This window comes from Marmota monax, unplaced genomic scaffold, assembly GCF_021218885.2.
Source record: "Marmota monax isolate L192 unplaced genomic scaffold, Marmota_monax_Labrador192_F-V1.1 WCK01_AAM20220418_F8-fsc00056, whole genome shotgun sequence".
In the NCBI taxonomy this organism is placed as follows: domain Eukaryota; kingdom Metazoa; phylum Chordata; class Mammalia; order Rodentia; family Sciuridae; genus Marmota; species Marmota monax.
This window is the reverse complement of record NW_026695212.1, coordinates 12,256,661-12,328,749: the sequence shown is the minus strand read 5'-3', so window position 1 is coordinate 12,328,749 and position 72,089 is coordinate 12,256,661. Positions and strand designations below refer to the sequence as shown.

The 72,089-nt window shown below is 38.9% G+C and overlaps 1 long non-coding RNA gene across 1 annotated transcript; it reads left to right on the top strand.

Moving 5' to 3' along the window:
- The first annotated feature begins 30,658 nt into the window (after window positions 1-30,658).
- LOC124083969 (uncharacterized) lies at window positions 30,659-71,517 on the top strand. The gene is made up of 5 exons (XR_006848963.2): window positions 30,659-31,295; window positions 58,709-58,806; window positions 63,575-63,696; window positions 66,629-66,695; window positions 70,316-71,517. It is a non-coding gene; the product is annotated as an uncharacterized LOC124083969 (long non-coding RNA).
- The last annotated feature ends 572 nt before the right edge of the window (window positions 71,518-72,089 follow it).

Here is a 72,089-nt window from a genome sequence, read left to right as displayed (position 1 = left end):
ATCCTCACCAATATTTCTTGTGTTCTTACTTGTATTCTTGATAATTGCCATTCTGACTGGAGTGAGATGAAATCTCAGTGTAGTTTTAATTTTCGTTTTTCTAATTGCTAGTGGTATTGAACATTTTATTATATCTTTGTTGACCATTCATATTTCTTCTTTTGAGATGTGTCTGTTCAGTTCCTTTTCCCATTTATTGAGTTATTTGATTTTTTTGGTGTTAAGTTTTTTGAGGTTTTTTTTTTATATATATCCTGGAGATTAACACCCTATCTGAGTTGCAGGTGGCAAAGATTTTCTCCCATTCTGTAAGCTCTCTCTTCACACTCTTTTTTCCTTTGCTGTGAAGAAGCTTTTTAATTTGATGTCATCCCTTTTATTGATTTTTTATTTTACTTCTTGTGCTTTAGGAGTCTTGTTTAAGAAGTCAGTTCCTGAGCCAACATGTTAGAGTGTTGGGCCTACATCTTCTTCCAGTATGTGTAGGATTTCTGGCCCAATTCCTAGATCTTTGATCCATTTTGTGTTGAGTTTTTTGCAGGGTGAGAGATAGAGGTTAAATTTCATTCGACTACGTACAAATTTCCATTTTCCCCAGCACCATTTGTTGAAGAAGCTATCTTTTCTCCAATGTATATTTTTGGCACCTTTGTCAGTATAAGATAATTGTGTTTGTATGGTTTTTCTCTGTGTCTTCTGTTCTATTCCATTGGTCTTCTTGTCTGCTTTGGTGCTAATACCATGTTTGTTGTTGTTGTTACTATAACTCCATGGTATACTTTAAGGTCTGGTATTATGATGCCTCCTGCTTCACTTTTCTTACTAAGGATTGCTTTGGCTATTGTGGCAGTCCCTTTGTGGGTATTTTTTGGGGGATGGGGGGGTTCCAGGGATTGAACTCAGGGGCATTTGATCACTGAGCCATATTCCCAGCCCTATTTTATATTTTATTTAGATACAGGTTCACACTGTTTTGCTTAGTGCTTCACTTTTGCTGAGGCTGGCTTTGAACTTGCAAAATCCTCCTGTCTCTGCCTCCTGAGCTGCTGGGATTACAGACATATGCCACCACGCCTTGCTCTAGGCTCTTTGTTTTTAAAATGCACTTTCTGGTATTACCTGAATTTGTGTCTCCTGAACTCCAATTCCTAAGGCCCCAAATAAAATTATTTTCTCCTTTATAACCTTGAAATTAATCAATTGACAACCCCCAAATCACCCATTACGGCTTATTCTACCTTCTGGGTGAATGTAGATGTCTAATCTGATGGCAGATGGAAACTCAGATAGGCTGAGTCACGCCATTTCCCCCTCCTCGGGCCCCCACAGGAAGCAGTGTATTTTGGAGTAGTGGGGATATCATCCTGAGACTTTGAGGGACCATGTGAAAGTGCATCCCCTGCCTCATTCTGTCTGCCGCTGTCATGTGTGGGGTAAGAGGTGAACTACTATGAGGAACATCTAACATCCTGGGACTCATCTCTTACAATAGCAGAAGCAAGAGATTTATCTAGATCTACCTCAGAATACTCAGAATTACCTTCCTCTTCCCATTTATTTCTCAGACTGAGGAATGGCTGGACCTACATCATTTCATGGAAGATTATTCCCCTTTTGAACTCTCAAAGAGCATGGGCCTGTGGTTGGGGATCCTTACACTTTTTAAATTAACCAAGAAAGGCATCACCTACTTTCCACATATCTGCACTAAAAAGAGGAGTTATTCTTACCAGTTGCTTAGATTAACAAAAACCTTCCAGAAACAAAATATTTTTCCCTTCAAAGTCAGCCTCAGCATGGGTGCTAGAAATATTATCTCCTTTAAAATAGAACCAGAGGCAGTGGCACGTAAGAGCACAGGTGGCCATTTAATCTAAGGCTGGATATGGAGGAAGACCTGCTCCCCAGATGTGCAGTTCCTGGTCTCTCAGAGGGTGAAGGCATCTTCCAGTGTACTGAGAAATGTTGGAGGGGGTACTGTTATATTAATAGTTTGATAAGCTGAAAGATGGCATCTGACCAGGGCTCAGTGCTCCAATTTTGTATTTAGGCATTTAGAACATTAAGAAAGCACTTTCCAGAATTTAATACCATCTGAAAATAGAATAAATATTCTTTCATGAGCTTCCTCATTGAAGTATTCAAGCAGCAATTGGCATGCATGGAGATGTTGGGTTGATTTGCATGAAATGCATGTTGAGGGATGTTGTTGATAAATCTTTGATGAGATAGAAATTATGCTAAATTAGTAAGTCTCAAATTTTCAGATGCACATCTGGGGAGTGTTATTAAACTTGAGATACCTGGGCTCTACCTCTAAAGATTTGGATTCTTTGCTCAAAAACTTCAGGGATTCTAAAATATATAAAGATTACACTTGGAAATATGCTTCACTCTAATCTCTGAAGACTTTTTTCTACATTGAAAATTCATATTTATTATAATCTATATTTCATACTATTCTTTTAAAAGCAAAGCTTATATCCTGTTACAAATTTTAAGTAGAAGGCAGAAATCTTTAGTGTATTCAATATATTACATTTATAAATTCAAGTTGTCATGTAGAAATTCCAAATTTTCCACTATAGAAAATTTTAAGGTTGTTTTAACCCGAGTCCAATTTTGGCCATCTGGAAGTCGTAAGAGGTGCATTGATGGGGACTTATATTAGAAAGCATTCAACTGCAGATGACACAATCTATATAGAAGGATTTAATACAGGGGGGTGGGTATTGGGAAGGCCCGTAAAAGCAGTTCCCATTCGTAGCTGAGGGCTCAGGAACAGCATCCAGCCCTAGAAGCTTTCTATAGCAGACTGGGGAGGCCACCACTGCACCTCCCACAGATGCTAAGCAAGCAGGCTGCTGCGGCTGGCGCTGGCTGCAGAAGCAATGTTGTCCCCCCCGCCCATAGGTCTCATTCCTGCTGCAGTAAAAAGCCAGATTAGAAAACTGATGGCTTCAGAAGCACCCTGTTCTGTCACCATCTGTGCTAGCAAGTAGATGCCATTAAAGTCTCACATACATGCAGGTGATTGGTGACATTGTAGCTTCAGCAGCTTGAGTAATGGGGGTTATTAGAAAGGGAAGTTCACTAGTGTGGTAGAGCCAGCTTCTATGGGCTCTCAAAAGCCAAGTGGTAACCTCCCTTCCCCAAGCCATGTTCAGTGATATCATTTTAGTAGCTTGAAACCAGCTGTAGTGGGAGTGTTTATAACACAGATCTTGGCAAAAGCTACAAAACAAGGTTTTTAGCAGGGAGGAGGGAAGAAGGCAGTTAGAATGGCTGTTAAGCCTGTCCATAGTGATTGCTATGATACTCTTTCAGAAATGGGCATTCAAACATTATGTAATGTCATAAACAGCATTGCTGTAAATCACTTTGTCATTATATGTCATGAGCCCTGACATGCTTTCCTTTGAAAGACTCAATTCTTTGAAGTAAATAGTACAAAGATATTCATTATGGCATTGATAACTGAAGCCAGAAATGACAGACAATATTCTGGTAGAAATGAGAAACAATGTACTGCTACATAACTAGGATTGAATATTATAAATATATCAAATCATATTTCCAAGGATCTTTCAGTTGTATGATAAAGAATTACTGCTAAAATATGTGAAAAGAGCACAAATAAAAAATGTTCAATAAATCATCTTGAGTGAATATTTAGAAAAGAAAGAGACTTTAAAAAATATGCCAGATTGGTTCCACAGTCTAGCTATTGTGAATTGTGCTGCTATGAACATCGATGTAGCAGTGTCCCTGTAGCATGCTCTTTTTAGGTCTTTAGGGAATAGACTGAGAAGGGGAATAGCTGGGTCAAATGGTGGCTCCATTCCCAGCTTTCCAAGAAATCTCCATACTGCTTTCCAAATTGGCTGCACCAATTTGCAGTCCCACCAGCAATGTACAAGTGTACCCTTTTCCCCACATCCTCGCCAGCACTTGTTGTTGTTTGACTTCATAATGGCTGCCAATCTAACTGGAGTGAGATGGTATCTTAGGGTGGTTTTGATTTGCATTTCTCTGACTGCTAGAGATGGTGAGCATTTTTTCATGTACTTGTTGATTGATTGTATGTCCTCCTCTGAGAAGTGTCTGTTCAGGTCCTTGGCCCATTTGTTGATTGGGTTGTTTGTTCTCTTATTGTCTAATTTTTTGAGTTCTTTGTATACTCTGGATATTAGGGCTCTATCTGAAGTGTGAGGAGTAAAGATTTGTTCCCAGGATGTAGGCTCTCTATTTACCTCTCTTATTGTATCTTTTGCTGAGAAAAAACTTTTTAGTTTGAGTAAGTCCCATTTGTTGATTCTAGTTATTAACTTTTGTGCTATGGGTGTCCTATTGAGGAATTTGGAGCCCGACCCCACAGTATGTAGATCGTAGCCAACTTTTTCTTCTATCAGACGGCGTGTCTCTGATTTGATATCAAGCTCCTTGATCCATTTTGAATTCACTTTTGTGCATGGCGAGAGAAAGGGATTCAGTTTCATTTTGTTGCATATGGATTTCCAGTTTTCCCAGCACCATTTGTTGAAGATGCTATCCTTCCTCCATTGCATGCTTTTAGCCCCTTTATCAAATATAAGGTAGTTGTAGTTTTGTGGATTGGTTTCTGTGTCCTCTATTCTGTACCATTGGTCCACCCGCCTGTTTTGGTACCAGTACCATGCTGTTTTTGTTACTATTGCTCTGTAGTATAGTTTGAAGTCTGGTATCGCTATACCGCCTGATTCACCTAGATGCCCTTCAATGGATGAATGGATAAAAAAAATGTGGCATTTATACACAATGGAGTATTACTCTGCATTAAAAAATGACAAAATCATAGAATTTACAGGGAAATGGATGGCATTAGAGCAGATTATGCTAAGTGAAGCTAGCCAATCCCTAAAAAACAAATGCCAAATGTCTTCTTTGATATAAGGAGAGTAACTAAGAACAGAGTAGGGTCGAAGAGCATGAGAAGAAGATTAACATTAAACAGGGATGAGAGGTAGGAGGGAAAGGGAGAGAGAAGGGAAAATGCATGGAAATGGAAGGAGACCCTCAGAGTTATACAAAAGTACATACAAGAGGAAGTGAGGGGAAGGGGAAAAATAATATAAGGGGGACAAACGAATGTCAGTAGAGGGAGCAGAGAGAGAAGAGGGGAGGGGAGGGGAGGGGAGGGGAGGGGAGGGGGGATAGTAGAGGTTAGGAAAGGCAGCAGAATACAACAGACACTAGTATGGCAATATGTAAATCAATGGATGTGTAACTGATGTGATTCTGCAATCTGTATATGGGGTAAAAATGGGAGCTTATAACCCACTTGAATCAAATTGTGAAATATGATATATCAAGAACTATGTAATGTTTTGAACAGCCAACAATAAAAAATTTAAAAAAACAAACAAAAAAAACAAAACAAAAAAAAATATGCCAGAATGTTAAAAATGAAAAGAATAGATAAAGTCTAGAATAACATCAGCAAGATGACAGGTGTTTCTAGTGGTCCTTGACTCATAAAAACATAATTTTGAATAACCATTTTTGCAGAAAATACCTTCACAAGAGCTAAAAATCCAGGTAAGAGATATAGCACCCTATCATCACTAATCATCACAGACACACAAATCAAAACCACAGTGTGATAAGAAAACCACAGAACTAAGAAAAGATACGTTGAAGAGGGTAGGAAAGAATTTCACATTCCCCTCTTCACACTCTTCACAGCAAAGAGTAGAGAAAGAGAGCCTCTACTTGAGGAAGCAGTGAAGTAAGCACCCAATTTTGCCATGGACCCCAGCACCGGGCCCACCCCAATAAGCCCTATTGCCAAATGGATGCTTAGGACCCACAGACCCAAGCTTCAGGCTAGTCCTCATGGCCCCAGACATTCCCCATCTAAGACCAAAGTTTCAGCCTTGGGCTAAGTACTATTGAGGTCCTTTGGGCCAATTTATAATAGCACTAAAAAAAAGGAATAAATTTAACCAGTTGAAATAGCTATGCACTGAAAACTACAAAACTATTTGTAAAAGAAATTGAGGAAGACATAAATAAATGGAAAGATATTCCATATTCATAGACTGAAAGAATATTATTAAAATGTCCATAGTACCAAAGAGATCTATAGATTCAATGTAATCCCTATTAAAAATTCCATTGTCATTTTCCATAGAAATATTTTAACATTCTGAACTTTGTGTGGGACCACAAAAAGACTCTGAACAGCCAAAAACCAGGTATGGTGGCATAGACCTGATGCTGGGAATGTAGCTTGGTGACAGAATACTGAAATGTCTAGCATGCATTGCATAGTATGATGCCCTAGGCTCAGTCTCCAATACTGTGAGGAAAAAAAAACACAAGAAGAAAAGGAAGAACAAAAACAAAGCTGGAGGTACTGGAGGCACCACACTAACTGATTTCAAAATGTACTACTACAAAGCATAGTAACCAAACAGTATGGTACGACCATAAAAACATAGGTCAATGGAGCAGAATATAGAGCTCAGAAATAAATCCACACTTTTATAGTCAGTGCATCTTCAACAAAGATGCTAAGAATACACAATGGGGAAAGGATCGTCTTTTCAATAAATGGTGTTGGGAAAACTGGATATACACATACAGGATATCCCACCCTGTATGCAAAAAAAATCAACTCAAAATGAATTAAAGAACATAAATGTAAGACATAGGAAAGAGCTTTGTAACATTGTTCTGGGCAATGATTTTCTTATACAACCTCCAAACATGGGCAATGAAACAAAAAAATGGACAATTGGTATTGCATCAAAATTAAAAGCTTTTTCACAGTAAAGCAAATCATCAAGAGAGAATAAATAACATAAGGAATGGAAGAAAATATTTGCAAACATACCTCTGATAATGGATTAACATCCAAAATATAAAAGGTACTCAACAACTCCATAGCACAAAAACAAATGACCAGATTTAAAAGTGGGTGAAGGAACGGAGTAGGCATCTTTCAAAAGAATACCTATAAATAGCCAATGGGCAAAGAAAACATGCTCATCATCAATACTCATTGGGAAAATACAAGTCAAAACCACAATGAGACATCACCTCACACCTGTTAGAGTGGCTACTTCCAAAAAAATAAATAAATAAAAGTGTTGGTAAGGACAAGAAGAAAATGAAACACTGAACATGCTTTGGTGGGAATGTAAATTGAGAACTATTATGGATAACAGGATGGAGGTTCCTCAGAAAATTTAAAATAGAACCACCATATGATCCAGCAACCTCACTTAGGGGTATATAACCAAAATAAATGAAATCAGCATGTTAAAGAGATAGCTTCACTCTCCTTTCACTGCAGAACTATTTGCAAAGACCAATTTATGTCCACGGATAGATGCATCCAGAAAGAAAATGTGGGATGCACTGACACACACACACACACACACACACACACACATGAGCACATACATGCACACAGAATGGAATGTTATTCAGCCTTTAAAACAGAAGAAAATCTTGTCACCTGAGACTACATGGATTAAACTATAGGACATTATGCAAAATGAAATTAGTCAGGCACAGAAAGACAGATATTGGATTATCTCACTGATAAGTAGAATCTTAAAACATCAAGTTCACAAAAACAAAGATAGAATGGTGGTTGCCAGAGAATGAGGTATGGTGGAAATGGGGAGAATAAGTCAAAGTGTTCAAAGTTTGTTATGAGTATGTTCTGGAGATCTAAAGTACAATGTGGTAACCATAGTTAATAACTATAGTCATGAGCTCTATCATGGGTGAGGCCCTAGCTTTGATCCCCAACACTGAACAAAAAGATGCTGTATGTATGTATATTGGGAGTTTGCTAGAGAATAGTTATTTTTGTCTTATTTAATTTTTATTTTTTAATTATCATATATTTGTACTTATGGGATCCAGTACTATAATTTGATAAATTTATACAATATGTAATGATTAAAGAAGGAAAAATAGTAGCTTCATGTTCTCAAATATTATCATTTGTGTGTGTTGGGAACCTTCAAACATTATTTTGAAATGTGTAATTAGTTGTTGTAGACTGTGGACACCTTACTATGCTAGAGAATCTAGAGAAAGCTAGAAGCCTTCCTTTCTAACTGTGTTTAATTCCCACCATCCTTCCTCCCTCCATTCACATTCCCTCCACCCCTCTCAATCTGTGGTGACTACAATTGGGATAGAAAATCTTGAATGTTTTCTTCATACACAAACACACACACACACACACACACACGATAACTATGTGAGGTAATAGATATGTTAGCTTTATTGTGATAGGTTTATTTCACAATGTACACATACATTGTATACCTTAAATAAATACATTTTTTGGTCAATTATACCTCAATAAAACTGGGGAAAAATGGAAAGGATAAGTTCAATAAAAATCCAATGGCATCACCTAAATCTGATATTGCACCGCGCTTTAGAAGGCCTGCTTGCTTCCCTCCAGCCTTGCCTCCCCCAAGGGATGAGGAGTGTTCTAGGTAAAGAGGCCTGGGCCCTAACCCATGGAATTCCTGCTGCTTTCAATTTGAGGGGGTCTGTTTTTCTGAGGTTAGATGACATGCACACCCAGAGACTCAAAGGGGGCCAAGGAGCAGATGAAATGAAAGTGGGGAGCTATGGTGCAATGGTGTTTGAATGCATGAACTGGGGTGACCTGGTAGCTGTGCAGGATGGGTGTAGGGGTGGAAAGGGAAGGGGGACTGGCTGCAGGCCAGATGACAAAGGTCAGGCTCTCTTTGCATTGCTGTTTTCTAGCACAAAGCTTGCAGGAGTTTATGAATTCTATATTTGAACTTGACTTCTAGGTTATTAAGAAGATATGTTGGCCAAAATAAAGAATTTAACATGTTTTACTATTTTTCTGTCTTGCCTTAAAACTTAAATATTTAGGCATAAGGTTTATGAGCCTCCATTTGCACTTTTGTTTCAGCACCTGCCAAGGTGCTAGGCTTGCTTAGATACAGCAATTCTCAAAATCTTGTCACATTTACTTTCCCTTTCTGTCTCTCTTTGTGTATCTACTTACCCACCAGTGTGCCTCTTTTTAATACTGAGCCATTTAAAAGTGGGTTGCAGACATCATGAGACTCCTTCTCTGTTTCACCATGTGTTTCCTAAGAATAAGAACATTTTCTTTTATAATCATAACACCATGATCACACCAAAAAAGCTTTTGTGTTGACATAACAAAGTTACCTAATGGATAGCCTAAATTCAAATTTTCTCCATTGTCTTAAAAATTCCCATTATCAAGTTTTTTTGTGTTTGGTTTTTTTGTTTGTTTGGTTTTTTTTTTTTTTTTTTTTGGGGGGGGGGGGGTGTTGTTGTTTCCAATCTGGTTTCCAAGCAAGGATCGCCAAAAGATTTGTTTTTCATGTTGCATAGTAATGAAATTAAGAAATATTTCCCTTGAATAGAGGTCAAATCAGATTGCTTGGTGTAATTGGTGAAAATAGTAGGACACTAAATCTATTGTATTAAAATACAAGGCAATATCTTCACAGTTTTAAGGGACCAAGGGGAGGGTAAATGCCTACAGCTTTCAAGCTTTATTTCACAGTTTTTCCAAAGGAGTTTTTCCTAAGTGATGTGCACCTGCCTTTTCCTTCTGCAAGCATCTCTATGATTTTACATTTGTCCTGAAATTCAGAAGAAGAAAAGAAATTTCATGAGATCAAGTCACATGCCATTTTCGAAGGAGTTATTTTAAACATAAATGACCATATATATAAGTATTGTTCTTACTAATCCTCAATATGATTCAAGCAAATTTATAAACCGGCAAAGAGGTTAGCTCATCTATTATTTTTGAAGCCATTTTTAGGAAATAAATGAAACAATAAAAGATATGTCAGATCACAGCCCTTGAACAATGTGTTCTACAGAATTTTCCTGCTCTGGTTTTCTCTTTTTCACACATTTTCCCTTCAGGTGTCTAAGAATGGCTCCCATGTTACTATGAGGTGCCTCAGTCTCTCCTCAGGATGTGCAGACCACCTACTCTCTCTCATCAACTGTTCCTCCTTGGCCCACGTCTTGATTCCCCATCAGTCCTATCTCTTTCACTTCTCTCTGTTCCCCCTCCAACACAGCAGTTCCTGAAATACCATTTTCTCTGCCACCCTTCCTCCCAATAATCGCATCCCACTCAGATCCCTCAATTTGATAATGTTAACTTTTAGATACATTTAATATGATTAAAAACTTTATGCAATAGTTTTCAATTGTTCTCAAGCCATGCCCCTTGCTGGTTCACCACACCCTTCTCTAACAGGATCCCTCTGGATTTTTTATTCAGGTGGAATAAGACTGGCTACTTTTGTTCTAGGACTGCAATGCCAGGTACAGTAGCCACTGGTTATTTAAATTCAAATATTTAAATTTTCACAATTGACATTAAATAAAAATAAGTTAAACTGAGCCTGGTGTGGTGGCACATGCCTATAATCCCAATGGCTCGGGAGGCTGAAGTAGAAGGATCGCAAGTTCAAAGCCACCCTCGGCAACTTAGCAAGGCCTTAGGGAGACCCTGTCTTAAAAAAAAGTTAAGCTAACATTAAATACAACTAAAAATTCAGTTTGTTGGTTGCATTAGCCAGTTTGGAAGTGACTAGTTGCTCTCATACTGGAGAGTATAGATACAGAATATTTCTATCCTTACAGACTCTCCTGTTGGGTACACTGTTCTAGCATTCCCCATTACACCTGTCAGAGCTCTCTGTTTACAGAATATGGTCAACAAATAACTATTTAGCAAACAATATCTAATTCATACTATTAATAAGATTATTATTACTAAGATCAATAGAAATCACACTTACGTGATCTCAGACTTTATTTTAAAAAATCCTTAAAAGGTTGGAATAGAGATAGACTTTGAAAGACATTTATTTTAAAAGAACAACAACAAAAAATAAAGAAAGAAAAGAGAATGTCTGCTTTATTTGAACAGTTTTGTATGTGTGAGATCCTCAGGAGAATAAAAACGAGAGATTCCAAGACAAGTATGAGATATTGTTGTTAATAATCACAGCACGAACAACAGTTTGGCTGTTATTTTTTGGTTTTAAAACAAAAAGAGAGGGCTGGTGATTGGAGTGTTTGAGGTGAGCATTTCCCTCATTGCTTTTTATGTTTTACCAGAAAGGTTGAAACTCAGTCCCCACAGGGTTGCTGAACACATGCGAAACATAGGAAAATGTTGCTGCAGATTAAATTACCTACAGACCCAAGTGTTAAGCCCTGCGATGAGCTGAGCTAGGGGACAGCAGCCCTTCCTCCTCTGGTGAGCAGATGCTCAGGTTCTGATCCCATCTCTAATTAGAAAACTATCCATCCCAGGCAGAGAGGCCACAGGTGCTGCACAGGGCCAGCCAGGGTCCTTGTCCCTGAGAGACTGAAGATAGCTGCCTCCAGCTCTGAAATTCAACTGCTTATGACTTTCCATCCATCCCTTTTTCTTCTGAGAGGATAGATACAGTAATTTTGCTCAACAGAATGTGAAGAATTTTTATAGGGAATGTTGCCATTTCACAGGTGATTGAATCAAAACATCATGAAGGTCTTTTTTTAGTCTAAAACAACATAGAGAAGGACTTTCAAGATTGAAAGAGTCATTAAGAACCATTTAGATCATAGATGAGCAAATCCCCATGGAGAAATGTCTCTGCTTTGGAACTACATATGCGTCAGTGAATGTCCTAACCGTAAATAGATGGTCCATTCCAACTGGGTAACTAGAAAGGGACTATTTACAAAATTGTTGTCAAGCTTTTTGGAAACCAGTAAGGAACAATGCAGTACTTACATACTGGCAGTATCAGGGAGTGTCTACCCACCTTGTGCCTAATAGTCAATGGAAGGGTGTGTTCCTGGGGCTCTAGAAACTCTAAGTCTTAGGACCTATGACCTTCAACTGAGGGATGAAGACTTTCCATGGCATTGTGACCTAAAAAGAGTTAGAGGATTGCATACCTCAGTTTAGCTCTCTACCAACCCTCCCATTGACCACACCCAATAAGAATCAGGACATCAGTTAGCCTCCCTTGGCACAGAGCAGAGTGAATAAGGATCTGGAGGCAAACAGTAATATCCAGCCAGCCTCTCACTATCTGTCCCTCCAGAAAGACTCAGTGAGATGGCATGGGTGACTCCTAGCATAGTGCCAACTATGCTATAAGCAGCTCAACAAATGCTGGCATGCTGGCTATAGATTTTATGGTCCCAGAATTTTTACTCAGGTGAGCACATATTCATCTTTTTTAAAAAAAAAATGCTCAATATCTGAATTTGAATCTCAAGCCCCAGTTTCTGTATAGTAGATTATGGGAAGTAAAATTTTACTAAGTCATTGTAACTCATATTAGAAAAACTTATTTTCTTTAGATAGATTTCCAAATTCTGTTTTTTCCCTCCTACATCTTTTTTTCCTTACTTTCCCTCTCTCCAGATCTGATCTAAACTTCTGGGAAGGGCTTAAAAATATGTAGGCTTAGGTAGCATCTGAACCACTGCTATACTCTGTGCTCAGAGTCTTTTCTGCTTTACCCTTAATAGTTACACTTAAGTTTTGGAATTAAAAATAAGCAAAACAAAAATATGTCAGCATCATATATCTCCTGGTAAAGATACCTATGTGCAGTGACTAATTTGTATAACCAGGCACAACAATCTTTAAAACTTAGTGACAGAGTGTGCTGTTCCGAGTCAAATGTCATAGAATTATTTCTGACACAACTGATTTAAATAGCAGAGACAATATTTAAGGAAAACACAACAGAGAGATTAATAGAAAATGTTTATTTACTGCTTTTTCTCTGCAGAGGTTAAAGATCCTTTCTTCAAATATGGTTGCATTCTGAGGATCTAGGGATTAGGATTGGGTCTGGAGGTAATTTCATTTATTCAATGAATGAATTTTGAGGGGGCCCAATAAAACAATACCTCTGCTTCACTTTTTGCATCAGTAAAATGGGAATGGAAAGAATTGTGACTATCTCACAGAGTCTTGGAGAAAATTAATGTATGTAAAATGCTTATCACAGTGCCTGGCACAGGTCGGTCATGAGGGTCACTCCCCCTTTGCGGCTTTAATGGCTTTATAAAAATAGGAAGAAAGGACTGGGGATGTAGTTCAGTGTTCTTGCCTACTATTCATAAGGCCCTAGTTTCCATCCCCAGTACCAAACAGAAAACAAAAAAGTAGAGAGATGAGAGCTGGCATGCTTGCTCTGCCTTGCCATATGATGCCCTCTGCCATATTACAACACAGCAAGAGCCCCTCACCAGATGCTGAGCAGATGTTGGCACCATGCTTAGGAATTTCTACTCTCCAGAACAGTGAGCTAAGCAAACTTCTTCACTTTATAAATTATCCATCTGTGATATTCTATTATAGTAACAGAAAACAGTCTATATCATGACCCCTCCATTGATAAGGATCTCAGTGATTTGGAGTCATTCTTCTTTTCCTGGTACAAAGAGACAACTTCACAAATAGAGATCTCATCTATGCATTTCCCTTGCAAAAAGAAAACTTCTGTTTTTAGAGATTCTGTGCCTGCAGTTCCTCAAAATAATCCTTATTACAAAGTGGCATATTTTAGGGTGGCATATTCTGTTTTCCTAGACAAAAAATATATATGTATATATCAATACATGACATATATGATATTAGAAAGTGATAATTATGTGAAAGGTGAGGGCTGGAAAGGTCACTTTGGAGCAAAGATTGAGGAAGATAAGAGAAAGATCCAAGCAGAAAAACCTGCTGATAAGTATCAGCCAAGGGCAGGGCCCAAGGAGGTGTCTGAGGTGTTGCAGACAAGGCACAGGGGCTCCTGGGGTGGAATCTGCACCATAAGGGGATTGGAGGAGATTTCTCCAGAGTCAGAGAGGACCTTTACTTGGAAGTCTCAGGCTCCTGACATATCACAGAAAAGAATTTAAGAACACGTCAGATTTTAGCGAAGAGAGCAAGAGCATCATTAGGAAGGGAAAGGTGAAGATGTGCATCCTCAGAGCAGCAAGCTGGCTATCTTCAGAGTGAGATGCACTGCCAGGACCTAAGGCCTGGGTTTTTTTAGGGGAGATATGTATGATCCCAAAGGGCTGCACTTCCTTCAGGAGAATACCGAGAAAGATTGAGTTACGCGTCTGGTCTGGCCTGTAGGTTTCAGCTTATGTGAACATCTCTGGCAGTCTGGTGGTTGATGAGGTGGTCATGATCCAATCAGTATTTTAAGCTACTAAGTCTGTGATAACTTGTTGCAGCAGCATTAGGAAAATGCAGTATCCAAGTAGAGATAGCTGGTATGCATCTAGATATACATGTCTGGATTTTGGGTAGAGATCCAAGGCAAGATGTAAAGTTGAGAGTCATCAGCATATTGATGATACTTACAATCAAGATATTGGATAAGATCACCCACAGAGTCAATACAGAGATGAGCGGAAAGTACAGGTGAAGTCCAAGGAAGGATTGGGGGAACTTTGACCATAAGATATCAGGAGGATGAGAAAGAACTAGTAAAGGGGACCTAGAAGGAAAAACTAGTAGGGTAGGGGAAACCAGGAGGAGGTGCTGTCCAGAAGTCAGGGAAGAGTTTAGGAGAAGCAGGTAATGAAAGATGACAGATGTCAAATGCTGTTGATAGGTCAGGCTAGTTAAGGACTGGGAATGGAGGATCATTGAATTTAGCAACATAAAGATTATTGGTGATCCTGACAAGAATAGTTTGGGCAGAGTGATGGGGCTGAGACCTTTTAAGTGGGTTTTATAAAAAATATAACTAGAGTTGAAGACAGTGAATATAGATACCTATTAAGAAGAGTTTTGTCATAAAAATGAGCAAAGATAGGGTTGTAGCTGGAAATTAAAGTGAATTTTTGGGGTGAATGTGAGAGAAATATCCCATTTATATGCTGATGAGAATAATCCAGCAGAGATGACTAGAGGGTAGGTAACGTACTCAGGATTGCACATGAAGCAGTGATGAACTCCTCAGTTGAATTCATTATAGGTATGCCCACCCCAAAGGTGGCACCACTTAGCCCACCTGGCAGCTGACCACACACTCATGAGGGAGTCCCTCGAGACCAAAAAAACTGCTCAGCCAAGCCCCTAGCCCAAATTGCTGAACTTAGGTAATGGTGAATTGTGAACTTAGGTAATGGTGGTTGTTTTAAGCTACTAAGTTCATGAGTAGTTGTTATGCAAAAAGAAGTGACTGTTATCGGGTCAAATAAGTTACATGTGTCTGGGGTACAAGTGGCTTCATTGGTTCAAGATCGTAAGTGACTAATGGGTGATGCAAGTCATCATTGGTCTCATTGTCATGAGGTTGTAAGGGATCTTTTGTTCTCAAAGTTCTGCTTAAGTACAATAATGTACATTTTATGCTGAATTTATAGTGTCTTTTTTCACTAGAAAAAAAATAGAAATGTAATCACCTTCAATGAATCACTTATGATGTGAAAACTGATATAGCTGTCTCTCAATAGGTGGCAAAATCAGAATAAATAACACTATCACTGCTTTCTGAATGCTTATCTGGACCATGCCCAGTGACTGCTTCCTCTTGCCCTAATAGGATACTATAATTTAAGATTTGGGTTTTTTTTTTTTTTTAAATCCCATTTATTTTGTAAACACTTGAGAAAATAGTTTACATTTCACAAATTTTTTATTTGGATACATCATTTTCAAAGCCTTAATTGGTTTAGTTCTGACCAAGTAATTGCAAATTCACTTTTAGGGTACGATCCCTTAGGTGCAAGAAAAATAATGATAGCCATACATTCACCAATATTTTTTCCATATGAATCCATTCTTTTCTCCAGGAGTCCAGATCTAAGAAACTGGGAGCACAGAAGGATTAGGAGCAAAATAAACCTTTTGCAGCAGCATCTGATGCCTTAGAAAGTCTCTACACATAAAGCTTCTTGCCTTATACTCATTTCTTTCTTTCTTCTTTTCTGTGGGGTAAGGACTTGCTAGTTTGCCCCAGGGTCACTCTCCCCATAGTGTCCCTTCTCTCTCCTCCCATATAGTTCTCAAAATCCCACAATCAGAGGAACCAGAAAGTGATACGCTCTTGCTGATATTTTCTTTATGTGAATCTGTGTTTTTACTAGAATTTGTATTACTGACCAGCATGTATCACCAGTCTGTGTGTACATATGATGTAAGAAAGAGCTATTGTACTGTTTGAGACCAATACCTTTGCAGGCCAGCTAAGATGTGTTCATGGTTTCCTACAGGCATGAGACAGCAAGTTGCAAGTTTAAATCTGAGAAATGTGTTTGCCCAAAGGCATGGTGATATGTTGATAACCACTGCTGTCCACAGAAGTTATTGAATCATTTTGTGCAATATTACATATTACATGATGACTTTTCTCTGATGCATCAGGAAGCTTTTGAAAGAGTAAAAGTTTATTTATGATTCTCTATGGAGAAATAAGTGCCAAGGAGGGGACCTAGATAAGAATGAAGGTGGCTATTTTCAACCTGACATTTACCACGGTCCAAGGCTATAGTAATGGATCTCTCTTCTCCGGGCCTTCCATCAGGTGTCCAGGTATTAAGTTCTTTCTTATAGTAGATATTTCTTTATCTGTATAATAGAATGTCAGTCTGCATGTCCACATAAATCATGGTTGTATTGAACACGTCTATGGCAGGAACTGTTCCAAGAACTTTGTGTGGCACTGCTTCCTAAGGTGGGAAACGAAGTGCCTAAAACACATGAATTCTGTGGTTTAATTAAAATTTTTAGATGAAAGAAATTGTATTTAAAGTTCTTGAAAAGTCGTGTTATCAAGGAAAGATCAAGTGTATAAACTGATGAAGTATTGAAAGAGAAGCCAGCCCTATGAATGTGTTTCTATTAAAGCACTCAATTGACTGATAAGATGACCAAGTAAGAAAGCATGACAGTCAGGCAGCAACTGAGCAGCTGTGACAGAAGTTATCTGTGACAAAGGCAAGCGGCAGTCCTGAACCCGTAGGGGTAGAAATCATAAGGAAACAACTCCAACAGGCAGTGTGTGAATTACAAAAAAAAAAAAAATGTTACTTATTTCAAAAGCAGGAGGCTAAGCAAGTGCTGGCACTAATTTGTGTTGTTTCCTGTAAAATGTATGTTACCAAACAAATTGGATAATTTTCAAAACTGGTCATGTGTCCCAGGAGCAGGGAGAATTTTGGATGAAAAAAGTATAATATTTATTGCTTCATAATAAATGACTCCAAAATTTAGCAAATTTTAAAAAGCAAAAATGTATTATCTCACATAGTGTTTAAGGGTCAGGAACCCAGGAACAGCTCAATAGGGCAATTCTGTCTCATGAGGGAGCAGTCAGGCTGTGAGCAAGTATTGCTGGTATCTGAAAATTTGACTGAGGGCAGAGAATCCCCCTCCAGACACATTCACCTCGCTATGGTGGTAGGCCGTTTGTCACTTTTTATTCTTATAACATAGCTAGGCAGTAATGCACAGTCACTTTGCTGTATTCTAATGCTCAAACACACCATCCCTACCATGACATGGAGAGGAAGACATGAATGTCAGGAGGTGAAATCACTGGAGGCCCTCCTGGACTTCCTGGCTGCCCCAGAAAGTTTGCTTCCTTTATGATTTATTCTTTTATAAAAAGTTGTTTGTCTCAGTCAGCTAAAAGGCCAGCACCTGCTTACACATGTACATCCTTTCGGGCTTTACACATATTAATCATAGAAACTTTCAGCTGGAAGAGACTAGAGATGATGTTCTAACCCAATCCTTCTTTTTGTTTTGTCTAAGATTCATCAGGATGGACAAAGGAAAATAAAGCCCACAATGTATGAATAACTTGTCCACAACCACTCTCTCCCAACAAGAGCTGATTCAGCATTTCATCACACACCTGTCAATGTCTTTTAATAAAATATTCAAAACTATAATCTTTTGTTTTATGATTATTTTAATGATAAATCAAAGAATCCAACTGAGTTAATTTTTAGAGATCAGTATTCATTCAAGTCACTATTTTCTTTTCTCATTGCAAAAAAGAATGTATCAAACGATATTTCATGCCAAATGCATGTTAGATACTGGGTTCATAAGAGAAAATGTCCCTTTCCTAATGGATCCTTTGATAGAAAAAGAAAAATAATAATATACATAATTATTTATTTATTTATTTGTGTGTGTGTGTGTGTGTGTGTAAGGGAGGGTGGTACTGAGGATTGTGCCCGGGAGCACTTTATCACTAAGCTACATCACTAGCCACCCCTGCATTTTTTTTTTTTTATTTTGAGACAGGATCTCGTGAAGTTGCCTGGGCTGTCCTTGAACTTGTAATCCCCCTGTCACAATCTCAGGAGTGGCTAAAATTAGAGGCATGTGCCACTGCACCCAACTGAAGGAAAAATTATATTTATCAAGCATTGAAATAAGTGCTTTGTGGAACACAAAAATTAGGAAAATACTATTCTTGTTCTAAAGAGGCTTAACATCTAGTAGAAGTAATTTTATGCATGTGAGAATCTAATTGGCTAATTAGCATAATATAATTTTTCGTATGGCTGGCCTTATGACAATAGTGTGAAGCTAAAAGTCTCTGGAGTCATGTCAGTGGCAGTTGGATTTGTTGCTGGCCATCAAGAGGGGTCTGTGTTACTTTAATGTGTTTATATTCCTAATGTTTCTATAATCTAGTCTTCTTGTACACACTCTTGGAGTACACGCATGGAAGAGAACAGTGATAAACAGAGAAGTTGTAGCTAAAAACCTCTAATTCTACGCTTCCCTAGGGTGTTTAAGGAATGCTAAATGATGATGATTGTCCCAATTACCAGCAGCTTTTAGTAGCTTCACATCTCATTAGGAAATTGGTTTTAAAATGAAATTACCATCAGGCTGGAGATCTGCCTGAGAATGGGCTCTTCCCCAGGATGGGATGGCACGACTTATCCTCCCAGCTCTATGGTTATTATAGTTTCATCAGTCAAATGTTTGTATCCTGAAACCAAACCATGAGTATCTAGAGGGAGCTGACTGTGTATGAGAGAAACTGCTCCTCAGCTTTCCCCCTTGAGAAAGATTTGGGAAGAAAAAGTTCTCTTTGGATGACTTTGGCAACCTCATCCTGTGTAGTAAGGAAACTTCCATGTTTTTTCTCTCCAATTGCCCTATAAATATTGGCTCCTGACCACCTGTGATTAGGTTTGTGTTGCATGTACAGTGTGTTGTATGTACCTTTGTTCATCTGCACCAAGGCTGGCTCTCAGTCAATTGGAGGGGGAAATGGAGCCAGAGAGAAACATTCTGCTTTAATGTTTTTGCAGGATACATAACAGAGTGTCACACAGAAGAAGGCATACAATAAATGTTCTTTGATAAACACAAGAATGGTTGCTAGCAGAGTTTCTGGGCCTAGCACAGATTGGGCCTGCCTTCTCTTTTCCTGGATGATCCTGAATGTAGGCATTTCCAAGAGGCAGAAAGAAGAAATGGATGCCAATCATTATTGTGGTAAAAGGGAATGGGCTTTCAAAGTAGATATTTATTTATTCATCTGTTCACTGAAGAAACACTTATGGAGAATGTACACACTCACTAGTGAACAAATCTGACAAACATCCTTGCTATCTTGAAACTTGCATTCTAGTAAGTAAAATATGTGGTATGTTAGATAGTGATAATTACTATTGAGAAAAATAACACAGAGAAGGGGTGAGGAAAGAGGTGAGTGGGGTGCAGTTTTAATGGGAGGGTTAGGGAAGACTTAGGAAGGGCAGCAGAATACAACAGACACTAGTATGGCAATATGTATAAACATGGCTGTATAACCAATGTGATCCTGCAATCTGTACACGTGGGAATAATAAGAATTCATACCCCATTTGAAACAAATGTATGATATATGATATGTCAAGATCAATGTAATGTTTTGAGCAACTAATAAATTTCTGATGTTTAATAAAAAAAAAGAAGGTGATATTTGAGCAAATCTGTGGGGAGCTGAGGAAGGGGGTTGTTTAGATGTGGGAAGTTTCCATCAGATTTGCATCACTGTGACTTCAAGACCTGACAAGAATAGTTTAGAAAAGGAAAAATTTATTTTTGCTCATGGTGTCAGAAGTTTGGTCCATGGTCAGCTAACTCCGTAACTCTGGGTCTCAGAAAGGCAGAACATGATGGCAGAAGGTCGTGGTAGAGAAAAGCTGCTCAGTTCATGAGAGACAGGAAGCAGAAAGAACTTGAATTCGAGGATCCAGGAATAATAAATTCCCCGGGGCACGCCCCGGGGGATCTACTTCCTATAGACAAGCCCTACCTGTTTTAATTACCATTCATTAATCCATTCAAATTATTAATCCATCAAATGGATTAATCCACCAATTAGATCACAGCCCTCATAAATTATTCCACCTCTGAATGTTCCTGCATTGTTTCATGCAAGAGCTTTCAGGAGACACTCCATCCAAACCATAACATGGGAGAAGAGTGTTCAGGCAATGGGAGCAACCAGGGGAAAATTCTTGACATGGGACCAGCGAGCAGGCCAGTAAGGCTGAAGAGGACACTTGAGTTTAAATCTAGTCCTCTAAGCTACCCCGTTCCCTTGAGCCTCAATCTCCTTACCTGAAAAGGCAGAGATGATAGTTCATAGACAACTTTAGGACTATTGTGAAAATGAAAGGGTAGAGGACAGTGCCAGGTGTCCATGTTAGAGCATTCATCAAAATGTAAAGGCTGTCCCATCACACCGACACTACCTCTGTTCCTCCTTCCTGGGAAATGTGGGTTACATATAAAGTACTTAGCCTCACACACGGTAGACCCATAACTAATGGCACTTTGCATTATATCATTACATACTTTGAAAAATATTCATTAGTGTAGAAATAGATAAAATCGAGAAAGCAGCTCTAAGCCTCCAATCAACAGTGCAAGACAACACAGCAGCTAGATTCAAAGCCCCAAGGAACCAGGAAGTACACATAAATATTTCTCTTTACCACTTCTCAATCACAAAGGACTAAAGAGAAATTCCACTAAGGTTTTACTTAAGCTCGGGGGCAGTCCTCTTAATTTATGTGAAATGGAGGAGAGAGCAGGACAGAGATAAAAATGAGGGAACTTGAGGCTTCAATGTAAGGAAGGAAATAATCTAATAAATATTAAAGCTGAGCCAGCAGAATAATCACAGTGGACAGGGTCACAGATGGGGCAAACCTTTCAAAAGACAGAGATTAGAATGGAGGGGAGGGGGATTAATCCTGTATATCAAGAAAATAATCCTCATATGTGAAAACCCATAACTGTTAGGTAGGAGTACAGTGGGGAACATTTGGATAAGGATAAAAGTAGAAAGAAAGCAAAAATTACATAGATGTGGGAGGATTCTAAAGACAGTTCTATCAGAAGCAGGAAATAGAAGTTGTAATCCTGAATAAGACAACAAATGCTGGCCAAGCTATCCAGAAAATTTCTAGATCCCAGGTTCAATCAAGAGCAATGCATCCAGTAAATCCTTGAAAGTCAGAGTATCATGGTCGTCAACTTAATGAACCATAAAGGTCAACAGTTCTAGTTTCAGCTGTGTTGCATGACCTTGGATAAATTAGCCTCTACAAGCCTTGATTTCCTACAAATTGAAATAAGGATGATAAATTTCCCAAGAAGACAATATATGAGAAGTCTTTTGATTAGATGTTTTCCTAGAATTTCATCCTCCACTTATAATAGAAGAGACAAGGGGAGTTGCTATTTGGGATTTCATTTTAACTAAAAAGGAAAAGCCTGAGAACTGAGTTGGGAAAATTTCAGAAGAAAAGAGCAAGAACAAAGGGATCGACTATTTTGGGGTACACAGGATGTAAGCCTTGGATCAGAATGTTCCATTACATGCCTCTGAGACTTCCCAAAGCAAAGCTTGAAAAAAATATTGTTCTTCATCTTTCAGCCAGACCACCAGGCTGCCATACTTTTCATATCTCTTTAAAATATTACCTTTTCTTTCGTCTTTCTGTTTGACATTTCTGTGCAAACATCAATTATTTTTCCCCCTAAATGATTCTCAAAGTGCTGGAGTGAGTCTGGAGCACTCAAGCTCTCTTTTTTATTTCATTTCCAATTACACAGCCGCCATTTCCCTTCTCCATCTTTCCTCTCCTTCCTCTTTTCTTTCTTCCTTTCTTTTCCTCATCCAGACTCATCCCAAACTCAAATTCCAAACATGTGGATTGAAAGTTGGTAGGCTTGAGAGAACTCAGGATTGGTAGGTGAGACTACAGTGAGTGGGGTTCAAGGTGCAGATGGCAGCCGTTGCAATCTGTTACTCCCCGCCCCACTCCCACACACACTGAGGGCCAACCTAATATCTGTTCATTCCTGATAATGTGTCCTGGTTCTGTCTGGGGTTGCACTGTGCCCAGCCCAAGATGATAAATCGTGATTGAGCACAACAAATCATTAAAATGTTCTTCCTTTCCCCAGACTCTGTTGCTGCTGTAGATGAGGTTGTAGATGTCACTCATGCCCATGTCCTTCCCTTTCTGGGTAACTTACTTTAGCTAGTGAAATATGAGCAGACATTTCATCTGTCATTTCTGGATGGAGACATATAAGAACTGGTACATAATACTCCAGACTCTCTTTCCCTGCCACCATGATCCAAGCAAAATAAACAGCCCTATAGCACTCTTCCAGTTACTAATTGCTGCATAACGAAGCACCCTAAGAGTCAGCAAATGTTCCATTTCATACCACCTTCTCAAATTGATGCCACTCAGCCAGGAGGTCTTCTGTTGGTCTTTCTTGGGGCAGTCTCCTTATGTAGGTGCAATCAGATTGTGGTTTGCATCTCTGTGCTGCTATAACAAAAATGCTGAAGCCTGGGTAATTTATAAAGAAAAAAATTATTTTCTCATAGTTCTGGAGATTGGAAAATTTAATATCAAGGCACTACCTGGCTTGCTCTTTGATGAAGCCCATCATGGCTTCCAAGATGGCTCCTTGTTGCTGCATCCTCTGAAAAGGAGGAATGCTGTAACCTCACATGGAAAATGGTAGAAGGACAGAGGAGCTGAATGCTATGTGAAGCCTCTTTTTTATAAGGGTTTTAACTCATTCAGGAGGTGAGGATTCCTCATGACTTAATCACTTCTTAAAGGCACCACTTCTTAATACCATTGCATGGGCCATTAAATTTTAACATTTGAAATTTGGAAGGTTCTAACCATGGCAGGCTGCAATAATCAGTAGCCCCCTTACATGTCTGGAACCTTTTCAGGGGTGATTGGAAGGCTGGGCTTGTTGGTCTCTTTCTTTCTTTCTTTTCCTGTTTGTAGGATAGGAAAAATAATTTCTCTCTACATTTCGTAGTTCTTAGTCGGACAGACTCCTGTAACAAAAGATAGTAACAAGAGAAAAACAGAAGTTTATTAACATGTGTATTTCATATTACATGTGGGAGATATGCGGGAAATTAGTACATTTCAAAGAGGTGAATTTGAGTTCAGGCTTAAATATCATCTACAAGTGAAACAAAGAAAAAGGCTGGGCAGTGACAGGGAGTCCCCCAGGAAAAGCATTTTTAAAGCAAGGAAGTTTATTATACAGATTCAAGTCAGAGCCTTCTCTAGTGATCTAGAGTTGTCCTTCTCTTCATGATACAAGCCAACTGTAGCTCATTTTATTGTGCTTTGCTTTATTGTGCTGCAAACCAAACACAGATGTTGTGTATTTTCCCAAGTGAAGGTTTTGCCACACGGACTGGAGCAAATCTATTGGCACCATTTTCCCAACAACATGTGCTCACTTGTGTCTGTCACATTTGGGTAATTCTCACAATATATCAGACTTTTATATCCTTATATCAGCTATGGTGGTCTGTGGTCAGTGATCTTTGATATGACTTCTGTAATTTTTGGGGGGATGGCATGCATGGTATCCATAAAACCATGAACTTAATGGATAAGTGTGGTGTGTTCTGACTGCTCCTCTGACTGGCTGCTCCTGTGTCTCTCTCCCTCTCCTCAACCTCTCTATTACCTGAGATACAATATTGAAATTAGACCAGTTAAGGACCCTACAGTGACCTCTAAATATCCAAGTGAAGAGAAGTACAAATGTCTCTCACTTCAAATCAAAAGCTAGAAATAATTTAGCTTAGAGAGGAAGACATGTTGAAAGTCAAGATACGCTGAAAGCTAGGCCTCTTTTGCACATCAGTTGGCCAAAACAGCCTTGTTGCTCTTATGGAGAAAGCTCAATGGTCAAGACAGAAGATCAAACCAGCCACAATGTTCCTTTAAGCCAAAGCATAATCCTCAGCAGGACCCCAACTCTTTTTAACTTTTCAAAAGCTGAAAGATCTGGGTGTGGTGGCACATGCCTGTCATCCCAGCGGCTCAGGAGGCTGAGACAGGAGGATTGTGATTTCAAAGCCAGCCTCAGCAACTTGGCTAGGCCCTAGGCAACTCAGTGAGACCCTATCTTTAAATAAAATATATATAGTAAAGGGCCTGGGGATGTGCCTAAGTGGTAAAGCACCAATCCCTGATACAAAAAGAAAAAGAAAAAAGTCTGAAAGATATAAAGAAGCTGTAGAAGAAAAGTTTAAAGCTAGCAAGTTTTGTTCATGAGATTTAAGGAAAGCAGCTGTCTCCCTAACCTTAAAGTGCAAGCAGGAAGTGCTGATGTAGAAGCTGCAGCAAATTATCCAGAAGATCTAGATAAGATAATGGATGCAGGTGGCTACACTAAACAACAGATTTTCTTTCCTTTTCTTTTTAAATATTTTTTTTAGTTGTTGATGGACCTTTATTTAATTTATTTGTATGTGGTTCTGGTAATCAAACCCAGTGCCTCATACATGCTAGGCAAGCGCTCTACCACGGAGCCACAACCCCAGCCCAAGATAAGAGATTTTATACATAGAAGAAACAGCCTTAAAATGGAAGGTGATGCATCTAGAATTTTAAAAGCAGAAAGAGGAGTCAATGCCTCAAAAAGTTGAGGCTGACTCTTGTTAGGGGCTAATGCTACTGGTGACTCTTAAGTTGAAGCCAATGCTCATTAAACATTTAATATTCTCAAAGTCCTAGGGGCCTTAAGAATTACACTAAATCTACTCTGCCTGTGCTTTATAAGTGGAAAGACAAAGCCTGGAAGATAGCACATCTGTTTATAGTATTACTGAATATCATAAGCCCATGTTTGAGAACTACTGCTAGAAATAAACAATTCCTATCAAAATATTATTGTTCATCGACAATGTGTCTGGTCACCCAAGAACTCTAACGGAGTTGTAAAACATGATCAATGTTTCCCTTCTTGCTAAAAATATCCATTCTTTAGCCCATAGACCAGGGATAAATTTCAACTTTCAAGTAGTATTATTTAAGAAATATATTTTGTAAGACTTTAGCTGCTATAGACAGTGATCCATTTGATGGGTCTGGAGAAAGTCAAGTCATAACCTTCTGAAAAAGATTTTGTAAGCCATTCATGCATGATTCATGGGAAGGAGTCAAAATATCATTAACAAGAGTTTGGAAGAAGTTGATTCCAACCCTCATAAATGACTTTGAGAGGTCTAAAACTTCAGTAGAAGAACTAACTGCAGATGTGGTAGAGATAGCAAGAGAACTTGATTTAGAAGTGGAGCCCAAAGATGTGACTGAATTGCCACAATCTCATTATAAAACCTTAACCTTCAAGGACTTACTTCTTAATGGATAAGCAAAGTAAAAGGTTGTTTTTTTTTTTTTTTAAGATGGAATTTACTCCTGGGGAAGACACTGTGAAAATTGTTGAACTTGCCACTGGAGGAGGGTCCAAGGAGGTCCCAGAGAAGGAGAACTCAGCTCAGGATGATGGAGTCTGAGATGGAAAATTATTTCAGTATGCATCAGAAATTGAGGCACAGAGACTTATTTAGGAAAGCAAGGAGCATACATTCAAGGAAGAACATAGGATATCTCAAGAATGAGAAGCAATGCCTTTGTCTGGGTCTAATATTTATGGTGGGACAGTAGCTATGGAGCTGAACTAGGGTGGAATTACACAATTTCAGGCCAGTTTTCCTTGGGTTTGCACAATGCCCCCACATCATGCTATCTGCAGGCAAGGGCCAGAGCACAAGGATGTGACCTGGATTCCTTGGGAGTTGCTTGTTTTGCATTCCAATGGTTCATGAGTGTTTTCTGCATCTCAAGGATTCATAGGCTCTTCTCTTAAGAATCAGAGTATCTTTTCTTCCTTCTTCTGTATCCCCATAATCCTATCTCAAAATGACAACAAAGGATTTAGAATGTTACATAAACTCAGTTGATCAAGCAGTGGCAGAGTTTGGGAGGACTGACTCCAATTTTGAAATAAGTTCTAGTGTGGGTAAAATGCTGTCAAAGAGCACTGCATGCTACAGAAAAATCTGTAGAAAAGTTGATCTGTGTGGCAAACTTCATTGCTATCTTAAGAAATTGCCACACCTACCCCAACCTTCATCAACCGCACCCTGATCAGTCAGCAGCCATCAAAATGGAGGCAGGACCCTCCACCAGCAAACAGATGATGACTCATTGAAGGCTCAGATGATGGTTAGCATTTGTGTCATTTGTGTTTGTGTGTGTGTGTGTGCGTGTGTGTGTGTGTCTGGTACTGGAGAGAGAGCCCAGGGGTGCTTTACCACTGAGCTACATCCCCATCCATTTTTATTTATTTTAAGACAGGGTCTTGCTAAATTGCTGAGGCTAGCCTCAAATTTGCAATTCTCCTCCTCAGTCTCCCAAGTGACTGGGATTACAAGTATGTGCCACTATACCTGGTGATTGCAGGATTTTTCAGTGATAATTCTTTAATTAAAGTATATGTGTGTGTGTGTGTGTATACACACATATACATATATATTGTTTTTTAGATGTAATTCTTTTGCACCTTTTATATAGTACAAAAATAACTTTAACACCCCCCCCCCCCAGAAATTGAAAAAATTGTGTAATTCATTTCATTGCAACATTTGCTTTATTGCAGTGAACTGGAACTGAATCCACAATATCTCTGAGGCATGCCTATACAGAGAAGAAGACACCCTTACAAATGTAGGGTGTAGATATAAATTGTCCTTACAAAAGGGCACTTCTACTTCTAATTTCTGAACCTCTTCTTTTTCTGTACTTTCTCAACATAATCAGCTCAAAATAATACAGATAGGCTCCTGAGGTAGAACTCTTCACTTCTTAAGGTTGTTGTATGTCCCGTGACTAATGTAGCAACCCTTAAATATCCTCAAGGGGGCTGCTGAAAGTAGATGAGATCCAGGCTGAGGAGTTTGCCATATGATGTCACTGAGTGGGGTGAGGCAAGGAAACCCTGTTTCTGGGGACTTGAAGTGAGATGGGAAACAACTGGGTTTAGTGATGAAACTTCTTAGGGATGTGAAGCAACCAGCAAAGGGGTGAGGTGGAGGGAGTCATGAGGGCCATCCTAATCCTAATCCTAATCCTAAACCACGAGAACAGACCAGGAGTTCCTCAGGTACAGGCAATGGCAGCCACCACCAGCAAGATGTGCCGCTGAACAGACCCGCCCCACCTTGGTGGGCACCAACCTGCCACACCCAAGACAGGATGGGTGGCCTGCCATGGAGACAAAATAAGAACAGGTAGCACACCTGCCCCATCCCCAAGTCCCCAAGTGCCACTAAGATGCAGACCTTCCTCCACACCGAGATGCCATCTTGTGGACAGAGAGGGAAAGGAAAAATCCAGCTCTTGTAGGGAGATTTTTTTTTTTCATTGATAGAATACTCAGCCAACATAAAGTATTTTAACTCAAATACACAATTGATTAGAAAAGTTAAGAAGCTTTTCCTCATTTCTTCCTGTATGGTCTGCTTCCCAGTGGGGTGGGTGCTCATGAGGAATTGATTTGTTATAGAAAATTTTAAAAAGCTACATGTTCCTTGTGCATTTGAGTTTTAGTTTGTGTTCAATTTGTAGCTTCATTCTTCACATATTCCTAAAAAAAAAAAAGACACGTTTTCTAGGGAGAAGAATTCTGTAGCTCCCCTAGGATGCAGAAATACTTGCAATTAAGTTTTAAAGCAAGCATTTATATACATATATATATATATATATATATATATATATATATATATATGTAAATAAATTATATAAATATATTTCCTCCTTTCTCTGATGCTTTATTTAGAAACTGAGAAAACACAAACTTTAGGTTATTAAGTAACTTCTGGCATCTACCCTTTGAAGAACTTGACTATCAGTAGGCACTTGTCTCTCTAGTCACCTTTCCATGTGGTTTGCTGCTTGTCTGCAGGAGGCTGTCAGCAGCTCTGGCTGCACATGCTGTGCAGAGTGGCCCAGCTGTGTTGGGATCACATCCCAGCTGCTCCTATTCTATGATCTTACCTAGGTTCCCATCTGTCTCAGTCTCAGGTAACTGTCCTGCTGAATTAAAAAATAAAAAAATAAAAAGAGTAAAGTTCCTCTCCTTCTTACTTCAATAGAGAGAATGTCAGAATTTTTCAAGAGATATTTCTAGTGAAAAGCTAAGAAATAATTTTTAAAAAACCACCAAAGTATAAAAACAAGGATTTGGGGGACTATGATTTATGATCGTAAAGGCGGGGGCCGGGTGCAGGGGGAGCCTCAGCAGAGATTGCCTCAGATGCAAAGCTTCTAGGGCATTCAGCCATGATTTCCTTTTCCTCTTTTTCATCCCACCAGGGAACTCTTGTCCCAGATTTAGAAATATCCCTTCCTCCTTTAGTGTTTTTCAACTAGTGGACACTTAGGCCGTCTGGCCGCAGTAGACATTTGACAGTGTCTGGAGGCACTTTAGTTTTTCACAACTGAGGGAGGTAGAGGCCATGGATACTTCTAAACATCCTCCAATGCACAGGAGAGACCCCACAACAAAGAATTATACTGTCTGAAATGTCAATTGTACTGAGGTTTAGAACCTCTGCTTTAAGAAAAAGCATGTGGAATAACCTCATTTCAAAATCAGATCCAAGGCTAAGGAGGTAGCTCAGTGGTAAAGTGCAGCCCATAGAAGGCCCTGGGTTAGATCCCTAGCACAGCTTCCTACAAAAAAAAAAAATAAATAAAGTCATATCTAATATAACAGTCGCCTGCTGTGGTCAAAAGATGACGTAATTCATTCAGGGGAAGAGAAATAATCCCAATTCTGTAATAATCAATCTGTTCATTCACCTACTGAATGATTATTGGTGTCTACTCTGTCCATGGCACTGCTAAGCAATGAGCAAGGCCCCTTAAGGACAGGGGCAAAAGAAGGCCATTAAACATAAAACTTACACAAATGTATTATTTAGTTATAATTGTGTTAAATATAATAAAAAAATTATGGGCTGGGATAAGAATGTATGGTGAAGGGAAAGTTAGCTCCTCCAAAATCAAAAGAACTTCATAGTTTCTAAAAAATAAAAACTCCACTAAAAAAAATCTTCAGTGTTTTAATCTGTTGAATATTCATTTTGGTGGTGTTCAATGACATCATCTCTTTAGCCTTAGTTTTCTGAAGGAGAACTGTAACTCCTATTTTTTTTTCCAAATGCCAGTTTGAATTTCTTTTCCAGGGCAATAGCCTATTGAAATTTGCTGCAGAACACAGTCTTCCCTTCACTAGGGATGCCAGAGTGATCCTGGGAAGTGATGGGGGTTGGAAGGAAATGTGGGACTTTTCCAAGACTAGAGTTTGGAATCAAATGTGATAACCGGAGGTGGAAAGAAAAAGCTAGATTTTTCCGGTGGGCCCTAAAGACCCCCAAGTATATTATAAGGGGTGGCAGAGGGAAATTGGACACAGAGAAAAGAGAGGAAGGCAGATAAAAGAGGAGGAGGTAATGTGACCAGGTGGAAATTGGAGGAATGTGGTCACAAGTCATACAGGCAATCACCAGAAGGACAGGGCAAAGAACGGGTTCCCCCTCAGAGCCTCCAGGGGGAGTGCAGCCGGCTTTCCAGGTGATTTCAGCCCAGAGGTAGTCATTCTGAACTTTGGGCTGCCATAACTAGGAAGGAACATATTTCTAATCTTTTCAATCACCAAATTAGGAAATTGTTGTATTTACTTGGCCTTCTATGTATTTATTAATTCAACCTAAGATAGATGCATATCTCAACACATTCTAAATCACTCAGTGCATTATTAATTTTGTCTTAGAGCTTTTAGATCTCTATCAGAGCTTCAATCTACTGGTGAGTCTGATTCACCAGTTTTTTGGTTTTGTTTTGCAGCACTGGGGATTGAATCCAGGGTCTTGCATAGGCACTCAAGCACTGAACTATATCCCCAGCCCATTTTTAATTTTTTTTTTTTTTTTTTGAGACAGGGTCTCACATGTTTGCCCAGGCTGGCCATGAGTTTACAATCCTCCTGTCCCAACCTCCTGAGTCACTGGGATTTCAGGGGTGCACCACTATGTCTGCCTATTAGGTAATGAACCAGTGTAGATCAGAGATGCCTGTTTCTCAGAATTGTGGAGAAGGTTCTAGTTTCCGTTTTACTTCAACCCCAAAGACTTCCTCCTGATCTAAGTAAACCTTCTCTTGCCTGAACACTTGTATTTTAAAGGTTCACTGTCCTATACTGAATAACTGATTTAGAATTACTAGTACAAAAATTCTGTTTTCTTTGTTCTTGTTTTGCATCCTTTTCCAGTTTGTATTCTCTAGCTCTGAATATCTGTTTTTTTTTTTTTGAAGAATGGATTTATATGTGTTTCTCTCCCCTCTCCCTCTGCTTGTTCTCGATCTTAAAAGTTACCTAGAGCAAGCCGCCTCTTTTTTCTCTTCTTGTTATTTCCTTCGCTCAGCGGTGTGGAGCTGTGCGGCTGCTCGCCCCTGTTTGAAGCCACCCACACAGTTCGAATCACACTCCCAGCCGCTGACAACTCAACACAACCCAATGCCAGTCACAAATGCTTCCCTCCTGAGTTCCACAACCACTATGAAAATGAGGCCGTGGGATGTAAGAAGAAAAGAAAATGATGTTTCGTGACTGGAATTTTTAAAAATCTGAGAAATAGGAAATAAAGTAGGTCAGATGATTATTTTAAGATAATCAGTGGTGACAACAGGAACTCAAAGCAAATCTATATCAAAGAATCTGGAAAATCAAAACAAGCCATGTGAGGTCCTTTTATGTAAGTACCTCCTAGTGCTTCAGGGAGAAATGATAGCGAGGACTCTGGAAGGACTGCCAAGCAACAGTCACAGGATCCCAGGTGAGAAAAATGTACTCAGGGCTGTAACTTCATCAGAAATATATATTTGGTCTCTGCTCCCAGTTCCAACTCAGACCCCCTAAAACCCTTATATATCCTGAGTGATAGAGATGCTTGGAGCATCTTTTGTTCTGATATTTGGTCTCTGCCTCTGGTCCTGACAATAGCTGTTAAGCTCCTTGGAAGTTCCTGGGTGATGAGAGCACTTTTGGCTCTAATGAGGGACTCTTGGTGGGCTCCTAGATAGCTTCAAGATGGGGACTGGTCACCAGAAAGCCCAAGCCACAGTTTAAAGCTTGGAATTCCTCCCTCCCTGTCCTTCAGGGTGGAGACCAGCTGAAAGTGAGAGGCTGTCTTGTGGGAGGGAGCATTTATGGGTCTGTGCTAACTGAGTAGTTAGTATCTTAATTGAATTTTAGGACAAACAATAGATGTCCAGAGAAAGTTGATTGGTATCAAGAAAACCCCCACATTTTTGTTATCAGAAGTATTAAGAGTATATAAAAAGGAATTTTTCTTTAAAAGATTAACAAACTGTGTCCCACAGGTCAATTCTGGCCCACCACCTGCTTTTGTAAATAAAGTTTTATTGGAAAACAGTCACGCCCCTCCATGTGGTCTATGGCTACTTTTGCATCACTATAGCAGAACTGAGTAGTTGTGGTAGAGACATTTGGCACACAAAACCACCTAAAGTATTTACTATTCAAGCTTTTACAGAAGCTGTAGCAGCAATATCAGGTGCAGAAAGTGAACTCCAGCAGTGGGAAAATAGCAAGGAACTCCAAGTATACTGGTGTTACTAGTTTCCTAGGGCTGCCATGACAGATGATCACAAACTGGGCAGCTTCAGACAACAGAACTTGGATACTTCACTCACACTTTGGGAGACCAGAAGTCCATAATCGAGGTTTCAGTAGGGCTGGTTCTTTCTGGAGCCTCTAAGGGATAACCAGTTCCTTGCCTCTCTCCTTATGGACACATCAACCCTGTCTCTGCCTCCATCTTCACGTCATAATGTGCTTTGTCTTCTGTGTCTTCTGTATTGCTATCTTTATAAGGACCCATCATTGAATTTAGGGCCCCCCTCCTCAATTCAAGATGAGCTGTTTTGAGAGCTGTAACTGAACTTTACCTACACAATTCAACTTATTGCACCAAGAAAAAAACATCAGCCACCTTGGGGGAAAAGCAGACAGCTCAAGGCATTTGAAGAGACATTGTTATGAATGTCACCCACCCACTCTTCAATGTGGCTCTAGAGACAGTGATTCCAAAAATATTTGCCTGATTTTTGTGTACAGTTTTTACATTTTAAGGAAAACATTTTTAAATCCACAGATAACCCTCTATATTTTAATCTTATACTTTATATTTTACTTTTTTCTCTCTTTTCATTTTGTCTCCTTCACAGTTTTATGGTCTACCTGCATAAAGCCTAGGGGATTTAGGATGTCATGGACCTAAAAGTAGCAAAGAGGACAAAAGACTCACAATAAGATCAGGAGAAACTTGGAACCAGAAAAAGTAGTTCTTGCAGCCTCCCTTGGTGACCAAGACAGGGAACTATCATATTGCAGAGCTGTCAGATAGTGGCACAGAGGGAATCCAGTGAAACCCTTTCAAGTCTGCACAAATCTCTTTCATCTCATCGGAACAGTTTTGTTTTTTTTTTTTTAATTTTTCACTTGCAATTTGAGATCAAGGAGGTGTTGCCCTTTGTGTGGCTCATCTTGTCCTTCATTTCATTTTCATTCCCAGATTCCAGACTACTAATATTGTGCAGATGAAATGTAGGGAGGATTCCTGCTTTTCCCCCTATCAGTATGTACCACTGTGACCAGAATTCATTAGCAAGGAAGGGAAGAACCTGCAGTCAAGTTGGCACTCTTGGAGAAATGTCTGAGTGGAAGTGACAGTTCCCCTTTAGGGACTGTCCTTGATTGGCACTAAATCCAACCTACAGAGAAGGTGTCAGGGAAATCAGAACTCTGGTCTCCCAAGGACCACATCCTTGAGGATGTGTCAATGGAGCCCTAGGCATGAGAGAGGCAAGGCAGCCTCAGTGGTGCCAAATCAGAAATGCCTCATGTTGGTTGCAAACATCTAGAGTAGGTCCTGTTTTCCTGTGTGAACTTTTTGTCTATTAGCTCCAGAATCTGGGACAAATCAAGGCTCTGAGATCTTAAGATTTAGAGATTTTTCTAAAGATTCACTTTACCCAAAGCACACTGTTTCTTCATACTTTTTTCATGCATGACAAAGTTTCCTATATTTATTAAATGTGACTTGCATTTCTTAAGCTGCCCAAGCCTAAGTCAAAAAGATGTCCATAATCCAAAATAATAAGACAGAATAATGTCCTTCCCCCCCAAAAAAATGTCCATGTCTTAATCTCTGCAACCTGTGAATATGTTACCTTAAATGGCAAAAGTGTTTTTTGCAGATCTGATTACGTTAAGCAACTTGAGATAGAGATTTTTTTCTGGGTTATCAGGCTAAGCCCAATGTAATCACAAGGGTCCTTTGCTAGGGAGGCGGCAGGCCAGGGGAAATGAAAGTAGGTATCAGAGTGATGTGGCCATGAACCAAGGAATGTGGACAGTTTCTAGACACTGTAAAGGGGAGCTCCTAGGGGAAAATTGGCATTGTGGATACCATGGTGTTAGCTCTATAAGAGCCGTTCTGTACTTCTGACCTCCAAAGCTGTAAGATAATAAATCTCATTGCTTAAAAAGAAATGTACATGGCTGAGGCTGTATTCTGTTTTTTTTTTTTAATTAGTGCATTACAGTTTTACATAATGGTGGGATTTGTTGTTACATATTCATATGTGCACACATATAACAAGATAAAGTAGGCAATATCATTCCCTAAGATTTTTTTTTGTTTACTTAGCATTTTTCTGAATGTACCCACCTGCTCTTCTGAAACTGTGATTCCTCTCAAATTAATATTATGGAGTTTTAGTGTATTGTTATTTATAGACTTAAGAGAAAAAAGAAGAAAAAAATCTGTGTTTATATCTCAGTGTCACTATTGCTATCTAAATAACTAGTTGGCTTCTCTTAGCTTCCTTTCTTCATATATAAAGTAGGGATAAAAATATATATTCTTTTCAGAACAGTTAACAGAGTAGACCAAGACTAGTATTTTGTAAAGGCCTGATTACAGGGTTGGTCCTTTACTGGTATCTAGGAAACTAAGTTTTGTGGAGGGTTCTCATTATTCTCTAAATGACACAAGAGATTCATTATGCCTAAACCATAAAACAGGGTGGTTTATGCTGAGCATCTACTTTCATTCTGAGGGTATGGGATTTTGACAGATGCTAGACAGAGAATGTCTAGCTGACGAGTCCCTGAAAAATCCCTGGGCACTGAATCCCTAATGAGCGTCCCTGGTGGGCACTTCACATGTGTTGTCCCAAGTCGCCAGAGGAATTCAGCTCACCCTGTATGCCTGAGGACTCATGGGATCTTGACTCTAGTTTCCTCCAGGTTTTGCCCATGTGCCTATTCTTTTTGCTTCCTTTAAGTCGCATTCTTTACTATAATAAATCTTAGCCTTGGGTAAGACTATATTCTAAATCCTGTGTGTCCACCCAGTGAATCATTGAAATAAAGGAGTTTGTTTGAGGACCCCTGACACCCCTTTTTGGTAAGGTTCTTGTAAGGATTAAATAAAGTAGATGAGTGAACAGAGTGTCTGCCACACATAAGAGCTCCATGAGCATTGTTCTCATCCATTCAACAGATGTTGAAACCAATCATGGATCGCACCCTGCCCTCTACAGAGTCTCCAACAATAACCAGAAGAAATAACCTTGCCATCATGCAGCTTTCATTTACTGGGAGAAAAAATTAATAAATAAAACAAATAAATAAAATATATAGAGTGTTTCAAGATGATGAATGTTGTGGATAAATATAAGGTCCAGAAGGGGAATACAAAAAACATTTGTTTGAGGGTTTTGCAGTTTTAAGCTGGGTAATCAGGAAAGATCTCACAGAAGAGGTGATTCTTGGGCAAATATGTGAAGGAAGTAATGAAGAGGCTGAGCCACATGGACATCTAACAGGAAAGGGATCTAGCAAAGGGCACAGTAAGTGCAAAGGTCTCGGAGCTAGAATATACCTAGTATGTTTGAAGAACATTGAAGAGGCCAATGTAGCTTAAGCAGAGTAGGTCAAAGGAAAGTGATCAGAGTTCAAAGGGGTAAGGCAGAGAGTTGGGGGATAATATTCAATAGGACTTTGAAGACTATAGTAGTAACTCAAAGATCATTCATGATGGTACCTTTCCTTCAGAGTCATAGGAATTCATTGACTGCTATTGGAGAATCAAATATAGAGGGATGAGAGCGGAAGCAAGGAGACCAGTTAAGAGGTTATCCCAGCAATTCAGTGAGACAGTGATGACTCCATTATGGATGGTCCATTGTGACAGCAGAGTATGGAGAAATGGTCAGACTCTGAATATGTTTTAAACGGAATTTAACAGGATGGATTGAATATAGGGTACAAGAGAGGGTTCGGGGTGAGTCTAAAGTGTTGCTCTGAGGGGCATCACCCCTTGTGTTTCTCAATTCGTGTGCTATCTACTCCCTCTTTTCCAGTGGCTTTCTCTCTTTGATGCCTCCACCAAAGGATCATTGATAGCAATATGGCTCCTGGTCTCCATCAGTGTCTACAGAGGTGTAAAACATCAAGGGCCTGGATGTGTGAGCTAAGGTACTACCTCCTGTTATGACCAAAGCAATAAAAACTGCAGGAGTGTGCTGACCTCTGCTCCAAGCTCTCTAGTGAGTGCTATGCTTTTTTTGGTCAATTTTCTCCTGCTCTAGAATTCTGGTAAAAATCTAAAGTCAAATCTAAGTGACAGATTTTGTGTAAAACTCAGAATCACTCCTCTGACTCGTCCATTGGTCTTAAATCCAATTTCTCTCCCTCTTTTTCATCTTATGTTCTTTTCTACCTAGGAAGTGTCAGGGTCACATATAAAAATCAACCCTCCCAAGGTTTCCAGATGTGCCTGAATCCTGAGATGATGAAGTAGGTTGGGGAGGGAGACATCTGTTAGGGACATTCTGGGATCTACTTTACCAGCACTAATTATCCTAACTCACTTCTGTGATGGAAAACAGTTGCATTGCTTTATAGCCACACCAAGGGAAATATTTTAGCAACTGACCTTTTAATGGCAAAACATTGGACTAAAGAAGACAGTACACAATGTTGATTCTCTTCCAGTACTTTTTGAATGACAAAAATAAATCACGTCTACAATTGCATTTCTTCTCATTTTTAACACACATTATGGTGTTAGTGAGTGAAATTGTATAATTATAGTTCTTCCTCTAAGGGATTGTGAGAAATTTCTGGAGCAATTATTTAGAAACTCTTTCACCTGTGGTGAGTTAGAAGCAGCAGCTAGAGCCCCACGCTCTGAAGCACTCCAGAGAAAGAATCAACAAAGGACCTATAAATGTTTCTTTGTCCTTGTTCTGATGAACTATGGATTATGACATCCATATCATATACAAGGCATAATGACAATGGAACAAGACTGGGTTCTATCAAGCAGACCAGAAATCAGGGTTGTTTAAACAAATATGTATTCAAATTATAGAAAAATCACTCTTTGATTCAAATGTATGAAATGTCAAGATCATTGTACTGTCATGTGTATCTAATAAAAAAATAAATTAAATAAATTTAAAAAAAAAATTCACTCTGCCCAACTTCAGGGCAGAGCATAGTCAAAGAAATTTTAAAATAATTAAAGTTGTTGTTCTCCTTCTCCTTCTCCTCCCCATCTCCTCCTCCCTTTCTTCTCTTTCTTTTTTCTCAGTGCTCTACCACTGAGCCACTTCTCCATCCCTCTCTGTTTTTTAGTTTGAGACCAGGTCTTTAAGTTTGCTAAAACTAGCCTCAAACTTGTGATCCTCTGGCCTCAGGCTACTGGGTTGCTGAGATTACAGGTATTCACCATCAAACTTGACTAGAATTCAAGTTTTTTACACCATATTCCTGAATGCATTGAAGGAGAAACCAAGATGGCAGAGGGAGATACTCACACATTGCAGCAGCTACTCAAATGCCCAGGAAAACTCCTCCTTAAGCTATTGTTTCTCTTCTTTCTCCTCTTTATCTCACTGTTCATCAAAAAGGCCCAGGGCCTATTTGCTGTACGAAGTCAAACAGATCATGTCAGAATCCTTTTTGGCACATGAGGAAAAGGGAAATGATGAGGAACTGCCACAATTTCTCTTTTCTTTATGCGTCTGAATTAGTGTCATCTGTTTCCAAATAGTTGCCTTGAGAGACTCCACCCTTTATCACCAATGCCCAATAATTTTGGGATATTAAAAAACAAATATCCATTGCATCCCTTTGAGGTCATATTCTGTGAAAACAGCCCCAACCTGGCACCTGTGTGACTTTTAGGACTTCCGTGTCTTTGTTTCAGCCTCCATTGCTCTGAGTGGAGAGAGAACCAACAGGCTGATACCTGTTAGGGGGAACTGATGATACTGGAGACAAGAACTTCTGATTTGGTAATGGTAGCAAAGAGTCTGAGCCAAGTACATGTGACATACACAGGCAAGGCTTTAGCTGGGGCTTGAACTGAAGAGAGATAGCCCTGATGGACAGGGACCAGGCTATTCACCAAACAAAGGAAGATGTAAGCTTTTATTGATTTTCTGGGGAGGGCTAAAGTCCAGTAATTTTTCACTGGACAGAGGCACAGTTTCAAAAGATATTTTCTTGTGCTGTGGTGTGTTTTCTTGTGCAAACATGTTGGCCTTGAGGATTAGGTAGTTTATCCCAGGAACCAGTGAATGCCATCATTCTACACAAATATCTTGACCTTGTGGTGAGGTTGGGCTGTAGCTGCTGAGAGAGCCTATGGATGGGGTGGAAGGGGTTTGTCTTCTGTCCTTTAATGGTGATTCCCAATAGTCTCATTCTCTCCTTTAGTTTATTTGCGGATATATTATGGTAAAGGCATCATGGCCTTTGGGATGCACCTGGTCTTGCTAGTCAATAAGACAGTCTGGGAGAGTAACAGGATAGGAAATTACACATTCCATTCTTTAAGTGGACAATATGTCATGAGTTAAGGCCTCAAGAGTTTCCCTCCCTGCCTTTTGTCCCCACAGTGGTCCTAGACTGCCTCACTGGGACCATTCTGTAGGACTCTGGTGATGATCATCAGTACCTGGGGATTCATGACTGTGGGTATAGGTAGGTGCAGGATGAGGGTAAAAGAGGAAAGAAGAAAAGAAAAAAAATATAGAAGAATGAGATCAAGAGAGTAAAAAGAAGGCAAGATAGAACAGAGGAAGGAATTAAAAAATAAAGTACTTGTTGAAACAGAAATGGATTATGACACTGATTCTCCAACCTCTCAGTGTAATGAAGTATGTGGTTTACAGTAGATTGCCAGCCACTTAGGGAAAGGAGATGGTGCAAGATTAGGGGAACAGAAGGCAGAAGGCTATGAAGAGGGACTACCTAGAGATACTCACTTTAGGTTTTGTTATACACCAAGAAGTTGCCCTATTAATGATTAAACTTTGCTTTAATAAAGTTAGAATATGAAGAAAGCTACTCAGTCTATTAATAAGGAAATCAACTTCTTTATTTTAAAAGTTCTGATGTCACAAGCCATTATCTGTGGTATGGCAGTTGATTATAATAGAATTAATTGTCACATCACAAATGGTAGCTTAAGGGGTAATTGAGTGGACTGAGTGGGTGGATAGGCCTATTATAACTGAGAATACAGTTTGATTAATAGAAAGAAAGGCTAGGGAACAAAAAAATCAAAGAGAAGAGACTTCTTTTAAAAAGAGAGAGATGGGGAGAAAAATCAATATGGGGAACTCTAAAAAATAGGTTGAAATAATGTATATATTATACAAAAATGAAAAAAAATCTAGTTTTTTGCTTCAACCCCACCTGTAAATTTAACTGATGGAATAGGCAAAAATTGCCCCTATATGTGGCTGATGTATGTATGTGTGTGAGTACTTTAAAAAAAAAGAGTCCTGGTGCCTAAACAGGAGCCCCAAACAATAAATCAGCATCCCTCAAAGGCAGAACATGGTATTTTTAAGGTACCCCAGATGATTCAAATGGTCTGTGGAGGCTGAGATCTAGCAATTTAGATAGTTGTCCATCAAAACCCACTTTAGTGGTCACCTCTGTTAGAATCCTTCCCTTGCAATACAAGAAGAACACATAGCAAATTGTGTCATTGCAGTTTATGTCTGTTTCATTGTCTTTTAACCTTCATTACCTGATTGATGGTAAATTATGGCTGAATGCATCGTCATACACATTTCCAGCCAGGGTCATGGGGAGGGGCTGCCACCATTTTAAAAACAGCATATTCATATGGCACAAAGAGAGATGATGTGACTCATTTAATTGCATTACATAGCTCTGAGTCACCTGGCACTGTGCCAGTCAAAAAAGTTCCAGAACCTGCTGTTTCAGATCTTCAGCCAATAGACATTTTTATCCTGGGAGCCAGGACTGAGGATGCAGCTGACAGAATTAGCACAGGGCTTCTCTCAGGGAAGTCGCTGCTCCTCTGTGCTTATGTAACCATATGTTGTACAAGGATGACCCATGGAATGGGATCCAAACATTGTTCCAGTTTCCTTCCATTGCTTCCAACTCTATTCAGTGGAGACAACTTCTCCTGTCCATGAAGAAAGTCTTGGGCCACTCTCAGTTTGAGTCACTTTTTAGTTGTAAAGCCATCTTATTATAGAAATAATATATTTAGTCTCATATAATAATTAAAAATACAAACTTCAGATCAGGGCTAACCCATCACTCCTTCTCCAGACCTGGCCTGCTTCAGTAGCTTGTATGGGAAGGGATCTGTGGCCCTTCTGCTCTTTTTCCTATCTCAGCCATGCTACCTGTGATTTCCTCTCTGGCTGAAGTCAAAGTAAGGAAAGGGATGTTGCTGCTCCTCGTCTGAATCAATGAAAATCCCTGGCTGGGACCAAGAGATGTAGCAGATCATTTTCTCATGGGAGGAGGGGCTTTTGTGGGGTCTTCAGTAGCTTCTTGTTGGGCCCCTTACTTTTGCAATTCCCTTGACCTGGGACAATCAGTCCTATTTTTGGTGATATAGGGGGAAAGAAAATGCTTCCTTCTGCCCTTCTAGGTTTTATGGCCAATCTAAGTATTAAATCAATATAAGACAGATGAATAGGAGAAAAACAACTTGAGTTATGTACGTATACATGGGAGCCACACAAAAATATGACTCAAGTAAGAAGCCAGATGATTGAAACTTACATATCATCCTGAGCTATAGAAATGCATAGAGGTCTGGGAATTCTGGGGTGGTTGGTGGAGACAAATTAGGGGAATGGGAGGGAAGAAAATGCATGGTGACTAATATTTGCCTTGTGGTGTAGATAGAAATTTCTCAGGTGATGACAGTTGTCTAAGAGTAGCTCTCTTCCTGATGCAAATATTTTTAGTAATGAAAATTCCATTTATACAAGTAAAATTCCTTTAAATGGGAAAAAATATACTTTATTTTAGCAGATGCTAAAATGAGGGAGAGGCAGAGCTTTTCCTGTGTTGTAGAAATCTCAATTGCCTTTAGCTCAAAATAATCAATGTGCTACAGAAGAATATTTTGGGTGGCACACTTGGAACCCATTCAGTCATCATCTATGTCACCTCCTTCACCCTGCCTCTTTTAGCTGAGGTCTCTGTGTCCCTTCAGGATAGTCTATTGGAGTAGGCAGAGTCCTGACAAAGATTCTGTCCTTTGAGCAAACTTTGAGGTTCCTTTGAATCCTTTCTGGCTAGGCCCAACCTTAGGCTTTCCTCTTCATCCTGACAGATTCCAGTTTGGCAAGAACCCCGCTAAGTCAGTTTGGTGGCAATCCCCCAGCCTTGGAATCTGACTACCCTGGATGTCTTACCCTGGCCCACCTTCAGCAAGTCTTCTGTTGAGCCAGTCTAGCAGGAATCTCCCTTACCCCTGATGCTTCTTCTTAATAATTTTCCCATCCACTGCCTCTCATCTTATTCCTTGACTATGAATCCCTATCCTTTTTGCAGTGCCCATTCTCTCTCCTCCATTGTAACACACCATTGCAGTGGTCCTGATACCTATCCCCGTGGCCTCTCCCAAACACTGTCTTCTTTATCATCTTTAACAACGTTTGTGAATAATTTCTTTCTTTGATACCCCACACTGCTCTTCTTGCCAGTGACACTCCATGAGAGACACTGATGGTGGCCTTGCCTCCCTATCATTTGAGGTCAGGTCCAGGCCCATCTCTATGGGGCAGCACCATTCTGGCTTCACTCCTCTCCAAGGTGAGAGTCAGACACCATTCACAGTGAACGGTACCTTTCTCGAGCCTGAGTGAGACTAGTTCTTTATGTCTCTGGATTTCAGGGAGAACCTCACACCTCTCCATGTCGTTTCCCTGAAGTCCCCATCTTCCAGATATATCATCACTGTCTGGAAGAAACACCTCCACTGTCACAGAGATGCACAAGAGCGACCTAGGCAGACAGATCCAGGCAGACGGCTGAAGAGAGAATGATCCGGGCCACACTGTCATCCTCAGCAGTCCAGAGCCCTTCTTGCAAACAAAGGCCCAACCCCCACTTCAGCGATACATGCCAAAGGACAACGTGTCAACACCCGACAGGTGGCACAAAACAGCTGCCTCGGGCGGAAACAATTATGACCAGGCTCACAAATTGAACAATTATTTTGGAAGTTTTAGTGTGTGATTGATTGGCCCCATTGTTTTGGGTACATGGCAGAGCACAACCCTCACCTCATGGCCAGGAAGTAAAAGAGAGAAAGAGGAGGAAACCGGGGAACTACAACCCCCTCTAGGACACTACTTCCATGACCTAAGGACACCCACTAGACTCTACCTCCTAAAGTGTCCACCTCTTCCCAACAGCACCATCCTGGGGACCAAGCATTTAACATGGGTCTTTGAGGAACATTTAAGATCCAAACTATAGTAGTTAGAATATGAAATAGTTGTCAAGACTGGCATGACAGTAACGATCCAGGGCTGAGTGGTCATGACAATCTAGTTTACTGTGTCCGATCAGTTTAAGGTACATATGTTACCCGCCTATTTCCTATAGGTAACTTGATTTGTGACATATCAGGTTAAGGAATTTTTTCCAGAGTCATATAGCTCGTGATAGACTTGGGTAGGAGACAACTGAAAGTTGATAGGCACTGGCAAGAAAATCTTAAAGGGGCCAGAACCTTTACATCTACCCTGATACAAAACTGGTGTTGAAACAAATTGGAATGGGCTTTCGGCCAGGCTGGCAAAACACAGGTTTGGTGAGTGTGATAAAGGGACAGGTGATGAATGGTCATCAAAATCAGTCAACAAAAGTAAGGATTCAGGAAATTAAAAAGAATATGATGACACAAAATCACATGACAAACCACTGTTGGTATCAGAAAATTTCATCATGAAATCGCAAGATCCTTGCCACAAGGCTGGCAGTCAGGAGTATGATCCCAGTCTTGTTTGGAGGGTTGGCCACTGGTCAGAGCAAAGCAGGACTCATCCTTGAGAGAAGAAGGGGGATATCAGATGAGATCAAAGGTCTGGGATTAATAAATAGTAGAACTCAGTAACATTAATAGAACAGTGTTCTAAAGTCAGAGCAGGTGAAGGAGGTGTTTGGTTGTAGAACTACCTGGGCTTTGTACAGTCCTCCTTATGGGGGTCCTCCTGGGGCCTGGGGCCTGAGGGTGTTACATACCTAAAAGCTTAGTTAGGGACAGAGGTGTGCCTCAGGGTCAGAAAACCAAGCCCAATGATGACATTCCTTTCTCAGCCTCCATTGCCAAGCCTCCTATCCACTGTCTTTCACCTGCAAATTCGACCTTCACTTAATTAAAAAAGAAAGAAAGAAAACAAAAACTGACTTAAGCCTGAATCTCCACTTCGTCTGTTCTTATAAGAACTAAGCTGGAACAGAACAAAGGGAGAATTCTAATTCTTCAGCTTGGCAGCAGGTGAACAAATGAGCCCACAATGCTGTCAAATGCTGTGTGAAACAACAATGGCACTTGTCAGCTGCTACTTTTAGTGGGCACTAAGTTTGATGAAATAGCCCAGTTGTACAAAAATGGGAAAAATAAGTGACAGCTATGGAGAAGGATGGTAATAGACTTGAGTCTGCACCTCTAGATATAAAGTTTCACTGAAATACCATTAAAGGTGACCTTCTTAGATAATTGTGCTTCACTATGAACTGCTAGTTTCTAGGGCATGTTCCTTTTTGTTAAATCGTGAGAGAGATCAATCAGCTAATCTGGGCAATTAAATAAACACCAAAAAGGTCAGCCTGGCTGAATGCATAATAATTACCAATATTTTCTGGACCCCTGCTAAGGGCCAGGTGCCATGCTAGCTGCTTATGTCTCATTGAATTCTCACAACAACTCTAAAAACTAAGTACTATTATTTTTCTATTTGCATGTGAGGGACCCGAGTCTTAGAAAGTAAATTATGATGCCCAAGCACAGATCACTGGTAGGAAGTATAGAGTCTGATTCAGAGCAGCTATGCTTGTTCAAGAGGCAAAGCATCCAAGTTCTCACCAATGAAGCAAGCCAGGCTGTGGTGATGTTGCTAGTTGACAGCCCAATCTCCCTTCACCCTGTCTGTTTTAGCAAGAGAATCCCATGCTCATTCAGGGTAGCAGTATGAAAGAATTCCCAACAATCAGTGTAGTTAATACACTCTATCAATGGCTCTAATTAATGACTTCCCTGAGCCCATTCCCTCTTCCGTGAGACCTGTAATAATAACCATGATGTTCACCAAGCATAAAACTGGCTAACATTGAATCGGTGCTTACTGTTCTGTCAGGTACTATTCTAAGCCCTTTGCATGGATTCTGGCATTGATCAAGTTGTATAATGGTTTCAGTTATTTGCTTCTTTAAAAATTGGTGGTATAGAATTTATATTTTTCCACATAAACTATATTACCATATGATTTATATATTTGTGTGTATAGTTGAAATGTACATATATATGCTGAAGCATGAATTATAGATAGATAGATAGATATAGATATATAGATATAGATATATAGATATATAGATAGATAGATATACACACAAGGGGACATGTTCAGAGAAATGCATTGTTAGGTGACTGCTTCGTTGTGTCAATTTCAAAGTGTACTTACACAAACTAAGATGGCCAGGATATCACTAGGCAATATAATCCTATGGGCCATCACTGTTTATGCAACCTATCGTTTACATCACTGTTATGTAGTAAACAGCCACATATAATATTTATAACCTGAAGTTCACATAGAAGCATACATAATCCATAACCTCATGAAACCAATGTGCTAATAAGCTTGAGGTCCTATGAATAGAGAGTCATTTGATAAAGCAAAAATAAAAGGAGAGAGAATACATTCACTCTGGGTGACTTTGAAATAGGAGAGTTGGGCTTCTAAGTTTTGTTCTCCTTCTTTGTGTCTCTAGTCTTCCCCCACTGGAGACTTCCCCAGACAGTCCCCAGTGCCCATTATCTTCATGTGGCCCAGGTCCTTCATTGTGATACCTCAGTCTTGATCCAAACGTGCCCATGTGATTCATGATTCAGACCCCAATTTCAATCAAAACTTGCCTTGCTCATGGTAGAAATTTTCAGATAGGAACATTTAGAAGAATATAATCTCTAATTAGGAATTTGTCCACAGAAGTAGAAGAGTACAGATGGTTGGGAGAGAGGGAGCATGTTATTTGGAGGTAGGCGTGGCTTCCTATGAAGGTGGCCGCCTCCGGCTCTACACCAAAGCTTCCTCTGGCTCCCCTGAACCCATCCCGCTGATCATCAATCTTCCCTGTCCACTTTCAAATCCAGAAACTCTCTAAATCCAGCCATTAGGAGAAAAAAGAAAAAGGAAACAGTTTCTATGGAAGCATCGGATAGCAGGTAGTGCTTATTCTCTCTGTTTACAAGTCAGTCTGAGATGGGGTAAAGCATGAAAAGACTTTTAAAACCTGTACACAATTTGACCCAGCAATTTAACATTTAAGGGCTTGTCTTTAAGAAATAAATGAATAAGGTCTGGGGATATAACAGTGGTAGAAAGCTTGTCTAGCATGTGGGAGGGCCTGGGTTTCATACCCAACATGGCAAGAAAAGAAAAAAGTAGATAAGCATATAAGGATGTTTGTCCAAGTCTTTTTTAAAATGAGGATTACTGGAGATTTTCCCAAAGTGTGTTGTTTAGAAAACTAATTTCTAGAAGTTATTTTTAAAACCCAGAGGAATAGTTGGGGGAACTCTTATTTTTTAAAGAGCATGCCACATGTTTGATGGGGCCTTGTCATTGGTTTTAGACCATTGCTATGGTTACCATGGAGTTTAAATATATATATGTAAGCTCTAAAGTAGCATATTCTATACTTATCCTTTAATGAAAGTTGTATTTATGTGGAGGTTAATGAGAACTTGGTTATACAGCCCCTGCTTTTCATGAAACCCCCCTCCTCATGTGTGCCTCCCTCCCAGTGCCCCACGCAGAATCTGCTAGAAAGAATCTTGTGAGAATCCCTTTCTGAAGGTTCAGAATCATCTGAGCTGGTTTCAGCTGCAGTTTGATGCTCTATCTCCTGCAGTACTATATATTTCCTCACTAAAACAAGATTTGAAATAAACAATTGCAGCACAGTAACAGTAACTTAAAACAATGAAACCCAATTTAACTTACTTCATTCCAACGTTCTCTATAACCCTTCTGAATCTGTTGTTTGCATTTAAAATTTTAAACAGTGATTAAAAGAACAAGATGCAAAATGTGATATTTTTGTTTGGTAAGTACAAGTTTTAGTCATGTATGACATAGTTTACTGAATTTAAAGTAATAATTTAAAAATGGAACTTCATTCTTCATTATTAATTTTAAAATGAAAGAAAAACTCAAGAATTAAAATTCCTAGTTATTGCATGACTATTAATAAATATAACCTTATCTTATGCAAGATGAAGGTGTTAAAACCTAAACTGCTTCAAGTGTCAAATATACTATATGTGCTGCTGCTTGTGGGGACAGTTCAGTAATTTGAGTGCTACTAAGTTTTTCTGAGACTTGTGAAAATTGTTGGTGGTAAATCAATTTGTCACTGCATATGTTAGTTCTTTGGGAAAAGAATATCAGGGCAGGTGGATGTGCAATAATAAGTTCAGTCTTCCACTTTACAGTTTGTTACCAATAACCAGGAATAGCATCCAGCTACTGTCATAGGAAATAGTCAGAACTCATAAGAATTCTCAAAACTCTGTAGTAACCAAATGTCTCAGAACCTCAGTTGCTATGCTAAGGATGGTGAAAACATTGAGAGAGCCATGGAATATAAACAATTTTCATGAGCAGATAGGACTCAAAGCAAACTGTTGAGGTAATAATAAGACATTCAGGAAAAAACCTAAGTTTTAGAGAAGACTTAGACTTTGGCCTGGGTGCTATCAAAATTATTTGGTATTAGGTCATTCAAAATATTTACTGATTCTCCACTGTGTCAGTACTAAGAGTACAAAGATATTTAGGACAGGTTGTGGTCCACATGCCAAAGGAAGGAGACTCCTCACTGGCCCTCAAAAAAAAAAAAAAAAGTAAACAGGTAAGTGGATGAAGCACTTAGTTGTTTTATGTGCCATAAATGAAACAAATGACTTTCCATTATTCCTAGGATAAAGACCAAAATTCTTAATATGGTATATTTGTCTTCCTATAACAAAATACTTGAGGCTGGATACTTCAGAAGTGAAGAGGTTCATTTGGCTCATGATTCTTCTGGCTGGAAGTTCAAACAGCATTGTGCTGGTGAGAGCCCCTTTGGCTATATCACAACATGTCAGAGAAGCAGACAGGTCAACAGCTGCATGCAAAAGAGACCAAGCAAGTGGATAGCTTTACATATTAACAACTCAATCTCTTGAGAACTAATTCACTCCTGCAATTGACTCATGTGAGACTCAACCTACTTTTCCAAACCAGCATTCATCCATTCATTAAGGTAGAGACCTATTACCTTCTATTAGGCTGCATCCCTCAACAACACCACTCTGGGAACCACACTTCTAGCACAGGAACTTTTGGGGGACAAACCATCTCCAAACCATTCTCTCCAACCACAACTTACACTTCTCCCTTGCTAGTGCTATCTGTGCCAGCCACAGTCCTCTTTTAGTTCCTCAAATGCACCAAAGCCTTCCTGTTTCAGGGCCTTGGCATATATATTGGCCACGTCCACTTTTACTTTGCTTCAGTTGACTCCTAATGTACTCTTCAGATCTCAGAACAAATATGTTCACTGAAAGACATACCTGATGTTCACCTACCTCCATATGCACGGGGCAACCCAACATATCCACTACTAATGTCCACATCAGACATGCCCATAGTACCCTAGCTTTTTCTTAACTCTCACCACGGCTTGTAATTAGTAATTTGCCTGTGTAATCATTTGTTTTTCTGCTTTATTCCACTGCCACTAAGCTTCACGGGGCAAAGTCTTCTTTGTATTTATATTGTTGAATTCCCAAGTCTTTGCAAACTAAATTTGTGGACTGAATGAATGGAGGCATGCATAAATGAATACATAAGCAGCTAAGAAACCTACTAGTAGGGATGTGCCTCAAGAGAAAGAAAAGCCTGGTCTGTCCAAAGAGCTTCCTCATTCTTAGTTTCATGAGCCTGGGCCGGCTGGTCAAGTTGTTGCTGTTATTTTGAATTTCTGTTTTTAACAGCTCCCCTACTTAAAACCAACAAAACAAAACAAACAAAACAAACCCTTCCTTCTACTTCTTAAATTACACTTTAAATTTTTTCTTTAATCATTTGGGTTTTAGATCCATCTTAATTGTATAGCTTTACATTCCAAAGCTTTCATCTTTTATTTCACTAGCCCTCAATCTTTTTTAAAAAAATGATAAATATTTTGTTTTATTCTGCTTTTATCAACTCCTAATCTTAATTTGAAATACTTAACCTGAGTCTTAAATCCTTTTTGTCTTGCTACTTTCAATTTTTATAAATCCCTTTTCAGCTCTGATTTTCAAATAGGCATAATTTATCTCAATTCTTTTTAATCTATTAATTGACTTATTTGTAATTGATTAATAGATTTAAGCATTCGCTAAGCATGGAAACTATCTTTTACTTGCTCTTTTACCCCAGTTGTTCTCGTCTCTTTCCCTTTCTCTCCCTCATACCTCTCCCTCACTCTGCTTCCCCACTTTGTATTTGCACTGGCCAGAAAGAAGTCAATAATGCAAACAGTGGAGAGAGTATGCTTTATGAGCATGGAAAGCTGGCGTCTATCTTTCCCCATCCATTTTCTCTGCATCAGCTTCTTAGGGCCACTTCCTCATATTATTCCTGATTTATTAAGGATGGTTCTCCTGAGATCTCATTGCAGAAGATTTGTTGAACTCAATCCATTCTCTCCAGGGAAACATGTGGTATTTTGCAGTTTAGATATTAATTTGCTGAAACAGTGTTGCTTGTTAATGTCCTTTACCATCTAATCCTTATATGAGTAATTTGGGGGAATCTCTGCCAGATGCATGACCAGGAAGAACTGAATAGAGAATAGGAATCTCAGTTCGATGCCCTCCAGGTCTCAACCAGGTGAGATGCTGACACACCTCTGAATAAATACTTAAAGGATGTTTCAGAGTATAGAATCCCAGCCAGTGTCTTGACACCACTAAGACCAGCTTCCATTCACCACTCTTCCGAAGAGGCTTTCCTTCCCTTCTTGGCAAGTTGAGAGAGGGGGAGTCCTGGGCCCTTGCTGCCCTAAAGTCTCCTTTTTCTCCTGAGGGCCTTTTGAAGCTAAAGAGTGTGGAGCGAGGGCAGTCTCACAGAGTTCTTTAAAGAGGACTCTTTGTTCCTTTGCTGCAGGGTTAGGTCTACTCAAAGGAGTGGATTTCTCGGAGGTAATGGAGAATTCCAATTCCTTTGATATTGGCTCACAGGACATGGCTCTCTCCAGGATGCCAAGAAAGTCTTTAACACCAGGGATTTTGGCTGAGTTAGTGGGACATTTTGCTCATCTTTCCAGAGGAGAGCTGGATGCCACTGAGGGACATGAGAATACCTATGAGACACCCTGGTCAGTCATATCCCACCTTCTCTCCTCAAATCTAGCATTCTCTCCTCAAACCTACACTTGGAGGTTTCTTACTGTCATATAGATTCTTTTCCTCAAAGAGATCTGATCCACTTCACATTAGTTGATTGGATTAAATGCCTTCCCTCCCAGTTTCAGGGAGAAAACCGCACTCACAGAGTGGACCCTCAGACTCTCTGATCTCACTGTCTTGTCAGACCTAACAACTGTCCTTTGAGAACTGTCCTCTGACCTCTTCACCATCTAACTCCATTCCAGAACCAATGACTCTGATCCACTGGTTCACCTTGGCTTCCTCAACTGTAAAATGGGGTTAATAAAATCCATCTTTTAGGATTCTCCTCAGGAATGCATGACACATTTCCATAAAGCAGTTAATGTAACTATACCAGTGTCTGGTATATATGAGATGTGGGTAGTAAAGGTGAGCTAGTTTTACTTGACTTATCTTCCTCTTTCCTTTTAAAAATGGATCTGATTCATTTAACAGTTTCTGGCACAGGGAAATGTACTTAAGACACCTGGATCTAGAATCTTTTAAGGGGCTGAGCCTCTAATTGTTTAAAATAATTTGATTGGGATGTCCTGTATTTGTACAAGCATTGAATTTTATTCCCAGTCTGACCCAATGGGAATTATTCTTTATTTCTCACTTCTTGAGCCTAGATGGGCACCCTGCTAGCCACTGGCCCTGAGACAATCCCAAATGTTATGGTGGGACTTACATAACCTTGCACATAGTGGCCCTAGAACATTTCCTATGAGAAAAAATGGGTCATTTCCTGTACCCTAAGCACAGCTAGGTGAGAACAGTAACTTGTTACCTTTCTTACCCAATAGATACCCTTAGCTTCTGCCTGAACCTAAAATCAGATTGGTCATGAAAACATCTACAGCCTTAATTTTTTTTTCTTTTGTGGTGCTAGGGATTGACCCCAAGAGTGCTTTACAACTGAGCTACATCCCCAGTCCTTTTTATTTTGTTTTAAGACAGGTTCTTGTTAAGTTGCCCGGGCTGACCTCAAATTCATAACCCTCCTGCTTCAGCCTACTGAGTGGCTGGTATATCAGGCTATGTACCACCACACCTAGCCCTACAATCTTAATTTAACAGTTTAATTTTATTAGGGAATGCAGAATTATAGTGTTTTATAGATATAAATTAGATACATACTTTTAGGGAACAAATTGCAGAGAAGTCAACAGCTACTTTTCATGTTATATAAGTCTAAAACTGTTAGGGTCTGTAAACAAGTCAAGATGGCATCTGGCATACTGCCAGAGGGAGTGGTTTGTGAAGTAATGCCAGCGAGCCATTAAGTGTGGAGATTCCTTATTGGTTGACTGCTGTATCTAGTTTATGTTAATTAAGATAAGCTGTGTGTAATGTATATATACCCCTCCTGTCCTACAATAAACGGCTCCCACTCCTGCTGTATCAATGTACACAAGTTGCTCGTCACCCCCCCCACCCCCCCACCCCCTCTCCCCCCCCTCCCCCCCCCCCCCGGGTTATTTTGCCCAGCCAGCCGGGCTGCGGCATAAAACTACTCTAGATCAATTTGAGTAAAGTAGGCCTAAAATAAAGGATCATTTGTAGATGACTGAGATGGCTTTGGAATCATGGAGAACCCCAATTATTTATTAGAGATGATAATAGTTTCATTTATTGAGATCTTATTAAGTGTCAGTTCAGTTGTTTCCTGGTTGGCTAAACTGACAGTTTTGGTATCTTGAATTCAGGATATTTGTAAGATGTTCTATATTATATTTAAATATTATATTAACCTAGCAAAGGAAATAGAATTAGGGACCCAAATCCTTGTTCTGAGCTGACCACATGTTTGGAAAGGTTGGGGAAGATGCACGTTTGCTAAAGGGCCACTTAAAAGACAAGGTCCTATTCCATACATTTAAAACCGACTGATTTATTACAAATGGACACTGAGTGCAGTAGAAAGGACAGAACTTTAAGTAAGTCTGGTCAACAACGAGAGTGAAAGGCAGGTCACAAAGTTGGAATCAATATTTTTTATACTTATATCCAGTCAGTGACTGGAAAATAACTACTAAAAAGTAGCTAATCCAATAGAAAAATGGGCGAAAGATTTGGACACACTACAAAATGTAATAATCAAGTTTCATTAGTTACAACAAAAGGCATCAGAAAAATGCAGATTACAATGTGATGAAATACATCTCACCTAAATTATTAAAATTAAAAAGATAGGCAATGACCAGTGTGGGAGATGATGCAGAGCACATAAAATTCTAATGGAAAGGCAAATTGGTACAATCACTGTCAAAAACTATTTGGCATAATCTTCTAGAAGTGAACATACACATACTCTATGACCCTGAAATTCTATTCCTAGGCATAAACACATGTGCATACCTATGTGCACTAAAAAAAATGTTTAATATTTTCATAGCACTACTATTTCTAATAGCCAAAATTAGAAATAACTCATATGTTACTCAATAGAATTGCATTAGTCCGCTTTTTTTGGGGGGTAGTGTGGGGGAGGGTGCCAGGGATTGAACTCAGGGACACTTGACACTGAGCCACATCCCAGCCCTATTTTGTATTTTATTTAGAGACAGGGTCTCACTGAGTTGCTTAGTGCCTCACTTTTGCTGAGGCTGGCTTTGAACTCACGATCCTCCTATCTCAGCCTCCTGAGCCACTGGGATTAAGGTGTGTGCCACCACGCCCCGTGCATGTTTTTCACTACCAAATAAATACTTGAGGCTGGGTAACTTCGTAAAGAAAAGAGGTTTATTTAGCTTCAGTTCTAGATGCTCAGGGGCTTCAGCTCAGCTCTAGTGAGGAACTTATGGTAGACAAAATGTGTAAGAGCAAGTGATTACATTGCTAGACAGGAAACCAAAGAGGTTTTATGAGTCAGGCTCTGGCTTTTATAAAAATTTGTTCTCATAAAACTAACTCAGGGGTCCCATGAGAACTACCTAAAACTCTTCAGAGGGTATGCCCTCAATGACTTTAGGATCTAATTAGTTCCCAATTTTTAACATTGCCACATCATCTTCCATGATAATATGGTTTACTTCAGGCCCAGAACAGTGAAGCCAAGTACCACAGACTCTGAAATTATGAACCAAAATAAGTCTTTCCTTGTCTGGATTGTTCTTTTCAGGTACTTGGTCACAGCAATAAAAAACTGACTAACAGAGGACAAACTCAATCATATCCAAACCATAGTAAGAATGAATTGACCAATGGTGCTATGTTTATAAACTTTAATACTACCCACGAATGAACACACACAACTACCTGCAACAACATGGTTAAATCTTATAAACCTAACCATTGAGATGACATTTGCTCTAGGTGTCAAGGAATGAGCAGGAATTTGTGAAGTGTGGTAGGTAGGGAGACAAAGGACAGGGGGATCATTGTAGATGAAGAAGGTAGCACATGCAGGACATAAAAAGAATGATGTGTTATGCCCAGAAGGGAATTTGGCATTAATGGGAAGGAATGGAGGAACGGGAGATTAGACAGGAACTGAAGCCCTAACGTTTGTGACTTTGTCCCCATATCATACGTTGTTTGCAGATACAGTTGTAGCAAATGCCAAATGTCACTCATTGCATCAGAATGTATAAATACAAGTCCTAAAGTTTTAAACATCTTTTTTAAAAATCTGCTTAATAGAAATAGCTTGATTTTAAAAAATAATGGTATCTACATTAGCATACTGGAAGCCCTGAAGAAATCAGCTTGAAATAAAAACAATCTTTGTAGAATATTCTCAGGCTCTAAATTATTTAAGTTGACCAAAATCCAAGCATGAATATAATATGTGCTATGCCAACTACCAAGGACTTTCAAAACTTTTTCCCCTAGAATTAAAGAATAACTTGGTACCTACATCAGCATCCTTGCATGAAACGAGTTTTTAAGGAGGGGAAGTTACAGTCAGGAATACCAATATTATAAGGAGACACCTATTATTTTGATGAGTAGCTGCAGACACAATGTCTGTAGCCTCTCAGAACAGCTCTCTAGTTTGCCAAAGAATCACTTAAAAATGCATAAATGTTCTCTTTGTACTAATGGAACAGATCTTTGCAGTGGTTTCAAAGAGGAGAGAAGGGGGAGAGAGGGAGGGCCATTCCTGTGCCACTTCCCATGGCTTCCACACCAAGATAACCAAATGAGAAAGGCTGCTTGCTCTCCCAGCAGCACCAAGCCAGGAGGGAAGAGTCAGACCACCATCCACTCTGCCTTCCCACTTCTAAATTACACATGACAGTGGAGGCAACAGGGCATGCATTCAAATGCACAAGCTTGAGGTTGGCTCTGGGAATGAATTCAGTAGTGCAGACATAGCTGTGTCCAGCAGGTTACCACACTCCTCTAAGTGACCAGTACAGGTATGAATACTGTGCCCACTCAAGATACTGCGGCAGAATAGGCTGTTGCTGCTTTCAGCTTCAATTCCTGCCAAGGAAGCAGCAGAATGAATCACTTTGGGGCAAATTCCGGACTGCACCAGAGCTATAAATTGAATGCTTTCAATTTATTTATTGCTTTCACTGGCTCTGACATTAGCAGAAAGAGCTGAGTAATCATATAAATGGAATGAAAGAAGAAAATGGAAGGGAATTAATATTGAGCATCTGCTCTGTGCCAGGCACAAACTAAGTCTTTATTTGTTACAGAGGTAGCATAGTGTGGTTGATTCTACATCTACCATTTGCTACCCATGTGAACTTGGACAAGATCCTGCAACTCTCTGAACCTCTGTTTTCTCATGTCTACCATTTAAGGTTGTACAGGAAAGAAAAGAGAATCCATGTTCATGTGGCAAATAATAAATACATTTCAAAAGTAGGTACTTTTAGTTATTGTCATTACTGTCTGGATCATTTAATCCTCCAAACAGCATCATTATCATTTTACAGATGTGAATACTAAGGTTCAGAGAGGTAAGAGGGTTGTCCAGGGAATAAAACCTTGGAACTGTGATTCCAACCCAATCTCACACCAGAACTCGTCTTCCTTACTTCTCTAGACCATTCTACCTTTATCAATCAGTTGTGAAAAAAAGGATTACAGAAATAAGAAGCAGCAAAAATGGGCTGGTTCTCAAATGCGAAATATCCATAAGACAAAAGTTGGAGTGGTGTATTAGTTAGGGTTGTCCAAAGAAAAGAACCAATAGGATACATATGACAAATACATGTTATATATTGATTGCATATTATAATATGTAGTATATATGTAATATTATAATTTAGCACAGTGATATGTATACTATATATATATATATATATATAGTATAACATATAGTACACAACCAATATGTAACACACACGCAACATCTACATATATATCATATTGATTCCTCCACAATTGCATGAGCCAATTCCTTAAAACCTCCTGTCTCTCACTCTCTCACTGATGTCTATGTATTCTATTTGAAGCTTGTCTAATAAATGTATATTTTATATGTGTGTGTATGAGTGTACATGTGTGTTTAAAAAAGGATTTTAGGCATTGTCTTACATACTTGCGGATGCTGGCAAGGCAAAATCTGCAGAGCAGGCTGGAGACATGGGGAGAGTCTGAAGGCATTTGGCTCATCCTTGGGTGAACTGTCTTTTTCTCCTAAGGCCTTCAACTGATGGATGAAGCCTACTGGGATATGGAGATGTAATCTGCTTTACTCAGAGTTCACTGATTTAAATGTTAATCCCTTTAAAGCTCGTTCTCTCTCTCTCTCTCTCTCTCTCTCTCTCTCTCTCTCTCACACACACACACACACACACACACAGAGCAACATCTAGGATGTTGTTTAACAAGCATGTAGGTACTGTTACCTAACCAAGTAGATATAAAAAATTAACCATCCTAAGCAGGGGTGGTGATCTGTGACAAATACAATACTCAGGACAGAAGGCTGGTGTCTAAGAACTGTCCTTAATTGACTTCAGGTATCAAACTACTTAGGTTTTTTTTTTTTTTTTAAACTGGATAATTCCCAATTTCTTAAAACCCACCTGCCTTTAGGCAGTTTTGACTATTCAGATGAACTAAGATTATTGTTATTTTTAAATAAAGCAGCGAGGAATGCAGGCTTTCTTAGCAACAAAGACATGTTCCACATATGACAAGAACACAAAACATAAATCAATGTAAGAGGTGGGTAAGTGGCTTGTAGGAGCTAGTGTGGGGAATCAGATCTTGGCTGAGATAAAAACAGAACTTCAGGAAGTAAGGTCCTTTTACCTAATCCAAGCTCCAGGGTGAGCTATTATTTTCAAAGTACAGAAAAAGCTTTATATGTCACCTCTCTGTTCCTTGTTGCTAAGCTATGCGACTTATTCATAGCAAGAGCAGAGTCATTAAAAACATTTATTAAGATATTTTTAAAATATAATGATTAGGGTTTTTTTCCTGAAACAAATAAATGAATAGTTTTGTTATAATTATTATATTATAATAATTCAAAATTATTAACTTCTCAAAATGACATCTGCAATAGAATAAATTTTCTGCTTTCACCTGTGAAGATAAATCTTCTGGATTCTCACATGGTAGGAAGAAAATCCAGAGCTGGTATTGTGGCCTTACAAAGAAACTTTATGAAGAAGTTACATTGTGTTTGACTACTATCCACAGGGGTACCTCCTAACTCACACATGGCTCCCCTCCCAGCACTCTTTCTGGCTTCAAGGTGTTGGGAAGCAGAAGAATTTGTTTTAATCCACTTTCATTCAATCACCAGTCCTCATACTGGGAGAAGCCCTGTAGGATTAGGGAAGTGACCTTCAACCAAGGAATCCATCCAAGGCAACTAGCATGACAGATGGTTGTCTCCTTGACATCCATCTCTCCTTTCTTCCTAGTAATAGCAATGTGCCCAAGTAAAGAACAACATTTCCTAGTTAAAGGAGGGAGCAGTTCATTGTTCCTGGAATAAAGACATAATAGTTGGCATCTTAGCAGTCATTACTGAATTAGGAGGTACCCTTTCGAGTAGTAGTCAAACACAATGGACCTTCTTCATAAAATTTCTTTATAAGGCCACAATACTAGCTCAGGATTTCCTACTTTCAGAGTCCCTTTATGTCACAGAAGAAATCCTTGTGTGTTTGAACAGTAACAGCCAGATCTGTTTCTTGTAGTACAAATTAGTCCTTACTGAATTATTAACCCTGGTAGTGATCAAAAACTACATACACTTCTGCCACATGCTTCATTGTAGAGTAATAGACCAAAGACTCAGTATTATTTTAAATCCTTTGGAGTTTGATGCATGGGACAATAATATAAATGATCCAAACAATAAGAAGAAAAGGGTTTTGCTCTCATTATATTTAGTCATAAAATAAAAACCTGTTAGAACTGGAAAAGTACCTTAGAAATCCTTAAACTATCTTTCCACCCCATTATTCATTTTACAGATGAGAAACCAGAAATTCGGTGTTTAATCCAGCAAAGATACTCAACAACTAAGCCAGGGGATATGAACACAAATCTTCCAAACACCATGGCTATTTTTTTCTTCTGGTTCTATAAATGGGACATAATCTTTACATAATCATCAAAGAAACAGGAAACGTGCACACATTTGAGTACTGTTCATCGGAATACTCTTGGGGTACCTTCTAAAACAGAGCTGCCCAACATGCAGTTGCTCAATTTACAGATGGAATAATCTGAGCTCACACCATAGTGCTCATCCCACACTCCAACATCACGTAATAGTCCCTACCCAGTGTCCAAAGCCCTTTGTTGTCTTACTTTTGGTTTTCAGTGCCAGTTCTTGTTAGCTGAAGGCAAATTACCTACGAGCCTAGAAAAGAAAGGGGCCCATTTGGCAACTATTCATCCTCCTCAGATTTGTGTTCTGGGAAGACATTTTAATTAAGCAGTGGGAGAGCTACTACATTTAGAAGCAGCTCCTAATGGGAAGCAGGGAATTTCAGGACCAACTGAAGTTCTTGGTGCTTGTATGGCTTTACCATTTAAAAGACAGCCAGTGAATTCTTCTCTAGCACTCCTTTAGTACTGCAGGCTTTGTAAGATTCAGAACGGTCGACTGGTTTCTTAAGGCTCATTCCTCAGTTCTCCTTGCACCTCAGTGCATGCTTTGCAGACAGAACACAGGTCCTTTGATTATTGTCTAATTAACTCAAGCTGTGTACCATGTAAATGGTCACTGTTTTGATTATTACCTTTGGTTTTTCCAAAAATGCTAAGAGACAATTCCTTTGGAGGGATTTTTCCATTCATGAATATTAAGTGAGTTTTATTTCATACAAGCAAAGGAATAAACCAATAATCAATGTAACGCTCTATATTTGTTATCTGCTTGCTCTCGAAACAACTGAGCAGTATCTGAGTTGAGCTTCATTGTCTATTTGACAGAGGGAGATGTCAGCTGGTTTGTGAAGGGCACAGCCAGGACTCCAAGCTAGAAGCCAGATAATATTATAGTATTGTTCAAATGAGAAACAAACAGTTTTCATCTTCTCGTCCTCCAATTTGTGTCAAACACTCAGCAGTTATTAATAATACCTTGTGAATGAGCATCTTTTGAAAAGAAGTTGCCCAGTTTAGATACAGAGTGGGAAATGGCATGCTAAAAGAACACCAGACTAGAAGTTAGGACTGGAGTTCTGCTCTCAGCCCTACAATTGCCACCTGCTGTGACCTTGAGCAAGGCCCAACACATCACTGATCTCACCTACAACACATTGTCTTAACATCAGAAGGATTTCATAATTCTCACTGTATAAAGCAAATAATAGCAGAGCACCCCAGTGCAGAAGGGGCCAAAGGGTCCAGTGCCTAAAACCCCTGAGTCTTGCTCCTCCCTGGGGATCAATAATGCCTAAAGCCCCCTGTATAAGCTTAGGGCACTGATCCACATAACTGTATATTCCCTTTCAAAAGTTGTGTCTTAACAGTCAGTTATTCCCTGTATCCTAGGCTTAACCAAAAGGAGAGAAAAATGGAAAATGGAGAGATATATGGAGAACTCAAGCAACAACCCATTATTTATCATCCCTTAAACCTTGTTTTGGCTCAGAAGACACCAGGCAAAGCAGAAACTTGTTACATTTCAGCAACAATATTTCTTCAGTGCCCATCTAGGAGCATCCACCCAAAGTGACTGACAGCTGACAGTGAATGTCTATTTTCATTTTATTGGCTTATAGGAAGAGAGAACTTCATGAGCCATTTGGGGAAGTAGAGAATATTATCTGAAGGACCACAATTCCCAGAACCTGTTTATCAGTGAGGAGAAGAGAATGAGGTAAGTAGAAAATGTCCCCAGTAAAACCTCATTATAAACAAGGAAAGTACCAAGGAAAATTAAAAATAGACCCATGTTGCATTAATGTCCATGCTCATTAGAATGACTGCCTTTCTCAGGTTGAAGGATTCTCAGACATTATTACATAATTTTAAAAAATGTTTTTCATTTTTAAAAAATGTGGTAAAAAACAAATTTGTAACCCAACTTGTGACTTACCTGCTGCTCTGACCTGCTCTATGAATCTGTTGAGTTCATGCTGAGACTTCTTCAAAATAGTACTGACTGCTGCCCCAATGCAAATGTGGCAAGGACTAACAAACTGTCATTCAAAAAGAATCCAGGCCTCCTTGAATGAGGTAGAAAGGACAAAGTATTATTGCTGACACAGTTAGAAACAGTGTCAATGGTTTCTCCATTTATAGAAGGCAGGAGAAAAGCCTTTTTAGGAAAGAGGATGGGCTGGTCCTGCAGCCAGAGATGGAAGTAGAGACGGCAGTGGGTGGGTTCAGGAAGCACATGGAGGTGTATAAGTGTGTGAATTTCAGACATGCTCCTATTTTTAATGTTGGCTATATCGGTATTTTAGTCTGTGTACCTTATTGGGATATGGTGAAGATAAAAGCCTAGATACAACATTTGCATCTCAAATCACAAACTACCCAAAGATTTTACTTTTCTAACAGCCTGCTAGCTAATACTTTTCAATTTGTAACCAGGCAAATTGTAAATAGTTTCACTGAGATTAAAATATTTTACTCATTTAAAATACTTCCAAAGAAGAAAAGATTATTAAACAAATCAATATTTTTATGAATCTTAATGACTCAAAACTGTGTTTTTTGGGGGAAGAAATTATTCTCTCCCATCAGAACTCAGTGTTAAATATTCCTTTTTTACAATCTGTACCAGTGAGTCCCAAACTCTTTAATCATCAGAGTTCCTAAGGCACTTTCCAAAAACATGGAAATATTGGCCTTACTTATGGATATTCTGATCCACTGGAAAGTTGGAATCTATATTTTCAAAAAGGTCAGATAATTGCCTTTATTACTTTTATTTTGGAGATGAGTAAATTAATATTCAGTAAATAAATTGCAGTAAACAAAGCATATTAATGTTAAACCTTAGTAATAGGGGAAACTAGGTGCAGGATATATAGGAGCTATTAATTTTTGCATTTTTCTTTCTTTTTTTTTTTTTTTTGCAAAATTGCTGGCCAGTTTTGAGCTACAGGAACGATCCCATGCACTCAGGTTACTTCCTTATTCACTTCTCTTTGAACTTGGATTTTTGAACAATTCAAAAGAGGAGAAGAATTCTTTCCACATTACTGGCATTACATTTTTGTGGCATATACTATTTTCAACATTCTAACCATATGACAAGTAATTCCTAGCCATGCCATCACAGAAGAAAATACCAACATCCTGTGGCTTTCCCCAACTCTTACGTGCTTAAGAATGTTAAATCCTTCACTCAGGACAACTGGGTACAGGTTATCTTAGTGGTTGCTTTCTTACCACACATTAAATATATCAGAGCCTAGAGAGAATAGATGTAGATATGAAGAGTGTAGGCAAGAAGAGGTTAAAAAAGAAAGGAATCTACACATCAAGGAGAGAAAATTCTTTTAGCTTCCTCTAAAAATATTTATCCTTCATGTAGAGAGACACTTTAAAAAATCTTTCTATTAGCATAGCATAAGTAAAAAATAAATTCAAAGGTAAGAAAACAAGAAAGGCCAAGAATCCTAGAAAAAAAATAGTTATTATATGATGGATATGGTTGGCCACATACTGATGCCATATTGATATACCTCTTTAAGAGAAGATTAATTATAATAAAATAGATGGTTAGTAAATGCCATTATAAAATACCTTCTTCTACATAGATTTGGTCCATTTTGGGTCAAATCCTATTCTTTATGTGCTGTGATGCAGAAGGTTTTATGTTGTCTGTCCTCCAATACCAGTGCCATTGAAATTTTTTGTGGATGTCTGTGAGTTGATTTGCACAGCATCTATTTTCCATTTTTCTGGTAATAGCACTCAAATATTTTTAGGGGAACTTTTGGAGGACCCTTTCACTCTCAATCCACGTGCTTTAGATGGGTCATCACACTTGAGCCCCAGGGGTAGCATGTGTCCTTGCCCCAGCCAGCCAGCACATCCCACTCTTCTAGCTCAGGGTTTGATTCAGTGAGGGCTTCATGACTGATTTAACATCTATGAGGTCAACTGAGAACCCAAGAGAAATGGTTTCCTTCTCCTAAATATGGAATGTTGGGCAATCTATGCTTGACAGCAACAGTGACCACCACCAGGGATGGTCAGCCTGACATCAAATCCAACAGGGGGTGGCAAAGCTGAGAAATAGTGTAAGAAAGACAACATTTTTAAGCTCCTATATATCCATTGACATAAAGGACCCTAGTCTTTTCAGTTATTAGAACCAATAAATTTCCCTTTCCTTTAAGCCTGCTTAAATTGGGGTTTCTGTCATTTGGAACCAGAAGAATCTTGACTAATAACATGTTTAACAAGTTATTTGTCTATCATGTAAAACCATATTTTAAAGGAAAAAAAAAGTAGATCTCTTGGATGGCATGAACATCTTTGCAAAATAACTCTTCCAGCATCTCAGAATTAGATCAAAGAATTTAGCTACTGAGCTCATTTCGGTAGCCATTCCCAATATCAGTGGCTTACCGTGTACCAGGCACATGCTTAGGGATGAACTTAAATTTCTCTCATTCCAGCCTCACAATCAGAATCTCTGTATTATAGATGAGGAAACTGAGGCCAAGAGTCAGAATTTGAGCCTGAGTCTGTCTCTGTTCAAAATCCATGGCCTCAATCCACTCTCCTTCTGGATAGAGTGTGTGTTTTTGTTTTGAACCTAGGGCCTCCTGCATTGAAGTCAAGCACTCTGCCACTGAGCTATGTTCCCAGCCCCCTTTAATTTTTCTTTTGAAACAGGCTCTCACTAAGTTATCCATGTGGGCCTTGAACTTGCAATCCTCCTGCCTCAGCTTCTAGAATAGCTGGGATTATAGGCGTGGGCCACCCTGCCCAGATATATGTTTTATTCTGGAATCTTATAAAAATTCATATTGGAAACATATAGTTTGGTTGTCAGTTTAATAATAACTTTTTAAAATTTAGATTTAAAAAACAAGTAGAAATACTCAGAAGGAATTAATTGATCCTTAAAATTATATATCAGTGTCAAGTAAACTCAATCCCCTGCTCTCCCTTTCCTGTCCCTGGCTGTGGCTGCTCCCTTCTCAACCTTGCCTAGCCTGCTTGTGGACTCAGCCCCCCTCATCAGGCACTAAGCACCACACATGCAGTCTGTCCTAGGGCAGGTTATTATAGCACATGGTTTTTAGCTAGCATGGTTCTTTTTAATTTCTTCAGCCACCCCTATCCCTGGAAAGCTCTTTCTGATTATGTTGCATTAAGTCTGTACATCCCAGCCTTCTCCTCAAGTTCTAAGCCTCCCGAATCTCCCAGCCCTTGGGTTATTTTGAAAAACCAAAAAATTCCCAATATTTGAATAGTTTAGACCTATCTCAGTTTTTCCCATTCAGAGCAACTCAGGGCTTTAACAAAATATTCACAATACTTTCTCAAACAAAATGATCCTTCTAGTGGATTTCTATCCTTAGTAATATGGAAATAAAGAAGAATCTTGGAATGATTTTTTGCTGTCTTATAATTGTAGTAGTACTAAGAGTAAGTGATATTTTATCTGTCTCAAAATAAAAAATTAAAAGGGCTGGAGATGTAGCTCAGTGATAAGGCACCCCTGGGTTCAATTCCCAGCACCAAAAAATAATTAATTATTTAAAAAGTAAGTGATATTCTGAGAGTTTGCCTAGATTTTTCATAGTACTTATTGTAGTCGAGAACATACAGTAAGAAGTTAATGAACGGTTGTTAATGGACTATCCACTCAATATCCAGCTTCTTGGAAACTGCTCTCTGGGGTATGTGATTTGGAGATCAGCTAAGTTAAATATTGTAGTTTATTTAAAGTTCTGAGAGATGTAAGCTTAGTGTCTTAAAGAATACTGACAACTTGAGGCAATCCAAACGATAAATCCCCCGAGACTAAGCAAAGTTCAACCCCGTCTTCACCAAAGAGGTGCAGGCTATGGATCCTCATTCCTACTGAGCATCCATGTTTTGTGAAGTTTTCTTTGAAAAGATCCTGATCCTCACTGAATTTTCTAGTAGCATTTTACAGTTCAAATGTTGACAAAGAAAGAGATATTTACAAGTGTGCTTATGTCTTTTTGTGGGAAATGGACATATAGTATCTTCTCTCTAGCTGTTGAGACAGGGCCATTTGAAGAGAAACCAGACTTTGATTGCTTAGTGCTTTGGGTTCTTGGGTAAAATATATTTTTAGATATTATCATTAATAATTTATGAATGAGAAACCTTTACCAGACCTAAGAGATTCAATATTTTTGTTTGTAACATATCTTTGCATTTTTTTCAATGCCCTTCAAATGCAGGTCTACCTTGAATTTATTTTGAATGATTATTAGAAATGATCAATGACATCCTAGTGCTCCATGAAAAAGGTCGATGGTAGTACCCCAGCTGTAGTCTGTGTCTGCCTCATCAGGCCTCATCTGGATGCTTCTACTCACTATATAATGGCCTTTTTAACTAACTGTATTAGATTTTTAACATGTGGGTATATATTAATACACTTCACATCTTTTTGTCTTTCATTTAAATTATTTTATCAGGTGATGAGGAAAAGAAAGAACTAATTTGTCTTACTAGTGTCTGTGATGGTGATGGAAATTCATGAACAAAGTGATTTACTCTGCTGTTGATACAGCCAGATGCCTTACCTCTAGATCTGAAGGTAAAATAAAAGACTTCTCTCCCTCCCTGTGAGCTTTAAAAAATCAGAAACGACTTTTCTTTCCTGGAGTGTGATGCCTTTGTAGATGTGACTTCACGCTTTCTGAGAGTGACGGCTTTTTGGAGGTGGTTAGAATCATCTGGAAACTTTTTCAAATACGTGTAGAGTCACACGCACCTCACTCCCTTGGTAGAATGCCAAGTCCTACCACCTGGACATCCTTCAGATAAATAAGGCCAGCTGAGCTGACAGAATGCTGGGGGCATTCTCTGCCCTGTGTTGTGATGGGAAGGGTTAGACATGGGAGGAGGGGGCTGGTCCTGCAGGGAAACCATATCTGCAGTAAGATGCTGTAGAACAAGGCTTCACTTGGCTTCTTTCATTTCCCTCAAAAAGAACCTTACCAGCTTTCTGCCCAGTTTATTTGACCAGTAGTAATAACATCAATAATAATAACAAATTCTGCTTCACCATTGGTTATGGGGAAGGAGAAGGAAAAAAAAAGTTAAAAAAGAACATTTCTAGAGAGGAGGAGCTTGATAATCCTGGGACCAAGGATTTCTGGCATGGCTTTTTTGATGTTTTTGGCTTATGAATCCTAAGAAAGTCAAACCCTTTGGGCGAGTAGCTTAATTGCTTGGTGTCCTAGTTTTCTTTTTTATAAATGGGGATGATCAGATAAGTGCTTGTACTATGCTTATGCTGTTGTAGGAAAAAAATGGTGCAATAAAAACAAACTAAAGATGCCAGCTGAAGTTTTCTGAGTGCTTGCTATGACCAGGTACTGTTTTCAACAATCAACACGTTTGAGTTGACTTAACTCTCACAGCATAAAATGAAAGAGTACCCAGAAGGTTCCAGGCAGGTCAGGGTGTATGCCAAGTGCTCTTTAATTGTTAGTAGTTCTGGAAAATTCGGAATAATAATCTCTATAGTTAAACCCATTCTTCATTCAGACGGATAGTTAGGTTTTCTTGCCATTGTCATTCTCATAAACAGGGCTTCATGAACATCCCTGTAGGTTTCTCCTTTGTGCATGTGCAAGGATTTGGGGGTGGGGGTAGGAGGCTTGCGAGATCAGGGATGTCTACAAGCACTTGGCTGTCCTGTATTCAGCCTGTTTCCTTCCTTCTTAAAAAAAAAAATCCATAGAATATTTTCCTTAACCTTTGAAGAGAGGTATACATTTCTTTTTAAATTAAAGATTCCTTTCTTTAAATATTGGTTTGCATTACGGTGTGCTGCACTAAGCAAAGTGTGACAGCAGAAGGGCTACTAGCAATTCACTTATTAATTTGCCAATCTGAATTAGAAGCTAAGTTTGATAAAGTATTGACCAAATAGAGAAAATCAATTTGGGAAATTTATAGAAGGTACTGATGACTAGTTTCGCTGCCTAACTTTTGTTGGTTTTGTTTACTGTTAAATTGTTATTGTTTTTGTCTGTCTGCTTCAGAGATGGACATTGATTGCTGGCCTGACGAGACAATCTTCTTTATTTTGAGCTAAAGGACAGTACTCTGGGTTTTGTGGCACATCCTGGTGAGCTATGCCAACTACTGTCCGACCACTCTTGCACTCTGTTAAAAATAACAAAACCAAAAACATGCTGGAGAGTTTAACAGGGCAGGTCCTGTCAACCCTGGACACCAGGGAGAATTAAACCCCAGGCTGGGGATGTGGCTCAGTGATAGAGTGCTTGCCTAGCATATTTAACATTCTAAGTTCAATCCGCAGCACCAAAACAAAAATGAAACAAACAAACAAATAAACAAAAAAACCCCAGACCATGTCCCTGATTGTCTATTACCCTGGATCTCTTGATTTGCTATGTTCATTGATTTGCTATTTGCTATGTTTTGTGCTTCTTGGATATATTGTGCCCTTGGATATTTCAGTAGCATAAAAAAGATTGTCCAAGGAGCCAGTCCTGGAGACGATATGCCTCAAAGACTAAAATATTGACAGCAGAGCAGATTATAAAAATCTCTCCCTGTATAGTTGGTACTACCCAGGTGAATCAAAATGTGGCCATTATTGTTTGGGGGAACCTTCTACCCCAGTGTAATTTTTTGGAGGCTATAGATTGGATTATATATAGATTGTCACACTTTGCTTAGTGCAACACACTGTAATCCAGCTCAGTGATAGAACATTAGCCTAGCATATTTGAGGTCCTGGGTCTGATCCCCAGTCCTAAAGAAAAAAGAAAAAAACCAGAGGCTGGGGAGGCTGAGGTGAGAGGATCACATGTTCAAGGCCATCATAGACAATTTAGGGAGACCTTGTCTCAAAATAAAAAATAAAAAGGACTGGGGATGTATATCAGTGGTAGAACCCCCTGGGGTCAGTCCCCAGTTTCACATTAAAAAAAAAAGAATGAAAGAAATAAGGAGAGTCTTGTGAACTATAGCATGCTTCTTTTAAAAGCAAGCATGCAATGTTGGGGTTTTTTTTTTTTTTTTTTTTTTTTGTAGCGGGGCGGGGACCAGGGATTGAACTCAGGGACACTCAACCATGAAACCACATCCCCAGCTCTATTTTGTATTTAGAGACAGGGTCGCACTGAGTTGCTTAGTGCCTCACTTTTGCTGAAGCTGGCTTTGAACTTGCAATCCTCCTGCCTCAGCCTTCTCAACTGCTGGAATTACAGGCATGCACTACGCCACCAGGCCAATGGTTTTTAATTTTAGTTTGCATTCCCCTGGCATTAGTAAAGAATTTATTCATACTGTTCATTTGTACTTCTTCTTTGTTGTTTGTTCAGGCTCTTTGACCATTTTAAAACTGGAATGGTTAATGTGACACTGATTTCTAGAAACTTTTTGTATAATGTGGATAGTTATATTTGTGAATATGTTGCAAATCCTTTTCTTCTTTCTAATTTGTTGTTTGTCTACAAACTTTATTTATGGTTTCTTTCTTTCTCCAGGCTGACCTGGAGCTCCTGGGTTCAAGAGATTCTACTGCCTTAGTCTCCCAAGTATCTGGGACTATAGGTAGGTGCCAAAGCACCCCACAGGTTACTGAATTTTACCAGGTGATTTTTGTAGTAGCTATTGAGACTTACTGTGAAGTTTTCTTTATTAATATGCTAATTAATGAATTACAATGATGAATTTTACTAATGATGAACAAATTCAACCAAATCTAGTTAATCATGTTTTGTATTTTAATACATGGCTGAATCAAATTCATAAATACTTTAATTAGAATGTCTGAATATATATGACCATAACTGAGACAGCCTTGATGTTGAATTGCTTGTCTTTTTACCATTCTCTTTTGCTTTTTGCTTATTCATTTGGATACTATAATTGCTCTGGCTTGAATATCAAGGTTATGTTCATTTCATAGAAAGTATATTTCTTTTTATGCCCTTGGATATTTTAGTAGTATAAAAATTATCCATTTATTGAAGATCTAAATGAAGTTTATTAAAGCTATATGAGCTTGGTGCTTTTTTTAAACATAGATGCCTATATTATTTATCTATTACTATGCAAGAAATCTTCCCTAAACTTGATGGCCTAAATCAAAAATAACCAATTTTACTTCACTGATTTTTATTTGCGGATCAGGAATTTGTGAGCAGCTTAAGTAGGGGGTTCCAGCTCGAAGTCTTTCATGAGGTTGCAGTTACATACTGGCAAGGGCTGGAGATAGTCAAGGCTTTATTGGAGGTGCAGGATCCACCTTTGACTTGTCTCACTAACATGATGCGCAAGATGGTGCTGGTTGTTGGCCATTGACTGTATTCTTCTCCTCCTGGGCCTTCCACAGAAGGATTCGATTGTCCTCACAGCCTGGTGGCTGATATCCCCCAGAGAAAAAAATAAAAGAGAGCAAGATAGAAGATGCAACTGCAACGTCTTTTATTGACCTAGCTTTGGAAGTCACATGCTGTCACTTCTATTGGTCACACTGGGCCAACCCTGATCTTCCCTGATTCAGGAAGGGACTGGACAAGGGCATGATACAAGGAGGCAAGGATTATTTGAGACCATCTTGTAGGCTGGCTTCCATACGCTCTCTGAAACTTCTCCATCATTTAATGATTATTGCTCTTGTTAGGTTTTACCTCTTTTGAATCCCTTCAGTAGTTTATAGTTTTCAGGAGATCTACCCTGTCCTATAGTTAAATATTCTACAAGATTTTATCAGAAAGTCCTTTCTCTCTCCAAGCATACATTAAAAAAAAAAAAATTCCCTCTAAACTTTCAGAACTTTCATGGTTTTATTCTAATTACATTATTTTTTCAAAATTTAAATATTTGATATAATTGGCTTGTATCTTTTTTGTGTGTGTTAGATATGCATTCAACTTCATTTTTTTATAGATGGCTACTTAGTTGTTCCAATACAGCTAAATGAATAAGTGCATCTTTCTACAACTGATATTACCTATATCATATATAATAAATTTTGATAAGTAATTGGTATTATTTCTAGTCTTTATTATTTTTGTCCAATACACTATTAAATAACAATAATAAGCCCAGGAGTTTAAAACAAACTCCTTAGTTTTTCCCATTGAAAATTATATTGGTATTTGGTCTCAGACAAACATAACAAGGAATTATTTTTTTATTTCTCTTATTGAGAGTTTCCCTTTTATTATTTAGGATATTTGTTAAATTTTGTCATAGGTCTTTTCATGATTATATGTTACACAATAAATACTACTGGATTTTCAAGAGTTGAACCATCTATATTTTCATGGGGGAAAACCTTCAGAGTTACAAATTGCCATTGGATTCTGCTTGTTAATAGTTATTTAGTATTGACAGTAATTGAAAGACTAGCTTATATCTTTTTTTAGTAGGTGTCGTCAGATATATATTTTATATTTCCTTCATAAAGATAATTTGGAAGTGCTTCTTATTTTTCTCCTTTCCTCCCCCCAACCTCCTCCTCCTTCTCCTCCCCCGTCTTCTTTTTTTTCTACAGAATAGTTTAAACAACATTATATGTTACACAATAAATATTGTGTTTTCCCCCATGAAAATATAGACGGTTCAACTCTTGAATTATCTACTTTTTAAAAAAATTGGTAGCATTCCCCTGTGCAAAATCTGGCTCTGACACTTTCCTTGGGAGGAAAAACTGTTAATTTTTTTTTTACATTACACTTTCTCATATAATCCAAGTATGGGATGGTGTGACATAAGAAGATATATATTTGGTTCCTGTAATCCCCCTTTCCTGGCAATCACTGAAGGGATACATGTATTTTTGTATGCTAATGAGATGACTGGTACCTGGGGGTAATTGAAGAGCCTTAGGGTGGTGGCTGGTTTCCAGGGGTACCAACTATGTGTGGGAACCAATCAGTACCTCTGACCTCCAGGAAAGATGGACTAGAGATTGACTTGATTACCAGAACCCAGTGATTCAGTCAATTATGCCTATGTAATAAGGCATTTATAAAAACCCAAAGCTCAGAGAGCTTTCCATTTGCCAAACACGTGGAAAGGCTGGGAGGTTAAGCATGCCTGGGGAGGGATGGAAGCTCCACACCTTTCCATCTGGCTTTTCCTGAGTTGTACCCTTTTTATAATAAACCGAGTAAACTAGATTTTGTGAGTTCTGTGAATATTCTTGCAAATTATTAAAACTAAAGGAATGGCTATAGGAATTTCCAGTTAACAGTTGATTGGACAGAAGAACAGATGCTAACTTGAACTTGGAATTGGGATCTAAAATGGGGCATTCTTGTAGTTCTGTGTCCTTTATCTACTAATTTCACATAGATAGGGTCAGAATTGAATCAAACACATTTAGTGTCAGAACTGAAATGGAGTGAGTAATGTAAGTTGAATATAACGCAAATAAGAGTTGTCCTTTCAGATGGGATACAACACTGTGGGGCATCAAACACAGGTGATGGCTTGACGTCATGTTCCAGAGTTAGAGGACTTGCTCAGACTTACTGACATCTGCAGAGACATTGCAATGCTAATTTAGAAAGGCAGAATTAATAAGAAGCAAATAAGGAGAGCTTTGTGGTATAAGAAGAAAACAATAATATAAGAGATATCCAATGGAAATTTCCTATGTTTCCAAGGAAAACAATGAACATTGCTACTTTATTTTAATTTAAAACTTCTTGGAAACAGCTGGTAACCTGCCTTCATGGCCTACATCTATTGTATTATAAAAATTTAAATCAGCCACCAAAATTAGCATGAATCATAGACAGGACAAAGAAGGAAGCAGGTTAGACTTCCTGAAGGCAAGAATTTGACTAAAAGAGAAAAATATCAACAGCTGAATTATTTTTATTTTCGGTCTGCTACTGCTGCATAAGAATGCTATGTCTTTTTATTATCACCATTTGATGAGGCTTTTTAAGTTATAAAAATAGAAATTCTTTTTTAAACCATCACTGAAAGTATACTTGCTTTAGAGATTAAAAAGTTGAGGGAGGCATTTGCTTTAGATAAGGTAAGAAACACATCTAGTATTGCCTAATCTCACTGTTTTTAGCCTAGGCAATAGGTATTGTTAATAGAAACACTTTTTAAACACTTAGATGATTAATTCCTTGCTAAAGGAAAACTAGCTTAAAATTCAACATAATATTAAAATAATTTATTTTTTTAAATGTTATTTTTAGCCAGGTGCAGTGGTGTACATCTGTAATCCCAGCTACTCTGAAGGCTGAGGCCAGAAGACTGCAAATTCGAGGCCAGCCTCAGCAATTTAACAAGACCCAGTGTTATGGTCTGAATGTGAGGTATCCCCCAAAAGCTCACATGTGAGACAATGCAAGAAGATTCAGAGAGAAGTTATGGGGTTGTGAGTGAATTAACCCCCTGATAGGGATTAACTGAGTGGGAACTGAAGTGGTAGGGTGTGACTGGAGGAAGTGGGAAGTGGAGGTGTGATTTGGGGGTATATATTTGTTTCAGGCAAGTGGGGACCTCTCTCTGCTTCCTGATCATAATATGAAGTGCTTCCTTCCACCATACTCTTCCACCATGATATTCTGCCTCACCTTAAACCTTGAGTTTATGGATTGAGACCTCTGAAAACCATGAACCCTCAAATAAACTTTTCTTCCTGTATGGTTGTTCTGGTCAGATCCTTCAGTCACATCAGCAAAAATGCTATCTAAAACATCCTGTATCTAAATAAAGGATTTTGGAAAAGGTCTAGGGGTATAGCTCATTGGTAAAGAGACCCTGGGTTCAATTGCCAGTACTGGGGGGAAAAAAAGCAAGAAAGAAAGTTAAATTTTTAGCAAAATTGTATTATGAATATGTAGATGTATATACTATATATAATATACACATTTATATGTATTTATTATATACTATATACATTTATATGTATTTAAATATTGTTTCAGGATCTAGTGAGTAAAATTTGTAAAATACCAATTTTGTTTCATTTTAAATTTTAAATTAATGTTGTGAATGTAGAAAACTGCAGTCTTTATATAGTAACAAAAAATGTATATGAAACTGATTTTAAGTACTATGTAGGAAACCAGATGAATTTATTATTTGAGATGGAGGAGTTAGATGAGTGGGCCACAGTTTAATGGTGCCAATATTAAATAATACTGTTCACTCACTTCTGAAAATCTGAAATTTTGGCCAGACTACTTGTCACTGACATCACTGCTTATAAGAATTAGATAATTATGCTTTAGATCCTTACTGATATAATTTTGAACTGCATCTAAGAATATCATGTTTCAGTGACTCTAAGTGGAAGACCTCAGGTCTAAGACTCCCAAATTTTGTCAGAGATCTACTTTGCTAAAGTTTCACTGTATTCAAGGAAACAAATAAAGCTGATTCTCAAGTATAATTGTTTCTTTACTAAAAATCTTTTCATTAAGTCTTTTATAATTTGACCCCAGACCACCCTCTGTCCTTCTTCTGATTTTCGATTTTTTACATTTTATTCAACTTCATTTATACCAACACAAAATGTTAAATCACGCTCAATGGTTCTTTTTGCCCTGAATGCTCTTTCATTTGTTAATGTGATAAGTTATTTCACATCCTTCAAGATCTAGCTCAAATTTTGATATATTCAAGTACTCTACATGACTTCTCAGCAAACTGACTTCTCAGTAAATTAGCTTCTACCTTATTCTTCTTGTATTACATAGTCTAACTGTATGCCTCTCCCACTAGCCCATGGTCTTTCCCACTAGACTGTGAGGTCCTTGGAAGCAATGGCAATGTCTCATCCACTTTTTACATTCCTGTCTGTATTGTGATTTCCTCACTGGACTGCCCAGCACAATGTCTGGCATGACACATCTTTTATGGATGAGTGGATGCTAAGTCAGTATGATCCCTGGTGGCTCCAGAGTGCAATCTAAAGAACATGATATCAGTGTGGTTAGGCATGACACAAAATTATACAATTTA